The 71,824-nt window shown below is 31.4% G+C and overlaps 6 protein-coding genes across 11 annotated transcripts; 1 reads left to right on the top strand and 5 right to left on the bottom strand.

Moving 5' to 3' along the window:
• Positions 1-21,034: 21,034 nt before the first annotated feature.
• On the bottom strand, positions 21,035-21,824 carry LOC111292830 (snakin-1-like). The gene is made up of 2 exons (XM_022885429.2): positions 21,582-21,824; positions 21,035-21,441 (listed from the first exon to the last, which is right to left on the bottom strand). Exons 1-2 carry the CDS (start codon positions 21,697-21,699, stop codon positions 21,257-21,259), a joined length of 303 nt encoding a protein of 100 aa, XP_022741164.2. The 5' UTR covers positions 21,700-21,824; the 3' UTR covers positions 21,035-21,256.
• A 2,015-nt stretch (positions 21,825-23,839) lies between these two features.
• Positions 23,840-29,973, bottom strand: LOC111292537 (protein DWD HYPERSENSITIVE TO UV-B 1-like). Of its 4 annotated transcripts, XM_022884966.2 has the most exons (11): positions 29,755-29,964; positions 29,046-29,112; positions 28,635-28,891; positions 27,274-27,628; positions 27,025-27,174; positions 26,267-26,917; positions 25,310-25,750; positions 24,848-25,042; positions 24,604-24,660; positions 24,161-24,223; positions 23,840-24,085 (listed from the first exon to the last, which is right to left on the bottom strand). In XM_022884966.2, exons 1-11 carry the CDS (start codon positions 29,778-29,780, stop codon positions 24,002-24,004), a joined length of 2,346 nt encoding a protein of 781 aa, XP_022740701.2. In that variant the 5' UTR covers positions 29,781-29,964; the 3' UTR covers positions 23,840-24,001. The 4 variants fall into 4 exon arrangements, with proteins under 4 accessions (XP_022740701.2, XP_022740698.2, XP_089622651.1 ...); XM_022884963.2 differs by having other exon boundaries at positions 27,025-27,628; positions 29,755-29,973; XM_089766525.1 differs by lacking the exon at positions 24,604-24,660 and having other exon boundaries at positions 29,755-29,908.
• Positions 29,974-33,133: 3,160 nt separating this feature from the next.
• LOC111292530 (uncharacterized) lies at positions 33,134-34,538 on the bottom strand. Its single transcript, XM_022884957.2, has 2 exons — positions 33,807-34,538; positions 33,134-33,501 (listed from the first exon to the last, which is right to left on the bottom strand). Exons 1-2 carry the CDS (start codon positions 34,380-34,382, stop codon positions 33,418-33,420), a joined length of 660 nt encoding a protein of 219 aa, XP_022740692.2. The 5' UTR covers positions 34,383-34,538; the 3' UTR covers positions 33,134-33,417.
• A 4,172-nt stretch (positions 34,539-38,710) lies between these two features.
• LOC111292512 (uncharacterized) lies at positions 38,711-41,277 on the top strand. The gene is made up of 2 exons (XM_089766526.1): positions 38,711-40,626; positions 40,775-41,277. The coding sequence occupies exons 1-2, from the start codon at positions 38,844-38,846 to the stop codon at positions 40,879-40,881; spliced, it is 1,890 nt and encodes a 629-aa protein (XP_089622652.1). The 5' UTR covers positions 38,711-38,843; the 3' UTR covers positions 40,882-41,277.
• Positions 41,278-42,862: 1,585 nt separating this feature from the next.
• SRFR1 (Tetratricopeptide repeat (TPR)-like superfamily protein) lies at positions 42,863-56,027 on the bottom strand. Of its 3 annotated transcripts, none has more exons than XM_022885826.2 (24): positions 55,837-56,027; positions 55,610-55,719; positions 53,870-54,720; positions 53,719-53,763; positions 53,501-53,602; positions 53,338-53,418; positions 52,875-52,941; positions 52,427-52,527; positions 52,228-52,335; positions 51,666-51,736; positions 51,481-51,537; positions 50,924-51,032; positions 50,739-50,819; positions 49,842-49,928; positions 48,033-48,239; positions 46,719-47,050; positions 46,123-46,209; positions 45,955-46,054; positions 44,733-44,824; positions 44,599-44,637; positions 44,399-44,489; positions 43,879-43,976; positions 43,461-43,789; positions 42,863-43,155 (listed from the first exon to the last, which is right to left on the bottom strand). In XM_022885826.2, the coding sequence occupies exons 1-23, from the start codon at positions 55,956-55,958 to the stop codon at positions 43,501-43,503; spliced, it is 3,327 nt and encodes a 1,108-aa protein (XP_022741561.2). In that variant the 5' UTR covers positions 55,959-56,027; the 3' UTR covers positions 42,863-43,155; positions 43,461-43,500. The 3 variants fall into 3 exon arrangements, with proteins under 3 accessions (XP_022741561.2, XP_022741560.2, XP_022741562.2); XM_022885825.2 differs by having other exon boundaries at positions 43,484-43,789; XM_022885827.2 differs by lacking the exon at positions 49,842-49,928 and having other exon boundaries at positions 43,484-43,789.
• A 9,801-nt stretch (positions 56,028-65,828) lies between these two features.
• KAI2 (alpha/beta-Hydrolases superfamily protein) lies at positions 65,829-67,001 on the bottom strand. The gene is made up of 2 exons (XM_022884930.2): positions 66,565-67,001; positions 65,829-66,408 (listed from the first exon to the last, which is right to left on the bottom strand). The coding sequence occupies exons 1-2, from the start codon at positions 66,930-66,932 to the stop codon at positions 65,958-65,960; spliced, it is 819 nt and encodes a 272-aa protein (XP_022740665.2). The 5' UTR covers positions 66,933-67,001; the 3' UTR covers positions 65,829-65,957.
• Between the last annotated feature and the right edge of the window lie 4,823 nt (positions 67,002-71,824).

The raw sequence follows: 71,824 nt of genomic DNA, 5'->3' as shown, positions 1-71,824 counted from the left end.
CCTTCTTAATGATGCAAATGCAACAACTTAGATTCTCATAGTGCCATGCATATCCAAACAAAGTTTAATTCATCAAATTATGTGTATGTACTATTCAAGTAATGATGCCAACATGATACATATAATACAGATATTAATAATGTCATGAAATCCTAAATAATTATGGTAATATGGCTCTCAAAACTCTACCATTTCGTATTTTTTTCGTGTTCAGTTTCTCAATACTTTAGGATAAGTTTCATCAATCGATCATCACTTGACCATCATTCATGGGCTTTTTAACACTGATAAATTTCAGAACAAGTTTCATCAATCATCACCGGGTCATTACTCACAGGTGTCCCAACATTAACCATTCCGAACAAACTTCATTGTCCGTCACTAGGTTACACTCATAAGTTTTTCCACCCTAACCACTTTATCTACTGATCCATATTATTTTCATCATTCAATCATAACTCACAAGTCATGTCGACCAATTCATCACTTGGTCATATCACCTCTTCAAGTTTTTACATTCTTTTCATTTGTTGGCCAACCCATCACCATTTTCATCATTTGACCACACAACGTGTTATCTCAAATCATCATTCTCAGGCTTCTACGATCTTTTCATTTTTCTTTGTCATCTTGGATTTTTTTTCAAATGAATGCAAGACTCTTTTAAGTACATATTCATTCATCATTATCATTTCAATTCTTGACAAATACAATGCAATCAAGCATTTTCTCAATTCATTTTAGAGATGTGAGAACAAAAGAGTGAAAAGTGCATTGAGAGAATGAGAAGTGAGTCTTGGTACCAAAGCAAATGGGGAAAAAAACAAGTTGGATGTATGACATTGGGACAAATGAACATTCAAACAATTTTGAACATTAATTCGAGATTTTTTTCAAAAACTCATTCCATTGATTATCAAAATCATTTTGAGCTCATCAAACTTTACCCCAGCTTTGGAGGATCTTTAGATGCATTGATCTTCTATATATTTGAACTGTTCATCTAACTTTCAGCTCAGAGATTTGGTCTACCCAAATTGCCATTTCGGGTTTTTAATTTGAGTCTTTCTTTTTCCTTCTTTCATCTTTTTTTTTCTCTTTTTTTTATTTTCTCCCTTTTATTTTTTTTTTCTTTTTTTCACCTTTCACCATTTTTTTCTTATTTTTCATCCATTGTTGATATCTCTCACACATTAATCTTTAGGGTAATAACATGATTCCATCATGAACACACCTTTGCCTAACATATGATTATTCAATTCGAGCATTCATACTTGATCCAAATGGACTTTTCAAGGTTGTAATGTAGGCCATGGCATGGGACAATGAAAGAAATGGATAAAATAGGCTCAATATATATGTTTAAAGAGTTCAAAACCAAAGGATCATCACTTGATGCAGCTTGGCATTTTGCCCTACTCTATATCATTTCACTATTTTTCCCTTTTTTTATCTCATTCTTCATAAAAAGATTCTCATTTTTTTGCCCCAAATCATTTGTGACATTTTTTTTTTGTTTTTTTAGATCTTTTAGACTATTTTTTTTCTAAAAAAAAATTACCCCATAGTATGGAGAGTGATCCTTAGTCAAGGGTTTTTAGAAAAAAAAATCACAATAGGCTCAAAGGGGTAGCAATGAATGGTTTTTCAAATGGTAAAAGAAAGATGACTATTTTTCATCTCAATGTGGATACTTTTCTTGAACCTCATCTGTTGAGCAAAAACAAGCTCATGGATTTGTAAAAAATTACCCATCTTCAAGATATATTAATCTCATACCTGTTAGTAGCTGATTTTTTTTTTTTTTTGCTCCAATAATCTCCTTAAATCAATGTGAATGAGTTCTCAAAATTAAATTTCAAAATTATTGTTACCATTGTCTAAACATTCCTCGCTCGAAATTCAAGAATGGGAATAAAAGTTATGAAATGTGACAAAGCATGAAACAGTAGTTGAATGAAGAAGAAAATGTAATGAAATACATTAAATTACCTTTTATTGAAATGATAACAAATGAAATCCTACTGCCTAAAAGAAACCTAACATTACTCTAAAAAAAATCCTAAAATGATAAGAAACTTTTAATCAACCTTATCTCTATTCTCTAAAATTGTCTCCCTATGCGATTAGGTGAAGAATCTTTATTGATATCTTACCCTTCAATTCATTGTGACTCTCCAGACCCTTTCTGACCAATGCGTTCTTGATTTTCACTTAGAGCATTATGATTTGGTAATGGGTTACCACTAACATTAGGTGTTGTTACTCTTCCTTGATCAAAACTTATCATTTCATCATTGATTAACCGTTGCACCTTTTGCTTTAAAGTAGTATAATTTTTGTAGAATGGTCAATAATTCCATAGTGATAGTTGTAGTGGGCTGTAGGATCATACCACTTAGGATTGGATGGCTTGAGCCGCTCCACACAGTTAAGGGTAATCAAATGACTATTATAGAATTCTCGATATAACTCTGTATAAGTCATGAGGATTGGATCAAATATAAGTTTTTCTTGAGTAATCTGTTGCATGAACCACTTACTGGGTTAACAGGGTGAATTTGGGCTCTTACAGGAGTTTGAATGTTAAGGCTATATGTAAGATCTTGAGGGCTAAAAATTGATCGGTATGTGGATGAATAAGGTGGTTGTGGAGTTAGCTGGTATGGGTAGGATGATGCATTATTCACAGCAGGATAGTATGGAGAGTAATCTTGGGGTGGGTAGGGTTGATAACCCCTGAATTATTGTTTATCAAAGCTCATAGCTTGAGCTTCAGTTTCTTACTTTTTTGATGCCTTTTTGGTTTCTCCTCCTTTCAACTTACCATTCTTGATGGCACTTTCAATAATTTCTTCAGAGATCACCATGTCGATGAAATTCTTTGTTACATTTCCTATCATCTTTTCATAATAGAGAGATTTTAAAGTGTTGACAAACAACATTGTAGTTTTTTTCTCAGTCAAAGGAGGCTGTAATTGAAAAGTAATATCTCTCCACCTTTGGGCATACTCTTTAAAATTCTCATTAGCCTTTTTTTCAGGTTTTGTAAAGACAAACGATTATGGGCCAAATCCATGATATGTTGATATTGACTGATAAAATCATGGGCCATGTCACTCTAAGAACGGATGTGAGTTTTGTCTAACTGGATATACCACCTAACAGCAGAACCAGTAAGACTGTCTTAAAAAACATGCATTAGTAGCATTTCATCATGAGCATGGGTTGCATCTTTCGACAATACATGGTAATATGAGTTTTTGGGTACTTTGTGTCATCATATTTTTTAAATTTTGGTACTTTAAACTTAGAAGAAATGACCACATTAGGGACTAAGCAAAGCTCAGCAGCATCAACTAAACCATAGAAACCAATTCCTTTCACAGCCCGTAGCCTTTGTTCTAGCATACTAATTTTAAAATTTTTTTGAGCTTTTACTTTTATCTTTTCCTTGTCTTTTTCTTTCAGTTCATCCAGATCAGGGATTTGAATTGATTTAACTATCTTTTTAGTAAAGACATGATTCACATAGCTATGATAATGCTCTGGATTAGAGGCTGATGGAATTTTAGGATATGTAGGATATGTGAAGTGTTGTGGTGGAACCTCTTGTGTAGACTGAGCTTAAAGTGGATCAAAACCAGGTGGATATAGGGGGTCAGTCATTTTTTATGATGCAGGACCTTGTTGGGTTGTGTTCTCTTCTACTCATTTTCTTTTATTTAATTTGTTGATAGCATCCAAAATTTTACTTAACTTTTCTTAATCTTTTTTTTAGCTTTTTCTAATTTTTCAAATCGGTGAAAATTTTTTTGCTCCATTTGTCTGGCTCTGGCTCTTGTATTATATCGGTGGACAGGGTTTCTGCTGGATGAAGCTATCCTTGAACCTTTAGCATCACAATTACAATTAGAAACTATGTATGATATGTAAATGTATGCATGAAATGTACTAATATTTACCACATCATCGATATTGATAAAAGAAATCTCCATTTGAAATAAAATTTTAAAATTACATCCTAATAAAGTCAAAGCAATATTCTAAAGTCCTAAACATCATTCTTTATTTTTAATGCCTCCTTATAAACTTCCTAGCTTGTTGGTAATGATTTTGTGCCTCATCTAAGAAATCAAGTAAATGTCATCCATGCACTCCCACTGGTTGCACCATCGCCTTCAAACTTTTCATTTTTTCTTTCATTTCTGATGCTTTGTCTGTAACAATGCATATCTGATCAAACAAATGCCTTAGATGCCTTTGTTTTTCTGTACACATATCTTTTCATAACTCACTTTGTTGAGCTTGTTTCCTGCATTCATCAGACAAAGCTTTTACTTGTGCTGTGCGTCAATCCACTATCTCTTGCAGCATTTGGCTATGTCTATGTGCCCTAGCAGTAGCTTTTTGTTTTTCTTCCACCCTCGATTTTAACAATTCATTTTTTTAAAAGTCGGGTGAGCTCGGGTGTGACTGACGAATGTGTCATATCCAAATCATTAAATAAGGCTCTCCATTGATCTTTTTACTTTGTAAGGCTCTGAAATTTCAGTTCTTGAAGTCATGAACACTCTCTCATTTCTATCTTCAATCGCTTGTTTTTTTATTCTAACTCATCTTTCTCAGACTTGAGTTTTCTCTTAGTTGTTTCCATTTTAAGCAAAGGAACTTGAAGAATGGGTTTTGAAAAATGCCCTAACTTTTCACTGGGAATCACAATGTCTTTTTCCCTTCTCGTATGCTATACACTATATTTCAAAGTGACGTCATAAGTAAACCTCCCTTGGTTAACCCTGGTGGTTTACTTTCATACATTCTTGATCTTTTCAACCATTCCATATGCCCCTTTATTAGTGAATGAAAACTCTCTTTGGTTAAGTTCATAGGTTTTTGGAATGAATAGCTCACACCCGGATTGTCTTCTCACTAAAGCTAGAGCATAAGTAATAGCACTCCATAGGCCTAATAAAAACACCCATGGTTGATTTCTATAACTGTATAACACCATATCATGATGCATCCAAGGTGCTCTCCAAACTATCCCTTGACTATCAAGGGCTCAAAAATAGAAAACTCATTCCTCTTTTGACTTTGCTTGAGGCCATGTGCTGTAACAAAATTTTTTGATGAGGATACTGAAATGAAGGTATGGCTTACGAAATTGACTTTTTTTACATTCCATGTGACTTTTGATCCATACATAAAGTAATTGTAAACATCCATTAAATTGACCTTTATCGTTTCTGCGATAAAAGTTTAGAGATCGAATGGTTTCTGCCAAAATGGTTGGTGCTACATTGACCTGATATGCTAACTGATCAACAAAATCTACCACTGTAACATCAATATATCCGATGACTTTTGAAAAGATCACCAATCTATATAAAGCTATAGCCATAGCTACTAATCCCTTATCATCATCTATGTGCCCCTGGATGAAATCTCGTAAAAAACTTCATAGAATAACCTTACTTTCACCCTTTATCTTGACACATGAATGACTTGAGGTAAACTAAGTCTAAGCATTTGCACTAGTTTTTTACGATAGCCCACCTTGTTGGCCCAGTAAATCTTGTATAGGTTTGCTAGATCGAAGTGAAGTGGACCATATACTCTTCAATTGTGGGCACCATGTCTACTTCATTGAAAATAAAACATCTATATGAAGGATCTCAAACTGAATGATAGCCATAATCAAATTATTATCCACTTGCACCTGTAGCAGTGAAGCTATATCTCCATATCTATTCTCAAATTCCTCTTATCTTATTCTATTCATGCATCTCTATATAATGCTTAAGTCGGATAGATTATTTTACTGTAGTTCTAGATGAAATCTTTCGAATAATGACGAAATAAAATCCTTAGGTAAGTAATCTCCTTATTTTATTTGACCCTCTTCTAACTTAATTTTCAATTGATGAGCAGACTCATAGTGGACTAATATAGACTTTGGTTGCATTTGGCTTTTCATGGATGTAAGTGTGATATCTGATTTATCAATAACTGATATGCGATAAATATTTTTTATATAAAAATGATGCAAACAATAGTGTTAAATATGATCATGATATGATAATGCTAGAACATGAAAATAGAGATGATGCATAGAATGAAATGCTAGAACATGAGAATGAAATGACATATAGATGCATAAAATCAAGCAGACAAAATGGTTAGATAACAAATTGTTCCTTCTCGTGTCTTAATTTTGGGTTGTATCTATTGATGGATGGAAGGGCTTAAGTTGGTTTCTTAGGGGTGAACTATATGCAGAGTTAGAAAATTTTGACCACTAAAAGGTTCCTAAATTATTCTTTACATCATTGTTCATCATAGACTAGTAAGGCAGTCCAATCCTCACCCATCATAGGCTATCAACGAAAAGGATTCAATTTGAGTGGGAGTATTTCGCTAGCCATTGCGGAGATTATCATCTCAAGAGAGCGTAGGTACTTTACTTCCTCCTAAGAGGGACTAAGCCTGGGTATAAAGCTCATGTAATGCAAATACATGTGATAGTGTGTGTGAAAGAACACAAAATTATCAATCCCATAAATCAAATAAGAAACCAAAAAAGGAAAAATGTTAGTAAACAAATAACTTAAAGCCATTAGTTCAAAGAATATGATAAATTCAGAAATTATGGCTTGACTCTCTAATTTCTCCAGTGGAGTCGCCAAACTGTCATAACATATAGATTCGAAAATCTATAACTAGATTTAACAAGTGAATAAAGTCGTTATCAATCTTTTATTAGGTGTGATTGGTCACTTAGGGAATCTATCCTTTTAAGGAACTCCGAAGCTTAACTAAAGGTTCCTAAAAGAATAGGTTCGGGTGTATTAACCAGAACAGTGTTCGAGAGTTCGATTACATATGGAAAAGATTATAGCACCCCCATATGCCCATCCAAGGGGTGGTACCATATTATTTCAAATTTATCCTAAGGTTCGAAGTCTAATGGTTTCAAATATTGGAAACAATTTTTAAGATTCTCCATCAATCTAGTAGAACTCTTAAAAAATACTTCCTCACCTTAAAAGTATTCAAGAATCCTATTTGATTTCTTGAAGAGGCTCTGTCATCGAAAAAAGATTTATTTATTTATTTTTTATTTTGAAAATAAATCTAATTATTCCACCATTTAGGACAAATTAAAAATATTTTTTCTTTTGAATTTCTAAAATTTTCACCATTTTGGTCTATTTAGAAACTTTTTTTCTCTTTTTTTCTTGGAAAGAAAATAATTTGACAATTATTTTTATTAAAATTTCATCTAAATTATTCCACAATTTGGGTCAAATTTAGAAAAAATTTCTCACCTAGAGATTTCTTAAAAATTTACCATTTGAAATTTCTAAGAATCTCATCCTTAGATAATTATCTTAAAAATTTACCATTTGAAATTTCTAAGAATCTCATCCTTAGATAATTATCAAATATTTTCAATCCAAATTTTTATGAGGAAAAGAATATAATTACTTGTATTGAAATTTCATCTAAATCATTCCACCATTTGGGCCAAATTTAAAAAAAAAAATTTCACCTAGATATTTCTTAAAAATTTACCTTTTGAGATTTTTAAGAATCTCATCATAGGGTAATTTGTATTTAATTCCAAAAATTTTATATTTTTATGCTTTTTATGTTTTTAATTTTTTTGTTTGAAAATATTAATTATTGTTATTGAGATTTTATCTATATTATTCCACCGTTTGGGATAAATCTAGATAAAATTTTTCACCTAGAAATTTTATAAAAATTTTCATTTGAAAATTTTATAAATTCCATCATTAGATAATTAATATTTATTCTCAAAATTTTTATTTTGATAAAATAAATTAAAAAAAACAAGTAAAACAAATAAATAAAATAAAATAAATAAGAAAATACCAAAAAGCTGAAAACAGCTCAGCTCAGGTTTGGGATATGGCTCGGCTTAAGACCAAAAATCACAGCTCAGATGCGTGGCTCGGGATTTTGGCTTGGCTCGACTGAAACCCAATAGGAGAAACGGGTCGGTGGTTCGGGTGCTCTACGAGTCGGGTCGGATCTTGACAAAACGCGCGAATTCTGTAGGTTTACTAATGCAAAAATGATGTCGTTTTGGGGAGGGTACATAAGGCTGAAGATCATTTTTTTTTTCAGAATTTCCTTTCCCTCTTCTCTCTCTTCCTTTCTTTTCTCTTCTTTCTCTCTAAACAATTTTAGATTCCAGTTGAATTTCTACCAAAATCTAGAAAAAGCCACCAAAAACTTCAAATCTGATTGAAAAACTCGTCGAAAAATTTCATTAGATTCTGGAAAATTTTTAAAAATTTTTCAGAAAAAAAACTCTAAAAATTCGAACAAAAGGTTCTAAAAATCCTATACTGCCTCTAAACATTTTTTGTTTCTGTTTCATCTCTTTGTTTTCTTTTTTTTCTCCCTGATTCCTCTATGTGATTTATGGACCTATTTATAAGGATCGATCAAAAGAGTTTTTGATCAATCCCAACTCCTTCTGGGATTTGGATTCAATCTTTGAATCCAATCCCAACTCTATCAATTTCTAAATCACAGTCAAATTCATTCCAATTTTTTTTATCCTAATCCTAATCTTAACAGAAAATTAATCAAAATAAAAAAAGATAAATATATTAATAGATAACAAAAAATAATTAGATAAATAAAAAAATAGATAAATAATAATAATAAAATAAAAGCAGATAAATAATAAAGATATTAATAGATAAACAAAATAAAAATAAAAATATATATATTAATAAATAGACAACTAATAAAAATAAAAATAAAAGCCAATTGGGCCTACTAATTGGATCTTGAATCGGACCCAATAGGCTTAAGCCCAAACCCTATTGGACCAGGCCCAATAGCTTTAGGCTCGGGCCAAATAGGGTATCTACAGAGGAAATTATTAATAGCGTATTATGTAGAAAATGTCTTTAATAATTATGGACTTCAAAAGTTTATAACAAATGATTGAATGCGTTTTATAATAAAAGACGACTTTAATAACTCCAAAAAATTTTTTTAGAGGAAAATTATTGTAGGTGTGTCTTATCAACAAATGCCTTCAGTAATTATGTAATAAGTTTAAACGAATTATAAAAGGTATTTTTTTGGAATAAACGACTTCTCTAACCATAGTGGTATATTGAAAGCCTTTTTCAGTAGAAAACGCATTTAATAATCTCAAAATTTTTTTTAAAAAAATTATTGAAGGTGATTGTTATCTAAAAACGCCTTCACTAATTATCTAAAAATTTAAAAGGAATTATTAAAAGCGTTTTTCTTGAATATACGCCTTCAATTACCGTGTTAAAATTTGTGTTGCTATATATTGAAGGTATTTTACAGTAGAAGATGCCTTTAATAATCCTAACGAAATTTAGAAGTCGTTTATTATCAAGAAATGCCTTCAATATTTATGTAGATAATTTATAATAAAAGATGTATTATTGAATATACGCCTTTATTAACCATGTTAATATTTGTGTGATGTTATATTAAAGGTATTTTATAGTAAAAGATGCATTTAATAATCCCAACAAATTCTAGAAGAAAATTATTGAAGGTATTTATTATAAAGAAACACCTTCAATTTTTATGAAGATAGTTTAAAATTTATTTATTGAAGGCATTTTTCAGTAGAAGATACCTTTAATAATTTCAAGTTCTTTTTTTAGAAAAATTATTGAAGGCATGTGTTATTAACAAACGCCTTCAGTAATTATGTACTAAGTTTAAAAGAATTATTAAAGGTGTTTTTTTGGAATGAATGCCTTTTATAATCATAGTGGTATATTGAAAACGTTTTTCAGTAGAATACGCCTTTAATAATCCCAAAAATTTTTTAGAGAAAATTATTAACGGTGGTTCAAAAAACGCCTTCACTAATTATCTACAAAATTTAAAAGGAATTATTAAAAGCATTTTTCTTAAATATATGCCTTTAATTACCATGTTAAAATTTGCGTAGTTGTATATTGAAGGCATTTTGCAGTAGAAGACGCTTTTAATAATCCCAACAAATTTTAGAAAGCGTTTATTATCATGAAACACCTTCAATATTTATGTAGATAATTTAAATAGAATTATTGAAGGCCTTTGTCAGTAGAAGATACTTTTAATCATCTCAAAATTTTTTAGAGGGAAATTATTGAAGGCGTTTTTATGGAATAAATGCCTTCTATAACCGTAATGGTATATTGAAGACATTTTCCTGTAGAATACGCCTCTAATAATCCCAAAATTTTTAAATGAAAATTATTGAAGGCGGTTGTTATAAATAACACATTTAATAATTATGTACATAATGAAATGTACTCAATGAAGGCATCACTAACTGTTAAAAATTTTAAGTTCTCGATTATTGAAGGCGTTTTTCACTAGAAGACGCCATTAATAATATCAATAATTTTTATTGAAAATTATTCAATGCGTTTGTACTTAAAATAAAATAAAATAAAAGCATTTAGTAATGGCATTTTTCTACAATAAATGCCTTCACTATCCCTCTTAAAAGTTAAGCAGTGAAATATTGAAGGCATTTTGTACTAGAAGACGTTTTCAATAAATTGCTTTAAAAAAATAAAATGAATTAGTCAAGGCATTTTTTTGAAATAAAAGCCTTTAATAACCCCTTAAAATTTAAATTGTGTAATATTAAAGGCGTTTTCAACAGAATATGCCTTTAATAATCCTAAACAATTTTTTAAAAAAAATATTTTAAGGTATTTTTTTTATAGAAAATCATCTTCACTAATATTGTAAGATAAAAATAAAGGAGTTATTGAAGGCGTATTATATAAAAAATACCTTCAATAAAAACATAAAAAATTTAGATGAAATTAATGACGGTGTTTTTTGTGACGTAAATGCCTTTAATATTACATAATTTTTTTACTACGACTTTGTTGAAGGTGTCTATGATATATTCAAAAAATGTTTAGGATATAATTATTGTAGGCATTTTTCTTAGTAAATGCTTTCCATAATCCAGTCCAATAAAAATCTTCCCAAACTTAGCGCATCCAATCACCAACTTCAATCTTCATCTTCATTATTATACTATTTCTCTTTTCAGACCAAGTACAATTTACTTTCCCTTTCCTTCAGCTTTTAGTATTCAAGCATTGTCTTTTAGAACCCTATTTTGACTATTCATTATTTATTAACTTTAGCTTTTACTTTATTCGACTATTCCTTCAGCTTTTGCAATTTGTGATTTTTTTTTTATGTAAACAATTTTCTCCAAAACCCACCTTATTTCAACCCAAACTACAAATACTTTTGGGTACTGTCTATTTTAGCAACAAAGTTTTAACATTCATAATATCTGGCAACTGATAAATTACTTCACAATAAGAAGTTCTCATTTTGTGTAAGTACCGATCTTGTTATTATCTTTTGTTTAAAACATAGTAAACTTAAGTATTGTACATGTTCGTTTTCATATAAATTATTTATATATATTTGGTCTAATAATGTAGCAAGTACTAAATGGATAAGAGTTGGATGTAAAAGTTAAGACTAAGTCAAGAGCACAGAGATGGAGTAAAAAAAATTTTTAATTTTGCATTTGAGAATACAAGTGAAGATAATATGATATTATGCCCATGTGTGAAGTGTGCTAATATTGAGTGGCAAATGCGTCAAGTTATTTTTGAACATTTAATTTGTATTAGATTTCTTTCGGGATATGTTAATTGGTGTTTTCATGAAAAGTCTGTACCGTCAAGGTCTTTCACTAGAGTTTTTTCAACTTTAAGGGCTCTCCAACACCAACATGATCCTTTTATAGCAAATGACATTGAAGGCATGTTGCAAGATGCTTTTAACATTCATAACCAATATTTTCGTAATCTTTTTCCATAAAATGAAGGATTTAATCAGTCCAACGTTGAAATGCATGAATTTGGTGAACCTAGGATAGGTGTACGTGACCAACAACCTAGAAGAGAAGCATCAAAGTTTTATAGGTTGCTTGAAGATATGAATGAAGAACTTTTTGAAAGATCAAAGCATTCAAGGTTATCTTTCTGTGTTCGTCTTTTTCACTTGAAATACTTATGTGGCTGGATGAGAAACTCTCTTACTTTATTATTAGAGTTTATGAAAGCAATGTTTCCTTTTACAAAAATTCTTAAATCTTGTAAGAAATAAAAAAAAATGATCAAAGATTTAGGTATCAGATATGAGAAATTTCATAGTTGTCCAAATGATTGCATGTTGTATTGGGGGGATAGAAAAAATAAAAAATCTTGTCATTTGTGTGGTATTTCTCATTGGGTGGACAAAAACCTTGTTGAAAGATTGAATGAGGATGGTGATGAGCTATGTGTAAAAAAGAAACATGTTAAGGTTTTACGTTATTTTCTATTAATACTAAGACTTCAACGACTCTTTATGTCTTCCAAAACTGCAGATTCAATGAGGTGGCATCATGAGAAACGGACGGATGATGGATCATTGAGGCATCCTACAGATTTTTTGGCATGAAAATCATTTCATTCTAGGTTTTCAGACTTTGCATCTGATCCTCGAAATATTATGCTTGGACTAGCATTTGATGGATTCAACCCATTTAAAATGATTAGTACTTTTTATAGCACTTGGCCAGTTGTATTGATTCCTTACAATTGCCACCATGAATAGCTATGAAGTAACAACCATTTATATTGTCTATGATAATTCTCGAAGAAAAAGGTTCAGGTAATGATATAGACATCTACTTACAACTTCTTATAAAAAAGTTAAAGCAATTATGTGAAAGAGTTGAGATCTATGATGCATCAAAAGAAAAGAACTTCAATATGCATGCTGCTTTATTATGGACTATCAACGATTTTTTTACTTATGCAAATTTATCTGGTCAGAGTACAAAAGGTCGTTATGCTTGTCCATATTGTGCTGCACAGACATGTTCAACGTGGTTACCTAATGGTAGGAAGTTTTATTATATAGGACACCATCGATGGTTAGATGATAATCATCAATTTAGATTTCAAAAACATCTCTTTGATAGAACTGAAGAGTTGAGGAGATCACCTTTGCCCATTAATAGATCAAATATCTTGTCAAAATTAAAAATATATTAATTTCACTTATGAAAAAATGACTCTATCAAGAAAAAGAGTGAGGGACATCTATAAATGTATATGGCCTCGTATTACGTAAGTTGATGATACTCAAACTCAAGTTGATGATCTTGATGTTTAAAGTGATGAAGAAAATAATAAAGCAGATAATCCTAATGAGTCTGAGTTTTGAAAAAAAAGTATCTTTTTTGAGTTGCCTTGTTAAGAATATAATTTATTATGTCATAACCTTGATTTGATGCACATAGAGAATAATGTTTATGAAAATTTTATCAGGATAATTCTCAATGTGAATAGAAGATCCAATGATGACTTAAAGAGTTAGCTTGACCTAGTTGATATGAAGATTCACGCAGACCTTCATCCGAAGTTACTTTCTAATGGCAAATAACGATTGATTGATGTTTGTTTGGGATTTCTAAAGCTGAAAAATATGTGTTTTGGAAGGTTTTAAAAAATGTCAAAGTTTTAGATGGCTATACATCAAATATATCGAGATGTGTGAATCTAAATGAGTGAAAACTTTCTTCATTGAAGTCACATGATTATCACATTTTGATGCAAGACTTATTTTCAATTGTTTTACGTTCATCAATGTCAAACAAGTCACTTCTGTGGTAATTGAATTGAGTAACATATTTAAATCCCTATGTAAAAAATGTATGAATTTGGAAGAGCTTAACAAACTTCAAGATCGAGTCGTGATTACTTTATGTCATTTAGAGAAGATCTTCCTTTTAAACTTTTTTACTATTATGATGCATTTAGTTATCCACCTTCCATATGAAGCAAAAGTTGATGGGCCAGTTTATTATCGATGAATGTATCCTATTGAAAGGTATTATTTCTTAATAAATTGATTACGTTTTTATTGATGATTTAAAATAACATATGTAAAGTCTTATTGTCGCAACAAACACTATCTGAAAGGTTCTACTGTTGAAGGATATTTAGTAGAAAAATGTATGACATTTTGTTCTCGTTATTTGGAAGATGTTGAAACGAGATTTAATAGACCATCGAGAAATGTTGGTATGCAGCATATAGACTCTGCCTATAATGATCTTTTTCAAAGTTTTGGACAACTAATAGCAAAGCTGAATTGGTGGAGTTAGATGATAAATCTTAGGTACAAGCACATCGATATATTTTTTTTCATCATGACGTAATTGAATTGTTTCGCACATAAGTCTTTTAGCACAAAAATTATTCATTACATTAAGTGTAATTTATTGTCTTTTATTTTTTTTTGTTAATACTTTATCATGATGCTTTATAGTAAGTATAGAAATAATTTGAGAGATCCTGCATATTATCGACGATCAAACCTTCGAGAGCTTGATAAGTTTTTTACTAAAAACTTTTATGAATGGTTAGGAGCAACTATAAGTAATGTCATACTTCTCATTATGAGAAATCTACATAGAATGCTTACAGTATAAATAACATTAATAACATATATATATATTTATTTTACTTTTATAGGTTTGGAGTGGAAAGCTTGTTAGTGAAAAGGTGAAGTGTCTTTCACATGGTTCGAACCAGATTATGAAATGATACAAAAGGTTTCATTATCAATGGATTTAGATTTCACACTAAATCCCGTGAGAGATTTAGAAGTATACAAAATTCAAAAGTTGTTGTGACTTCATCAACTACTAACTATGATAGTGCTAGTGACACAAACCCTTTAAAGGGAAATATTGACTATTATGACATGATTAATGACATCATTGAGTTGGATTACTATGGCAAGTGAAAAGTTATCTTATTTCAGTATGATTAGGATGATGTGAATAATGCGAGGGGTATTAAGAAATATCAGTATGGATTTACACTTGTGAATTTTTCTCGATTATTTCACACTGGATAACAACTCATCGATGAACCTTATGTTTTTTCATCTCAAGTCAAACAAGTATTTTACTCTGAAGATCCCAAAGAATTGGGTTAGTTTGTTATTTTTTGAAACACACCTAGAGACTTATTTGATATGGGGTTAGATACCAGAGATGATATTGAACATGAAACTGAATGTTATCTTTTTGCTGAACAAAACTTGGATGAAAATATCTCTAGTACCTACGCTCAATGGGTCCATGAAGATGTTACTGAAGACATTTATGAACCATAAAATGGTGCATCTATAATTTGTAATTCGAGTGTTTAAGACATAATGTAATAAATGATTGTATGTAATTAATGTCACATTCGCTATTGTATAATTATTATATTCTAAATCACGTATTATCTTTTAATTTAATTAAATCGATATGTTCTTTATATATCGTAAGTTTTGATTTCTTAACTTCTCAATGGCTTTATATATGGTTTGCTAGTGACACAAACCCTTTAGAGGGAAATATTGACTATTATGGCATGATTAATGACATCATTAAGTTGGATTACTATAGCAAGTGGAAAGTTATCTTATTTCGGTATGATTAGGATGATGTGAATAATGCGAGGGGTATTAAGAAATATCAGTATAAATTTATACTTGTGAATTTTTTTCGATTATTTCACACTGGACAACAACTCATCGATGAACCTTATTTTTTTTTCATCTCAAGTCAAACAAGTATTTTACTTTGAAGATCCCAAAGAATTGGGTTAGTTTGTTATTTTTTGAAACACACCTAGAGACTTATTTGATGTGGGGTTAGATACCAAAGATGATGTTGAACATGAAACTAAATATTATCTTTTTGCTGAACAAAACTTGGATGAAAATATCTCTAGTACCTACGCTCAGTGGGTCCATGAAGATGTTACTGAAGACATTTATGAACCATAAAATGGTGCATCTATAATTTGTAATTCGAGTGTTTAAGACATAATGTAATAAATGATTATATGTAATTAATGTCACATTCGCTATTGTATAATTATTGTATTCTAAATCACACATTATCTTTTGATTTAATTAAATCGATATGTTCTTTATATATCGTAAGTTTTGATTTCTTAACTTTTCAATGGCTTTATATATGGTTTGCTAGTGACACAAACCCTTTAGAGGGAAATATTGACTATTATGGCATGATTAATGACATCATTGAGTTGGATTACTATGGCAAGTGGAAAGTTATCTTATTTCGGTATGATTAGGATGATGTGAATAATGCGAGGGGTATTAAGAAATATCAGTATGGATTTACACTTGTGAATTTTTCTCGATTATTTCACATTGGACAACAACTCATCGATGAACCTTATGTTTTTTCATCTCAAGTCAAACAAGTATTTTACTCTGAAGATCTCAAAGAATTGGGTTAGTTTGTTATTTTTTGAAACACACCTAGAGACTTATTTGATATGGGGTTAGATACCAGAGATGATGTTGAACATGAAACTGAATGTTATCTTTTTGCTGAACAAAACTTGGATGAAAATATCTCTAGTACCTACGATTAGTGGGTCCATGAAGATGTTACTGAAGACATTTATGAACCATGAAATGGTGCATCTATAATTTGTAATTCGAATGTTTAAGACATAATGTAATAAATGATTATATGTAATTAATGTTACATTTGCTATTGTATAATTATTGTATTCTAAATCACACATTATCTTTTGATTTAATTAAATCGATATGTTCTTTATATATCGTAAGTTTTGATTTCTTAACTTCTCAATGGCTTTATATATGTTCTAAACTAATATCTTTTCTATATTCGCTTTTATTATGTAGGTAAGCTATAACGTAGAAGAGTATGTTGAAAGGAAAACATATCAGAGATATTAGTTCAGAATCGTCTGCGATACCTGTAAATATTGGTTATGGACTGAATCATTTAAAAGAAAATGAATGTACTGTCGGATCTAACTCCATCACTCCTAACCTTTCAACTGATATTAGATCTGACAATATGGGAGGTCCAGGTTTAGATAGTACCCCATCAATTGATCATGCTTTAAATTTGATTGCAGATATGATATACTCCAATTTTAGAATTCAAGTATAATGATAAAAGTATTATGATTTTACAAATTTATTTTTTATTTGTTGTAGTTGATAACAATGGTCAACGAAGGACCAGAGGCCGAAAAACTTTGAAGGAATTGTTTGCACTACCTTCTAACAAGCGTATTGTAGTATCTGCAAACTCTGATAGGCAACCAATTGGTGAAGAGGCTCAATTGTTGGCTGGATTTCTAGGCATGCTGGCCCATAATGAAATGAAATTGCCTATTCATTATGAAACATGGCATAAAGTTTCAAAAGAAGTTAAGGCCTATGCTTTAAACTTTATTGAGGTATTAATATAATTAATTAGAAATAAAAAAATTTTTATTTTACATTTTGTTTACTTATTCAAACTTTTCTTATTGTATTATTACAGTCAAGATTTGTACTTGAAATACCAACTTCATTTGTGCTTAAGTCATTGGGAAATAAATGGAAAGATTATAAGCATAGTTTGAAGAATAGGTATTTCGATCGAAATACTTCTGTAGATGCGATGATGAAAAATTTATCGCGTAATGTGATTAGGTGGTAATATGAACAATTAGTTAGATTTTGATTCTCAAGAAAATGAGAGGTACTATTTTATAACTTTGTATAGTATAATGAAATGATGAAAGTGTTTTATGGTTTAAGTTGGTAATATTTGTATTTCTATCATATACGTAATTATTTTTTATGATAGAAAAGAGAACAGATTGGGATTGGTAGCAAAAAGCAAACGAAATATTCCTACACAAGTGGATCAAAAAGTTTTGCTAGAAAGCAAAAAGAAATAGTAAGTTTATGATAATAAACTTATTCCAATGAATGAACTTATTCTGTCGTTAAAAGGTAAATATGCAAATTAATAGTTATTGTTCTATTTTAATAGTTTTGATAATTTCAATACATGATATATAACTTATCAAAAGTTTTGAACTTAGTTGACATGAATGATATGTATGAAAAAGTTATTGTTTACGTATATTTAGGTAAAAATACAAATTTATTATTATTGTTGTATTTTAACAGTTTGGATAACTTCAATACTTGATATTAAACTTGTCTGATTGACTGAACTTGGTTTCTGCAGTTGATATGGGAGAAAAGGTTGTCGTTGATGTCTATTTGTGACTATTTTTGCATATAAAAGGCAAATATACAAATTAAACTTTTGAATGGCTTTCAACGTATTGAATGGCTTCAATCCTTGATATTAAACTGGGAGAAAATAATTGAATTTGGTTTCCATGATTGATATGTGTGAAAGCCTAAAATGCTTTTATTGTTTACGTATGTTTGAGACTATTGTGTTGTTACGGGATCAAAATATAAATACATTAGATTAAAATTATTTGAAATGTTAATACTTGATTAACCGACTTGATATGCATGAATAAACTATAGTTGATATGTATCCTATCAAATAATATATTTTTTGTATAAGAGAATAAAATGGGCGGTATAATTGGATGTGTGAAACTTTTTTGCATAACACATAAAAAAAGATAGATCTTACATGAATGTCGAAACATAAGAAATTGTGATAATTTGTATTATCTATTTTAACAGAAAGTAAATATTTACTCTTTTTAACATATTATTAATTAATCATTAAACTTGATAATTGTATATGATAAATTCACGAAAAAAAGCGAAAAAGAAAATGACTGTTGAGATTGAAGTAGCATATGATGGTTCTCTCAATATGCAAAAAATAAAAAATCAGATATTTATAGAAGTTGCTGAAAAAGAAAAGCATGGACGGGTCCAAGGCCTTGGATTGAGTCCAACACTGTCTGCCTATTATGGACATAGCTCACAATAATTTACATTCTCAGCAAGTCAGTCTTCGCGAGACATTTCAATATTGAGAGGGGAGTTGCAAACTATGCAATAATATTTTCAGCAAATGGAAACAAGAAAAGAACAGGAGCGTGCCAAAATTGAGAAAAAACGTGTTAGAATGGAGTAAGAGCGTGCAAAATTTCAGCAGTTGCATGATCAATTTGATCATCTTATAAATTTTGTACAACAATAATTTTTTGAAAATAATCTTGGTGCTCCACTAACTCGAGTATTATATTTAGTAAATATTTAAATTTTTAAATATAAAAAAAGCTTACAATGAAGTGTTAAAAGTTATCTGATATTATTCAGTAGGTTTTTGAGCACGCTAGTGACCAAGGTGGAAATTTTTTTTATCAATTAGCAGCCAGCAAAATGTATGCAGTCATCAATTTCATACATTTTAATTTTTATTTTCTTAATGTATTAAAAATATTTGAATGTTATTATACTAATTATTAAACTTTGTATTAATTAAATGCATACATAAATGCGAATTAAGTTTATATTAATTTCAGTTTCTGAATTTAAGCTCTTTAATGAAATTAAAATTTATTAACAAAAATTAAAAAAAAATTTACATAATGACGACATTTGCGTTCAATAATGTCACTAAATGAATAATTTAATGGGGTTTGTATCGTCAAAAGTCACTAAAAGTAACGATGCTCTTACCAACAAACGCCGCTAGTAAGTGACATTTTTTATACAAACGCCACCAAAGCAACGACACTTTTCTCATAAAAACGTTACTAAATTAGCAGCGTCTCAAAGATACAAATGTCGCTAATATGAAGGCGTTTTCAAATACTAGCATCTCTAAAGTAACGGCGTTTTCAATTACAAACGCCACCAAAGCAACGACGTTTTTCTCATAAAAATACCATTAAATTAACGGCGTCTCAAAGATACAAACGTCACTAATATATAGGCATTTTCAGATATAAACGCCTGTAAAGTAGCAATATTTTCAATTACAAATACCATCAAAGCAATAATATTTTTTTCATAAAAATGTCACTAAATTAACGGTGTCTCAAAAATACAAACGCTATTAATATGGAGACGTTTTCAGATACAAAAGCATCCAAAGTAGCAATATTTTCAGTTATAAACATCACCAAAGCAATGTTGTTTTTCTTGTAAAAACGTAACTAATTTAGCGGCATTTCAAAGATGAAAACACCGTTAAAATGGTAGTGTTTTTTTTAAATGCCACTATTTTTTGAGACACGTGTATAATCGACACTTTAAGTAACAATTTTCGTAAACGTCGTAAATCTTTTAATGATATTTATAAATATCGGTAAATATTAAAAAAATATCACTAAAAATTTAAACCCTTATAGTGTTACTAGCTAAGCAAACAACATTCAATCTAGGATTCATTATCTTACGTACTGCTTTTTGATTCAATTCCTGCAAGCAAAGCAAAAGAGGCAAAAGCCATCCTATAGGCTTTTTCATTTAGTAGACTATTTTCTAAAAAAAAAAACCAAAAGTTTAATTATTGAAAGAACATTGCGTCCTTGTGACAGCAAAGATTTCTCTTTAGCTGTTAATTACAAACTAACAAAAGGTAGAATTATACATAATTTCAGACACCTTACATCTTAACAAAAGCTAGAGCTTGCTCAGACATGATTGTACCCCTCTAATCAAAAAGCACGTGTCGGAACATTTCGTCCTACTTAATTTCTTTCATTCTTTTGCTTTTTTTTTTATTCGAAAAGTAATATCCTTAAATTTTATCTAGAGCTAATTTTTTTAAATCTATTTATTATTGCATTTTCTTAATTTCTCACATTGAGCTGATATCTACATTTAAGATTTTATTCTTACTTATATGTTATTTATATATGTTTTACATCATCAAAATCTAGCGTTAATAAAAAAAAAATTATTGTATTGAATTTAAAATAAGATTAACAACTTTTTATTCTTCAAAATATTTTTTTTTGTTTTTTATTTACATTTTTTAATTTTTAGATTAGAAAAAAAAATAACAAAAATAATAATCAAACAGATCTTAAAAAAAATAGACATTTTGTTTCATGCATATATACTATAATATTGTTTAATTCACATAATTAGCCAAGTCACATTGATTTGAAGGAATTAATTATATAAAATCTATATATAATTAATGGATGATAACTACTAATATATTGCTTTAATTCCCAAAGAAATGGGTGGATCAGATTCAGAGAACTGATCTGAAGACAGACGAAAGTGGCAAAATCAACACATAATTAAACTGAAGTGATACTGGCAAAAGAATTATATAAGATATAGTAATAAGACACAGCTGATGAAGGTGCATGATTTGATCAACTCTGAAGTCTTAAGGGCACTTGGGCTGGTGCTTGGAGTTCAACTTGTCTCGATAGCAAGGGCACTCCGACTTGTTGCCATAGGTCCCTGAAGGAACACATTTACATTCTCGGCAGCATATCCCACAATACTTCATGCACCGGTCTTTCAGTCCTGCTTTGAAACACCTCTCCCCGCACTTGCTATCACAGAAACCTAATTGATTTTCTCACACAAAACCAATTCATTTCATTAGAACCACCAAAAAAGATGAATTATCATTTTGTACTAGTATTTAGTTTATGTAGCAATAATCTCAAATGCATGCATGGTAAAAGACTAGTAAAGAACATTACTTGGAGCTGAAGCAGGAGAAGGAGAAGGAGGGGCGGCAGGTGTGGCAAAGGAGAGTTGGACAAATGATGAGCTGAAAACCAGGGAAACAAACAACAATGTTGCAAATAATAACTTCATTTTTCTTTTTGTGTGAGGGATGGTAGCAAGTGCAAGGTATAGAGAAAACTAAAAGACTGATATGAATGTGGCTTGCTCTCGGTCGAGGAGGGGTAGCTAAAGGTCGAGCGAGTGCAGGTGGCCTTGGTCCTGGCAAAGGTATTTATAAGGAGATTAGATCAAACAATTTGAAATACGATATAATAACATAACATGATACGAAAATAATACAAATAAAAAATAAAAAAATAATATAATTTAAATTTTTTAAAAAATTATAAATAAATTTAATAAAAATATAAAATTATATTTAATATTTTTATATTAATATAAATTATAATATTTAATTTTTATATAAAATATGATACAAATATAATATATTATATGACATAATGACATAAATTGTTAAGTTTAAGCTCATCATTTGAGTGATGGAAAAGAACAAATTAAAGAAAAAAAAAAAAAAGGGAATGCGCATACAGCTTTGGTACAGGCTGTAAGGGTGGTCTTTTTTGTGAGGGACCAGCGGCCATCAGCTGAGGAAAAAGTTCAAGATTTGTGTTGTCGTCCAGCCAGGTTTAATATCGTCCTAGAAACAAAGCCTTACCAGCTGGTTAACTACTACTTTCTTTACAGATTCCCAATTGCATTTGCTAAAAATGAAATTCAATCCAAAAAATGATAAAACTTAAATCATTTCAACTCGATTCTTGAATCGTTAAAAAAAAAAAATTAAAACTCAATTAATATAACAACGCATTTTTCGAATTTTTAGAAAATTATTTAACCCAAAAGCCAGGTTGATTAACTTGGATACTTACCCACCTGTAGAGGCTTGGAAGGATCGTTTCTTATATTATTAATGATTTTTCTTTTAAAAAAAACCTAAAATTCCTAATTTGATGGATAATTTATATTCTGGTCACTGTAGCTTCTAGGATTCAACCCAAACGGATATATATACCAAATCCCTGTTTTTTTTATTTAAGATATTCACTTGCCCCAACCTGTTTTTGTAATTTTCAAATAAAAAAATGTTTTTTTTGATATATTTCAAATTCGAAACTCTTAATTTTTAAGATAAATTTGAATATCATTGAAGTAACAACTTAATAGTAATCAATAAGATTGTTGACATTTGTATTTGATTAAAAAATTTTGACATAAGAATTAATATGCGTTGAATTATTATTTGTTGGGTTTCATTAACAGACAATTGTAACCATGAGTAATTTAGCGTACATCGATTGTTTCCCAACCATGCATTAAACCCACTCAAAGAGTTTCTCGGCCAAGTCAATTAATATCCCATCAAGAGTAATATGTTCTTCGAGGAGTCCAGGCTGTTCGATTCGATCAATTGGCCCACTTTGCAGGAAATTTCTGAAAAAATCCTTTCAAATGAATAAAATGAACAAAATGAAACCTACAGAGACATATGAAAGACCTAAAAAAAAAAAAAGTAATTATCATAGTGGAAAACAACAGGCTGTCTCTAATCCTGTCTAACTTAGTACGTTTTCCTCGTTTCCTCTGATTAATGTTGGAGTTTGACACGTGATAAAGAAGAAACAGAAAGTTAGGTTGGCCAATGGTTTATCACCTCAGTGCCCAATGATGAAAGCCTGCGTCAACAAGTGTATGACTTTAACTCGGGAGAGGATATAAAACCATGGAGAGTTATTCCAGGTTATGACCTCAGATGAATATCTACCATCTAACCAGCTGGATGTCAGAATCTCAGTAATAATTAATGAAAACCACCTTGATTAATATATCTCCAAGCATCATTGTTTGCTCGTTAAGGAGATGCTATATTACCCTTCACATTATTATCATACCTTCGATCAGTCTGCTCTGAGTGTCCAATTCCAATTTCCAACCAGTCCCACGTTTATCTTCGGGCACAGCTAGCATATACAATACGAAAATTTTGAAATGAAGCTAGATTAATGTTAAAAACTCAGAGTTTTAACCAGTACTAGAGTTTAGTTCTCAAGTGATGAGGATATATACAGGGTGGGGTTTGAACTTCAGTTTTCTCCACGAAGCCAAATTTTAACTTCAATGTGGCAAATCAGATGTGCTTTGAATAACGGTTTGTGTTGATTGCTTTTCAATTGGACTTGGAACTCGGAAGTCGGATAAAACTATACAGTGATGAATATTCAGACAGTACTTGCTATAAATCATAGATTTAAAATACAAAGGGTCAAAACTTTCTGCATAGACAAGTTTAGATTATATTACATGATAATGTTCATTTTCTTTAGGTTGTGGACTGATAATCATATACATGGACAACTTAATGCAGATCAGAAGATCAGCCTCCAAGACCACAGGAAGGATGAATATCTTGATCGTGAGAAGATTCATCATCACAGTGACTAGAGGCAAGCAAATTGACCTACAGAAGAGCACAATGATTAGCAAACCTGGCCCTAATGAATTTTAGTGTGGTAAAGTCATACAAAAACTATACCTTAATGATCTCCTGCTTTGGCACTGGCCGCATAGAGGATGTCAAGACACTGAAGTTAAAATGCTGCTTCCGAAAACAGAGAAAAAACAAACAGGTTAAATTATGTCATCAGGAACAATTTATAACATCAGGAAGTGCTTCAAATGCATACATGATATCCAAAATACATGCAAAGTTTCGACTCACTAATTCAACTTTGGATTACTGTCCATTGTATTTCTCACTTTCTTGTATTATATGTATTCTAAACTTTCAGAAACGCAGTTGACTCATGCAAAATCTTCAAAAGATTGAACTCTCAATTTCTCATACATCAAACATGATTAAAATTAGCTTTTAAAGTAGAGAGCTGGTTGAGAAAGAAGCAGCAATCTGTCGTATCTGTTGAAAAACGAGATAAAAAAAAAAAAAAAAAAAGGGTAAGGAAAGACAGAAAAACTTACCCTGAAAGGATCACCCCTTAGGGACTGCACAAAAACAGAGTTTCCTGACTCCATACCCTACAAATGAACAAGAAATACCACAAAACTATAATTCCTTATAGGTCCAAAACCTAAAGATGTGAAATATCATAAAAATTATCTATGTTTTTTAAGTTTGGGGTATTTTGAGTCCTTAACTAGAGAGCCCTCTCCGCCTATTGCCAATTAGCTTTAAATTATATGCCTATGAAATTTGACAATGTACCTCAATATAGACGTCCCTAAGTCGTCTTCCATCTTGAGCACAGCATATGCGAACAACATGTTCATCACAACTGCCACTGATAATATAGTCCCTTCCATTCATATAATAGGAGCGAGTATAGTTATGAGCACTTCCCGTTGAAGCTATGTTGAAATTCATATGGAGCCTCCCATCTACTGCCAAAAGTTGCTTAACCTGAATGATACCATAAGAGTTTCATTTGAACCCATTAAAACGAGAAGCAAGTTCACATAATTACTTTCATCAAAAGGAGAATCCAAATAAAGCTGGTGAAGACATTAACAATAAAATACTGAACACCACGAAAGAACATGCTGGACAAGCATACTTTGTCCATTAATCCTTTGCAAACACCATAAAGCCCATCTTCACAGAAAATATTATAAATTCTCGCAAATAGGTGTGATCTATAGTATAAAGCGACAAGATGGATCTATGTACCTCATTATCAATGGCTGACACGAGGACATAGAGATCATCAGGAGAAAAGCAAACCATAACATTTCCTCTAGAGCTTGAAGCAGTATAGCAAGGCCTCTCTGGTCTCTCCCTCAAATCCCACATCTTGACATCTTTGTCAAATGAGGATGTAGCAAACATAAATGGACTGTGATGAGCAAACTTAGCAACATTAATAGGTTCTTGATGCATATTAGTGAACACTTGCAAACGTCTTCCAGTGCTAATGTCATATAAAGCAACGCCTTTTGAGTAACCACTGGCAAGGAATTGGTCATCTGTTGAGTTCACATGAATAGAAGTTAATTGTTCAAAATCTTCATAATTAATTGCATCTGAACCACAACAGGTGTCTTCTAATTTGGCCGGCATATGATTAACATCAAACAACTTCAAGCAACCATTGTCAGATCCAGCAACAAGCTGATTGTTTAACACAGAAAGAACCATCAATGATAGCCAAAGTTACAATAAGCAAAATAGAGTAGCTTAATATATAACTAGGCATCCTGTCTATTGCTCATGGCTATTACTTGAATCAAATATATGATCAAGAGATTAACTGCTACTTAATTTATCCCATTTCACAATATGAAATGTGAAAGCTTCCCACTGTTGCTTGGAAAATTCGTAAGTTAGCATGTAGTACACCAATTCCAAGGGAAAATGAACCTAAACAACGAGAAGAAAGAGCTTCAAAATCTCTCTGTTTTCATAGACAACTCCATGAAACATTCTAACACAAACCTGAAGCCAGTTATTGTGTTTATCATACTATCATTTATGTGTAGTGATTTGACATTATTTTACTGTACAACATCAAATGCTTCTTTGAAACAAATTTAATCCAGATTGAAAAAACAGGCCACTTGTGTAATTAAAAACTGCAGATAAAAAAAATGTAATCAGAAAATAAAATGCATTTCACTGAATCCATACCTTGGATGGATATTTCTTGAGCCAACAGAGTCCCATAACACTATTCATCATTCCTATAGATGAATTATAGCCGACAATATTCCCTGTCTCATGATTGATAACAACTATCTCACCATCTAAAGTTCCAAAAGCCATAAGGCTGGCGCTGGAAGGATGGTACTCAAATTGCCTTGGACGAACCCTCTTATTTTCTTCTTTAGATTTATGGCTAAAGCTGGACACTGGATGTAAGAAGGGCCACATTGAAGACCCAAATTTAGCAGCAGTAAGAGACCTCGAGAAGAAGCATTGACTCTTTCCATAACAATATGTCTGCTTTATCTTTGAAGAGTTTCTGCAGTAAATACCACTTGTTCCCATTTCGCGCTTCTGCAAAATGTTAACAACACTTTTTTTGTGATTTTGTTTATATGGCAAGTACTCATAGTATTCTGAAAAGATAGTCTTCGAAGTTTCCCTCTCCATCTTTGTGATAGGCAGATTATCTAATACTTCTAAATGAGGCAAGGAAGCAACCATGTACTCCCTATAATGTCTCTCAAAGCATATAGGTGAAGGATGATGCCAAATATCTTTATTCAATGTACCAGAAGCATTCATCGAAGCCTTCTTCTGTGCGTCTAAAGAAGGATGCTTGTCATTGTCTTGAATCTGCAATTAGCCAAAAGAAACCTATTAGGCAAAGTGGCAAACTACAATTACAAAAAAATCTTAACTTTTCTACTCACACCAATCCTACAAGCATATTGTCTTCTTACCTTATTTTGCAGTTTCGACCCTGTACACAAATTAGGAAGCAGGCTGGATGATGTTTCCAATGGGTTTTGAAGGTCACCTGGAAGTTTGACTTCATCAACTTCTGATGAATCATCAGTTGCCTTCTGAACTTCAGGTACCATTAACGATTCCTGGAGGGAAACGAAGCCTATTGTCTCATCAGTAGAAGTTTGCAACGTATCACACCCACCAATAACAGAGAGTTCCTCACTGTATGAAAAGATATTTACCATATTTGAAAGAGGCTTCTTGTTCTCAAGCTTTTCTTTCTCACTAGATGACAAATGGCATGGCCCAGTATCCTTGCAACACAAACAGTTTTGGAACCGTAATTCTAACAAAGAAGGAAGTTTTGCTAGAACTGCTGTTGTCGTCCAGAGATTAGCAACTCTTGTCTCACACATTGATAGACACATCAAATTTGGCATGCAAGAAAAGCAGTCCTTTTGCAAAGTAGTGAGTGAAGTGCAAAAATCCAAATTTAGGGTGTGCAATTGCATAAACCTTCCAACCATGTTGAGTTTTTGGATATGGGTTGTCCTCAATTTTAAAACATGGCAAGGCAAGCCAACATGGAAGAGATCCCTGGGTATAACGCAAAAAATAATAGTTTAAAAATTGTCCAAATGGTAAATATCTCAAAGCACTCAAGAACATCCTTTATTAACCAGCATTGGTTGGTGACAGTAAAAATTTAGCGCAACAAGAATATGACAACATTTAATCAACAAACACCAATTTGCTACAATGTGCATAATAAACAGACAAGGGAAGTACAAAATTCCACAGGATAATCATCAGACACATTATGCAATCTTAAGGGTTATAAGATAATGGCTAACACATCGTTGTAATGGAATTCTAGTGATTTTTTATAATCAAGTTTCACAAATATAACAGAAGGAGATTTGCTAAAACATGTCGAATTCTATCAAATGGGGGACTTTTTAGTGAATCTCTAATATAATATGTGCAAGATTGGATTTTAGTAATACAACAATTGCCCTTTATTTTCCCTTTTTTCTTGCTATGTTGACTGCTGCTATCCATTTTTACAACTTCATAAATGTAAGCATTAAAAAGTCTCTCGTAACTGCTATATTATTCTTCAAATTAGCAATAGAATCTAATCAAACACTTTCAAGATTCTAAAGCCTTTTTAATCGTATAGATACATCTAAGTCTCGATTAACTCTCCCGCTAAAATTATGCCTAGAATCCGAATATCAAAAACAGAACTATAAGCCCCGTCATGATTCATGTGTGATCTTTTAATCGGTGAATGACGAATTGATTTTCTTTAAGATAAGTTAACATCTTGTTCAGCAGCAAACCTGAGTCTCTAAGTACTACATTTATTTTAAGAAATTGGCTTCTATCTATCATTCAATTAGAAAACGATTTTCCAGAGATCCACAAGCATTATTGCTTTGACTGTTTAGAAATCTTTGGCAGGGACATGAGGCAACTTGGTTTGGAGGTGAAGCTAAAAACATATGTGATAGAAAGCGAACCAGAAGATAATAAGTCATAATCTTGAAATCATTCGAACATGTTCTAATCAATTGAAGGGGATAGAAGTATTACACACCAGAGAAAGTCCTTCTTTAGAGATGAGTTACTAAGATCAATTACTTGCAGCTTTAGTTTGATGGCATTCATCAAAGATAGTATGGATTCTTCATTCAAGACAGAAGTTGATTCATGATGGAGGATATCAACCGCATCAATATCAGAAGAGTCGATTGCTAGAAAAATATCAATCAATGGTGGAATATCATCATCTGTCAACTGGTTTAGTGAAACCACAATATTACACTTCTCTTGACAAGACTTTTGAACCTTGACCTGAAAGATAACAAAAACTATTCATCAATGGCAGACAAAAAGCAATCTCAGAATTTAATAGTAAACAATTCATACGAAACCTTGTACCAGCACAAAAAAAGGAGCAAAAAAGAAAGAACAAAACACATATTCTGCAGGATGTTGGAAAATTGACCTTGGAAAACCATGATAGCACTGTGGAGTTCGGAAGAACCTCGTGCCTCCTACAAGAATCAAGATACCTAACACCAAAAACAAAGAATTTCAGCATTAGTAAAGCGCTAAAAAACAGAACAATAGATCTGAATAAAAAACATCTTTTGAAACTCTCATGAACAATACACAGTTTGGTTTCCAAATATATATATTAAGAAAATAGTTATATGAAATGAAAGTAAAACCGTGTCTCATCAAAGAGAGAATGGATCAAAAAATGGGTTTATACTTCATATGTAGGAGTAAAAGCCAATCCCTCTTACTCATCCCATAGTAACCAAATCGAGTAGGGTTGATCTTATTCTTCGGCAACTAAAAGGAAACTCTTTCAAGTTCTAAGTCAAAGTTTTTTTTAAGAAAAAAAAGAGCTTTCCTAATCTAGCCAAGTTCAATTACTTCACATTGTCAAAAATTTTCAGCTGGATTACACCTTATGAATGGCATTCCTAAAACAATGATTAAATGCCAAAGTTGCTCCAAATTGCAATATTAGGAATTTGCATTCATACAAATAACACTAGCATTACTTCAAAAATCTACAAATTCTGAACTGCAGGTTTTCTTCACAAGTCAACTCTATTTCATCAGCTTATCATAACTAAATGTTCTCAAAAACAATAACTGAACAATTAACCTGGAAAAGAAAAAAGAAACTAAGAAAAGTATACCAATCCTGTAAACTGGAAATATCCATGGAAATGAAGCTTTGCCAAGTTGCTATGTTTTTCGAAGTTTACAGTTGCAACAGTGATGGCAATAGATATGAATTTGGTAAAGTAAGAGAAAAAGAATTATGACCGTGTATAAGAGAAGTGGCGACTCAGAAGCACATGTCTAAGGATAAGCACAAGCACCATTAACTTACCACTATTTGCCATGTTCATATCAATTCGGAGGTTTGTCGCAATATGACATTTCAACTTTTCGTGGGTCCAATTTCCAATTCATTTCGATTTGCTTTTAAGTCTTTTAATTTAATTAACTCCTCACGTTTTAAACGAGTCATGTGCTCAAAATGGGTCCATCCTCAAAACCACTCTTGGGTTTAGCTTTGGACCCAGCGTTTCACCTAAATTTGAGACGCGGACCGAAGATATATAGGATAGCCTGACCCACACTAGTTCTTGAATACTTTCACCCTATAACTAAATAAGCCTATCCACCCACTTGAAATAATATAAGCTCTAATTAAATTACGGTTGAATAATAATGAGTAAACCATTTTATACTAGCACTTTAGCATTTGATTTAAGGTAGGTATGCCTTTCGATTTGGCTTAAATGGTCATATTCGCACTTTTAAAATTAGATTTAATGATTTATATATTTATATCATGTAAAATATTAAAATTTATATATTTGTATTATATTTTATACGAAAATTATATATTATAATTTATATTAATATGAAAATATAAAATAATTTTTTGTTAAACTCATATATTATTATTGTTAAAATTTTAAATTGTATCAATTTTATATTTTGACGTCTATACTATTTTGAAGATCATCAATAATGATTTAATCACAACGTAATCTCATTTTAATCTAATCACCATGTTGAAAAAACTCTGTTAGAATCTTTTTTTTTTCCCAATAATATAGAGACATACATATGAAGTAAATGGTACTATATGTTTTGCGGCTACAGGAAGCATAAGATCACTTTTTTTAGGCACTTGGGAAATTGGTAAGAAGAAAGCATTTGAAGATGGCTTCAAAGAGACTTACCTCAAAATGAAAACATTCTTGATTGGAACCTTTTCTGTTGCCACTACTATAATTTCATTCTCTTTGTTTTTTCTTTTTTCTTCCTTTTTCTCTCTTGTAAATGGCCCACTATGAAACTATGCTCTTCTTTTGGTCCTTCAGCCATGTTTCTTTTTCTTTTTTTTTTTTCTCAATTTTTATTTAGTAGGACTACTATATTTATACAAAAATATTTGAAAAAGGTAACAAAATAATCAAGTAAGGGAACCATTGGCATCTACTTTACATGATTATAAGCCCAAACATCCATGTTAGAAGTGGGTTCACCACCATAAATAAACATTATAATTCTATTTAATTGTTTGATAACATACATGTGTGCATTATAATAAACTAATGTTAATATGAATAAAGTAAAAAAAAAAAAAAAACCAAACAACATAAAATTATATTAAACTCAATTATGATAAGGCTTGAACTTGAAAAACTTTCAAAATCTTTTTTTTATTGTTGAAATAAAGTTTTATTAGCGTCAACTAAAATAAATAAAAGCGAATTTGTTATTATATATAATTTGTTTAGTAGGAGAAAAAATAAGAAAAGTGAAGAAAATGAATTAATATGTATTTTTGTCAAATTCAAAATTTTCAAATATGACAAAAAAATCAATTTCAATTAATGAATTTATTTATAATTTTATTCTTATTCTCGTTTTTTTTTTTTATTCTTCATACCAAATACATGAAAAGAAAAAAAAAAATTTCTTTCCTTTCTTTCCTCACTTTTTTTTCTTATTCAATGGCAAAAAGGATAAAAATTTAAAAGAAAAAATACTTAAAAAAAAAAAAGGGACAAAAGAGCAGTTGGGGGTGAAATCATAATGGAATCGACAAGTGCTGAAAGTAAATTGATTGTGAAATAAAGAGGGTAGGTCCTAAACTTTTGAAGGGAAAATATTGGAAAGGAGGGCACAACTAGGTGTGGAGGATTATTAAAAGGGACTGCTCTCGACTCAGGCCTCTGGATTTACTACTAAAGGGACAACTCAAGGCTCTTATTTTGCTGATAATGCTATGCATTAGTTTTACAGAACAAATTTGAAAGAAAAAGAATCCAACTTTTTTTTTTTCACCGTTGGTTGATAAGGGTCTGTCTATGGTAGCTTTCGGCTCCTGAAAGTTACAAAAGTTCCTTTTTTTTTATAGCAAACATAAAAATAATGGATGACTTTGCAGCTGAAAAAATAAAAATGCCTTCTGCTTCATCTCTATATGGTCCCAACTCTCAGAAGGTGACTCAGAACTCAGGTGTCACAACGTGTTTTTCTTTTTGTCAATTTGCATAATTGGCAGCATGAAAAGATTATTTTCGCTTATCAATAATGGAACTTCGAAGGGGAATCCCAAAGCCTATCATTTTAGGGCTGGTCAGTATCATGGATAGTTTCCATGAAATTTGATATATTTTTTTAACATGATCAAAGGTGTTTTCGGTATTCTGTCAGGACTTAATTTCATTACTTAATGATTTTAAAATTACATTTTTCATATCGATTTAATGCATTCATAATTTTTATTTTCAGAATGATAACTCATGTAGATGAAATTTACATTTTCATTTTTTCTTAGAAATGGAACTGAATTTGACATCTTTTTTCTTTTAAATTTATATCATTCATCTAAATTAAACCATTACAATCGGGTTTTTTTTTCTGGAATTGGGATTGTTAATCACTCGCAATTAACGAAAATTAATATGATCGACCACCCTTTTTTTGGGAAAAACATGGCTGAATTCTAGACAAAGAAGATGTTCCCGAAGCAGATAATGCATGTTGAGTCGGTCAGTTGGAGGCTTTATTTTCCCTTTAACGAGTGGGTGTAGATATTATTTGGTGTCGAGCTGTCGTTGTAATTTAGGCTGCACCTGAATATTCATTGGGTGACACTAGAAGTTCACAGGAGGATGAAAAATGGAGCAGATCAGACACTTCCATGGTTCAATCATCAACTGTTTTGCATATCACACTCGCCACGTCCACTCGCACCTTATCTGCCTTGAAACTATAGGATTTTAGATTTGGTTGGGTTCGAAAAACCGTCATTGAAAAATTATGCCAGTGCTTTTCAATTCGAAATGAAGCTTCTAATAAACATCGTGACAAGAACCCAAGAGCAGGATTTTTGGAGATGAAATATGAGAAGAAGGGCAATGTACATGGAATCGTAGCCAACTCACTTGTGTGCGTTAATAATAAGCACGTAAAATAAGGAAACAAAGCTAAAAAAATTGTGACTTACTAAAAAAAAGAAGAATAAATCAATAGCAAAGCCAAAGGGGAAAAGAAAGAAAAGCATACCCTATAAACAAATAGTACAAAATGGAATAAAGTAGTGGAATTACAAAAAGAAAAAGGTACAGTCTCTCCCCCTCTCTCTCTCTTTCTCTGTCTCTCAAACTTTCCCCAAAGAATTACAAAGCAAATGTGGTAAAAACCACACCACTAAGCAACGGAGTAGTTTTTAAAAAGGAAACAAATAGAGTAAAATAAAAATATATCAAATGCGAGACATAGAGGAATTTAAAAAAAAAAATTTGAACACCGAATCCAAATCTCTCTCTCTAGAAGATCAGAGCAATGGCAGCCCATCCCAATCCCAGTCCTCCAATTATCTTCTGCATGTTCTTCATTGTCTCAGCTCCACTCTGCAAATTTATTTTTATTTCCAAAAATTTCAATAATTTAGACAAATATAAATCCCAAAACCAATATTCATTAATTAATTAATGCTAATAATTAAATTTAATTGTATTTAGTGCCGTGTATGACTTCAATTGACTAGTTTAAACGGACTAGCTCCACCTTCCTCAGCGGCGCGTCCATTAAACGCCTTTAAACGAAAACAAGTACTCTTAACTAGTCAAAATGTTCAGATCTGGAAGCGCATTGTTATACGATGTAAGTTGGAATAAAAACAGATTGGAATGTGAGAAAAGAGAGCAGAATGTACCTGATCGGCGGCAATAGCAGGGCCGGGAGACGAAGAGTCGAGGCTAGGTCCAGGAGCTCCGGTTGGTGAAGCAGGAGGTTCAAGCAAATCAGGTGAAGGAGCGGGAGCATTGTGTTTCTTAGACTTCTTGCTCTTGCTTGGAGCTGGTGCAGGAACTTCGGCAGTAACTGGTGCCGCAACAGGAGCCGGAGGAGAGGCCGAGCTCTCTGGAGAAGTTGTCGGTGCGGCAACGGGAGGCGATTTGGCTGGAGGAGAGCTCACAGGAACTGGAGCCGGTGGAGAACTTACAGGCGTAGCAGCCGGAGGAGAAAAAGTCGGAGCAGATTTAGATGGAGCTGGAACCGCCGTGGACTTCTCCGGAGCTGCAGCCGGAGGTGAAGAAGTTGGTGGAGAAGTGGTAGGAGCAGCGGTTGGGGCTGGTGATTTAGGTTTATCCACGGGAACTGTAGAGGGAGCAGTAGCAGGTGTAGTCGCTGCCGGCGGGGCTTTAGTGGGTGAGGCTGCCGGAGCTTGACCACCAACACCGGCCACCACAATGCAAATCAAAGCAACCGAAATCGCGCTTCTACAATCCATTTTTTGTTATATTTTTATTTATTTATTTTTTTTTTGAGACGGAGCGAGGGGGGCCGAAGTAGTAAGAGAAAATAGTGGGAGAGAGAGAGAGAGAGTATAAATATAACTAAGTAGAGAAAAAAAAAATGATGATGATGATGATCAAAGTAACGGACCGGTTTAGACAGCTGTGGACCGAAAAAAATAGAAAATGTGCCACGATCACTTGGTTCGGGAATAGCCGTTGGATGAACCTATCGTTGGCCAACGAGCATCAAACTAGCAAACAAAGAGACAGCGTCATGTGGCGCTCGCCACAGTCTGGTTTAGGGGCCTACTTGGAAAGGGATGTCCATGTGATTTGCTGACAGGTTACTAATTAATTAATTCAATGAAACTTTTGGGTTAATTAATTAATTTAGGCTTCGAGACGGCTGGAAGGGTATTGTTGTAGGGTCATGTTGCGCAACGTGACAAACCAATAGGACGCGGCCACGTGAGTGGTTAGGCTGTTGCGGTTTGTTGGGTGATTAAGATGGGATTATCAGATCACTGCAGAAATTGTGGGTCCCGTGCAAATGTTGCAATTACATATTGCTTTCAATAAAAAATTAAAAATGATTTTACCCGTTGGACCACAAGAACATAAAATATTTATTTTTTTTAAATGATTTTAGTTGTAAAGCGGCTAAGTTTTTTTAATTATTTATTTTAATATAATTAAAACATAAAATTTTGATTAAAATTTTAATTAAATAAAACTTTTTTCTTGATTACAAAATGAAATAGATACTTGAAATTCCATATTGCTTTCAATAAAAATTAAATATGATTTTACTTGTTTGACCAAAGGAACACAAAATATTTAGTTTTCTTTTTTTTAGTGATGTCACTTGTTTTATTTGATTTGAGGGTGAAATTGGAATAAGATATAAAAAAGAATTTGGTCGCATAATTTATTGTATATAACCAACGGGGTGGCTTATTTAATAACTTTGGCAATTAATAAGTGTAGCTTATGTTGGTAAGTGCAATAAAGAAAGGGACAGAACAGATTTCAATATCTTGAATTATTTATTTATTTATTTCTAATATTTATCAAATGTAATGTTAAGACAATGGAAGAGCATTAAATAGCCGTATTTAAAGGATCAGATTCTTTATTATCTTTTTTTTTTTTTTTTTAAGTGGAAGACAAAATGTGTTCACATTTTGGTAATAAATCACTTAAATAACATAGGCTCTTGACAGCAAACTTTCCTCATGCGCTGGTTCGATGAGAAAATATTTTACAAAAATTTACTTCCCTTCAAACAGGAATGTCAATTTTATGTGTATTTAATGAAAAATATAATTTAATTTTAATGTGAGTAACTTAAAAATAAATATAAAAATAAAAGTGATTTTAAATTTTTTATCGGATATGATAATATATAATATTATATCTATTTATATTAATACTTTATATATTTGTATGAATTTAAAAAATTAATTTTTTATTAAATTTTATAAATTTTTATTTTAAATTAATTAAAAATTTATTTTAAAATATTTATTATTATATATTTATAAAAATCACGTAAATATAAAAAAAGAAAATAAAAAAGCAAAAAAAAAATTTTTTGTTTTTATTTTTTTAAAAGGGATCATTTGCACTCATTAAATATCTACAAAAAATGTAGATGAAAATAAATTTAAAAATATTTGTTAATTATAAATATAAACATGAAAAAGAAAGCAAACCTAATTCCTGATGCAAAAATTGTTTACATTCATGTATCATTTAAAAGAGAGGATCATTATCTTGAAGACGTTACAGAATCTTTTGAACAGCTAACAACGAATCTAATTCAATCAAAAAAAATTTATAACCGTAATCCCATGCAAATTAAAAACCAGTAAAAAAAAAAGCATAAAATTTCTGTTTTCAGCATGGATATTGTCATATCATGGGAGACAAATATACTAAAACAAAAATGGTGAAACGAATAATTTTTCTTTCAATAAATATTCTTAGTATTTTTTTTTTCCTCGTATGCTCAAATTCTTAAAAACCATGTTAAGTTTTTTTTTTTTTTTAATTTGAGATTATTAAATATTGATTCTCATAAATAATCATAAAATTGGTTCAATTGGTTAAAGTTGATCTTTCTCGATGAATAAGTCTCGGGTTTGAGTCCTATCAATGGTTACTTATTAACATCATCTCAAATGTATGACTTGCAACTACTTGTTTTAAGTTATCAGGTAGGTACATCTTACTCTGATTTGAAGATTGAACAATCTATTTACTTTCGAAATTTTTTTATTAAAAAAAATAGAAAATCTAAACACTATATTAACAAAATAAATTTTTTTGTACTTAAATCTAAAGAATAAACTTTCATCAACACTCGACCAAAAGACCAGACCATTGTTCTCCCATTTGTTTCCTTCTTCAAGTTACTCTCTACATGGAACTAGCTTTGCTGTTTACTGGTGAGTAGTGACCAATTGAGTGAATGGATTTTTACCCTTCCCTTCTTAAGCTAATTTTTAAAATTGGATCTTGCATTGGGTTAGTAGGCCAAGGATTAAATTTGAGCCCAAACAGGCCCATGATTTTATGTTGGGCCAAGCTGTTTACAAATTATATGCACATGTATTGCTTTGGGGTGGAGCAGAACTACTAACAACAATCCATCCAACAAAAATCATGGGCCAGGATGTCAGATCACAAGTTTGGTTTGATTGGTTTCATGTTTCTTGCATCTACCGGCTGCAGCCTTCAATCAAACAAATCCAATACTGTCCTTCTTGAATTTTGGATCAGGCACCAAGGCAATGAAATCCCCCAAGTCCTTTGTCACACGTTTGTTTGTTTGTTTGTAAACCTGAAACATGCATGATGCATCATTTTCTTTTGGCCAAAATGCATCAGATTTTCCAGTTTTGGGTTAAAACTGTTTGGAAGGCTAACATTACCAGAAAAACTTCAAAAGAGGCCTTGATTCTTACGCTTGTGTCTCATTGCAAATTATCAAATACTCTATATTACACACCTTTTGATGTGCAAGAAAAATTTTTTTCCTTTTAGCCAGAAATTGGGTTTTCTCATCCACATTAAGCAGGTAAGCTCCAAGCTCATGTGCCTGGAAATCAATGCCAAGCACGCGAAACTACTAGCTGAAGAACATGTAACTTATTATTCAATATGGACATATGTCAAGATATGAACTAAACTCCCAAAGATCCTAATTGCAATCATTAATCTGCTAGTATAACTAAACTGTATAGAGCTAATCATGCTTTCCAATGTATAGTTACAAGTTGCATATAATAGCCGCATCTGCATCAACATGAATATAAAACTTGTGAGAAAAAAAAAGGTAAAGAACTAAGCATGCCTTTTCAAATAGATAAACATGTTGCACATGGAAGCCGCATTTTCTGGAGACCAACCCCAGTTGTACTTGACTGCATTTTTTTGTGAGTTCTTGTTCACTTTTTGAGTTGGAAACAAACTAAAAAGCACTTTTGATGTTGATTATTTTGATGATAAATTGCATTTGATTCGCTTCATATGAGGGGACCATGCTTTCAGTTTACTTTGATCGAAAGGAAGTGAGATGTAGAAAATGATTACTCAGTTTGTATAATTCTGCAGCTTCACCTTTTTATTGAGAAAATAAAGAAACTAAAAATGTTTAAGAGTTTGCTTTTCAAGAGGTTTGCATTTCGAAATTTGAATGATTCATTTCAAAGTTAGTGTGTCTGTTATCCATAGGCTAGAACAGTGTGGTCCATTGTCTAAATTGGTGATAGCTGCCTTCTTAACTCTTTGATTGAATCACAGTCCATTTTAGGTGAAATACATATCTTTTTTTCAGATCAGAACTGATTCATGTAGATGAAGTGTAGTCAGATTGCTTAGGCAACAAGAACTACATATATATAATAATATAACATTTTGAATCGTCTATTGTATATGTAGCCAGCATCCAGTTCTGAGTCTTGGCCCTTTCAACATATATAGATTGGAAGAAAAGAATTGTGCTATGGTATTCTTTTTGAAGGCTAATGCATTTATAAATGTCTGATACTCTGATCATTTATTTTTATTTTGATTTAAAATTTGATACTACCTCAAGCTATGCATCATTCAATGAATATGGGCTTATGAAAGGGATATATATCTTAACACATGAAACTTCCTATTTTAGCTAGATTCGGATCCTACTTCTAAATGCATAACCATTAGTCTAGCTCTAGCCTGACATCTGTTCCATAGATAAAATATTGGTTAACCTCTCTTTCTGTTTATGGTTCTCTGTCTCTCATACTTTTTCCTCTCCTTCATAATAGTTTCATGTTCAGCTTAGTTGCCTGGCTGTAACCTTACCCACCAGAGAGCTCCAAGAAACTAATATGAGTCAGCTTTTTTATTGCCTATCATCCATCCGACCTTGAACTCATCTGGATTTCAACTCTCTTTTTCCTTCCATGGAGTCACCTTACCAAAACCCTGCCAAGATGCACTCACAACCACCATGCAGCAAGCCAAATTGTTTCTTCTGTACCATGAATGAGCCAGAACCATCTCTAAGAAGAGCAAAACTAAATCAATGCTTCAAAGAGATGCCTCTCAGAGATGACCAAGAACATGTGTTGGTCTTAAGTGGGGTGTGGAACATTTCCATGACTCATCCTGATGATCCAGAATTTCCCTCCCTTGGTATATTTGAATGCATGGCCAAACTGATCCATAGAGGCATCACTGATCAGGATTGGCTTCTTAGAGGTCAGAATATCTATATTCCCTACTATGCTGCTCATATTATTGGTTCATATACAATGGACAAAGCCCAATTTGCAGAAATAGCTGTTAAATCAGGTGTAGTTTTGCCATTAATGGAGCTTTTGAGAGGTAAGATGAGTTGGGTTGAGCAAAGAGTTGCAGTTCGGGCACTGGGTCATTTGGCCAGCCATGACGAAACCTTTGAAGCTGTTGCAGTGCATGAAACAGAGATCATAAATTTAGCAATGGAGATAGCTACCAATTGCCTTGAAGTGGTTTATAAAGAGTTCGTTGGAATAAAAGATAGGAAGAGACCGAAATACCATCGTGACCTGCTTACAAGAGGAAATGGAGGATTGGAGTTGCAGTTAAGGAAGGCTGAAGAATGGGCTAGTCAGCTTCAATGTTGGTCACTCTATTTGTTGAATTGCTTTGCATGCAAAGAGAGGTCTATCAGCCTGATCTGCAAGAAAAAGTTCTTGAAGAATTTGTGTGGGATGTGGGGTGGACTAGTGAATCTCACATCTCCTGCTGGAATTGGATTGCTAAGAACTCTGTGTTCCTCCAAAACAGGAAGAGAAAATGTAGCAATTTTGAAAGAAGTAATGGAGAGTCTCTGCAATGTTTCAAGATCTTCAGATGATTGGCAAGACATGGCTATTGACTGTCTTTTGTTGCTTCTTAAGGACCCAGATACAAGATATCAAGTCATTGACATTGCAGCTTTGTCTCTTGTTGATTTAGTTGAACTTAGAAGCCTTGGTGAAAGAAAAAAGGTTGGAGAAACAATCACGCAGATATTGCTGAAAGACTACTACAAAATCAAATATGGTTTTTTGAAGCTGAAGAGCAAGAAAGCTGAGAAAGCATTAGAAGAATTATGGGAATTGAAGGTGGAGAATATAAAGAGAGACAAACTAATGTCGGAGGAAGACATGAAAGATAGAGAAGTTTATATAGGGAAGTTGAAAAATCAAGGCAACCAAAAGTTTTGGTCTGGTAAAATTGAGAAAGCTTGCAGGATATACTCGAAGGCCTTGGATTTGTGTCCACTAAACATTAGAAAAGAAAGAGTTGTTCTTTACAGCAACAGAGCTCAGTGTTATCTTCTACTAAAAAACCCTGAAGCCGCCATTAGCGACACAACTAGAGCTCTATGCTTATCAAGTCCAGTGAGTCCTCACAGTAAAAGCTTGTGGAGAAGATCACGGGCTTATGACATGAAAGGATTGGCCAAAGAGAGCTTGATGGACTGCTTAATGTTCATCAATAGTCGCATAAAATCTGAGCACACAAAACGTGTCAGGATTCCATACTACGCTGCAAGGATGATCAACAAGCAGATGAATGCCACGTGGCTATTTGCAAATGCCAAGTCAAAACTTTGCAGCAAAAAAGAGGAAAGAGTATATGAATATTCCAAAGGAAAACACCAGCTGCAGGAAATGCTGCTGAAGTCGATGGAAGCTAAGGACAAGGGTTTCCCTGGTAAGCCTATAACGTGAACCCTGTAAATATTGCCATTATTGATGTTAGTTAACGCATGCAATGGGAATTTCTTTCATCTTACTTTAAATCTTTTGCTTTTCTTGGAATAGTTTGTTGATATTCTTTTTTCCCTTCGTTGATTTTTTAGATATGCCAACTATTGTAGAAGAACCTACAGTTGAAGAGAGATGGAAGAAAAAGCTAGCAAAAGCAGGCAGGAGAAGAAACGCATCATCAATGTCCCTGCTGGACTAGCACACGCCAAAAATGGATGAGATACAATCAAGTGCTGTCCATCACACAGTAAGAGAAGGAAAGAGACATGATCAACAAAAAATGACCGTTCAAAACCCGTAAACAGTTGCGGGGATGATAGGATTCTTAGACAGTCTACCACTAATATGCAGCCTAGCTACCAAAAAAATCCTCTAAAATCAAATTCTACATAGGGCACTCTCTGTTTTTCACTTAGAGGGTCAACGTCAAGTTGTCCACCCTATAAGAAAATACATGTAAAAACCCATAATGCTACTTTGTCAAAGTTGTAGCGTTCAATTTTCATGTCGTTTTGATTGAAGGTAGCCGTCAGCATCATCAACAGTGTGATAGGTATTGGATTTTTAATTTAAATATTCAAAATTTGATCCTTAACATCATTGATTATAAAAAATTTTTTAAAAAAATTCTAACCCTTTTACCCAATGCAGTTAATTGAGTTAACATATGCAAATAGAGACATAAAATCCCTCTTTTTACCCATACTTTTCTTATTATTTCTTAAACCAATAATAGTAAAACCTAGGGATAGATTTGAATAATGAGAAAATAATACATTTGAATTATTTTTTCTCTTTACAATCCTATATATCTCCCCTTTCCTTGACCTCCGTCTTCCTGAGAAGATAAATAGTAGGAATCTACTAAGACTACACCGACTATGAACCAACCAAAGATAAATTATCAAGCATTAATTCGTTTACTTAGATAAGGAAAAAGGTTAGGAGGGTAGCCCTAACCTTTTAATGCCTGCCATTAATTAATCCAGCTATTACCACCTAAACAATTACATTTAAAAGAGTGATTTGACAGATTAAGACCTTCCCTAATTCTTAACCAAATATAAATTATAAAAAATTTAAATGAAAATCTAATAAAAATCTTTGATATTAACAAATCTAGATTCGCCAGTAACATATCGTACCTAACCCACTAATCTCATTTCTTACATAAGCTAGGTTACAAGTAAAACATTGTCCAAATTCAACCGTACCTTCAAAAAGCAAAACATACTTAACCAAACACATTAGCCAAAATCCAAAATCATGTTTGGAAATTAGGAAAACGGCATACGCGTATCCAAAGAACCACCTAGAAAGTAGAAACCGTGGCCCAGGCAATATTTGTCTTTTGGAGGCATTCAGGCGTTTGCATTTGAGTAAAAAAAATTTTCAAAAATAATTATCTAAGCAGAGGATAAAAATGATCAACTCAGCCTCATTTATTTGGAATTTCACATGTATAAGTTGTGCAAATTTTGATTTTAACTAAATGTATAAGTAAACAGAATTTTTTATGAATCATCTATAAATATATTTTATTTTTATTTTTATTTATTTATTAAATTTAATAAACGATTTTAACACAATTTATATGTTCGTTTATTAAACAAATTGAACACGAACAATTATTTATTTATTTATTTATGTTCATCAACAAATTCATTTATAATTCGTTTAAAATTCATTTGTTTGTTATTCATTTATTATTCATTTTCTGATCATTTATAATAATACTAATAAAATTATATTTTTATTTTTATCCTAATGTTGTTTTAAAATTTATTTATATTTGTTTGAATTCATTTATGTTCATTTAAAATTTATTTATTTAAAGTTAATTGATTATAATTTATTTATTATTCATGAAGTGTTTATTTATATATATTCTTGAACATATTTATTTAATATTCACGAACAAACTCATTTAATTTAATTAAACGAATATGAATCAAATATAAATAATCTATTATTTAAATAAATGAATACAAATGAACAAAATAACTTTTTTAATAAATGCAAACTAAACACAAATATACGTTTATTCTATCATATTTGGTTCATTTACGGCCAAATTTTAACTGATTTTGTAGTTTGATAATCTCCTAGAATGCATCCATATGTGGATGTTTCTTTTTCCCTTGTTCAAAGAAGAGAAGAAGAATTACGATAGAGAACAATTAATTCAAACAATGATAATTAATTATTCAAATTTCACGATCATTTTGTTTTTGCAAACAAGCTATTGAAACTCAATGTCCAAATGTAATGGCATGTATTCTATAATAATGCTGTACGACACACCTAAATATACAACACATGTTACAACAGCACAAGACAGTGTAGGAAAAAAGAAATCTGGACTTGGAACTGACCACACGGTCCACGGTTGCTGCTGATCAATAAGCATGCAGAAAAACGCACTCCAATAGAAGAAGCAACTACACAAATTAAATTTGTGCAGGCACTAGCTCTGCAAAAAGTTTGGATTAGAAGAGATGTCAGTGTATGATCAGTGAGTGATGAGTCTACTCCTATGGCCTTGAACCGAGATCTCACCATGGGACCATCTACCGATCAAATAAAGTTTATTTCGAGTATAAAATTGTAGAATGACTGATAAATATTCACTTCAAATCATTTAACTGGAGTTGTCTAACTCATAATGTTTAATAGTGTCATTCTAAAGAAAAAAAAACCAAGGTTTTAATATGCCATTTAAGAAGAAAAAGATTGAGTGATGCGAATTCAATGAAAGAAAAGGGCAAACAATCATACATTTTCAACCACTTCTATCCCACCTGTTTGAGTTAAGAGTTCAATTATCATATGAGCTCAGAGCAGCAACAACTGATCCTGTTGTGGCAAAAGTTGAGGCTACATCCGGAAAATCTTTCCACGATGTCGTAATCTTTATGGATGGATATAGCCAACTCTTAACAGAGTCCACAAAGGAGTTTGGATCAAAGTTCAGAATGGCTTCCCAATCAACCTGTACACCTTTTGGAATGTTGCCTGTGTACTCCATATTAGCAGCAAGAAACAATCCAAGCAAAACAACGAAGCCAACTACTGCAGTGCCCCTTGAGAGTGGCATGAAATTGTACCTGAAAAACAATCAAGTATTATATGTGCATAAAATCTTCAAGCTGTCCAAACATAAACCGATCATTTGCATTCCGATATCACGTCATACCAGTAATATGTCATTCTTAAAATAGCTTCTCTCACATTTTCAAGGACATTGAAATCAGTAGACCCATAAGTTTCACCACAATAAGCATTGCAAATGGCCTGCAAATCAATAAGTTGGTAAATTCAAATATCACAATCAATCAGAATACAAATAGAAGAGAAAAAGACACTTAAAAGCAATAAAACAAGGACAGGCATGGGCTGTCAATCAAGAGGTATCAGAAGCTAATTAGACTTGAGGCATTTTATCTGGTTTCATAACATTTAACAAACGGATTAATCCACACAGCAAATAAGAACCCACAAGATGCTAGAACTCATTTTCATGCAATTTTCAATATTGAGTTGTATGTCTAGGGCATTTACATATCAGCTAAAATTGAAAAGCATGAAATTATCTCAAAAGATAGTCAGAGTAAACATGGAGGAACAACATTTTTGGCAAAGAAGAGTGTTAATAGCCTACGCCTGGCTAATAACTATTGACAATTGAATCATGTTTAAGATCAAAAGCAACTTACATCCCATGCCATTGCCATTTCAGCGTCAAATTCCTCCCATCTGGAAGGTGTGCAAGGTGTTCTGATTGCGAAGTCATGTCCACGCTGTCCCCTGTGAGAATTATTCAATGTTTTTCAACCAAAAAATTTACTTAAAAAAGAAAAGAAGCTATAACAAATAAATTTAAGAAACAAAAAGATAGAAGTTGACATATACTTACATCTTCACTAGGGTAATTCTAGTCCCTTCAAGCTGCTTCCTGAAAAATAAGAAAAACCAGGATTGCGTCATGACTAAGTTATGACAAGAAACTTTAGATTCCAAGAAGATCATCCAAGTTCTTGGAAACTTTACCCCTCAATGGCTGTACTGTTGCACCAAGTAGCCAACCAGAAGTCCTCCCCCACAAGTTCATAAAGATCATCACAAGATTTGGCATGCACAATCTGAAAATGGTATGTAATTATAGATATATACATGAAATTTTCATATATAAAGGCAGATTTTTCCAAAAACTATTTGCACTTCAAAATCAGCCAGAATCTGACCTTTGCTTGGTAGGAAGGATAGAAAGTGATAAGACTGGAAAAAAATTTAATCTAATGGTTAATTTTCATAACTACTTTCCTATTTTTTAGCTTATTCATGGGATTAAACACTTTGTTTGGTTTACTGAAAATTTGAGGAACAGGACACTTAAAAAAAAATTGAAATACAGAATACTGAGACTTAGATTTCTAATGTCTAAAAAAGATTTACCACTGAAAATATTATTAATCACAAGTGTATATTTTTATTTCTTCAAATTGTTTTTACTTATTTAACCACGGTCAAGGACTTGCTTCACACACGCTACAAAGTAGTCTGCTCTTTTTGTATTAAATTTTAGATTATTCAAAGAAAAACTGATATATAGCAAACTAAGCCACTGCTAACTCTTAAAGAAGGAGATGGAACTAAAATTCAAATTAAAGACATATTACAGAACAAACATTCTTCACAATGTGACTTTGACCAAACAGTTCATGGATTTTAAGTACATGATACATTCTAAATATAAAGTTTTAGTAAGGAAATATGCTAGTGCATCTTCAAAATCCATTAATTTAACATCTCTTTTCTGCTATCATAGTCATCTTGCAATAGATTGTAGAAATTTAATCACTTCAAAACTTTCTAAATATTCATGTGAGTTTCTAATTCTTCAAATTTCATTCCAGCCATGGCTTAAGTTACGAGCAGAACAGTTGCAAAAAGCTGTCACAATGTATAGCTTAAATTTCAGTAGCAACAAACATACTCCTACCTATGCAACTAATACACAATATGGTACCTTCTGTCAGACACTACCTTTTTTCTTATTCCTTTTTCCTGGTATGGTATGATTTAAACCTACAACTAACTCAAACAAAAACCAATCCCCTTATCACTGGAAAACTAATAAGTTACTCTTTCAGCACTGTCATTTAGAGGATAAAAGATCATTTAAATACTCAAGTCGCATGAAGATGTTACATTCCATAAAAGACAATGGCTAAATGATACAACAGGTCTAAACCACCCATAAAGAACTTACATTTTCTGATTTCCCCTCTTTGGATAGATCAATAATTTCATCTGCCTTGTTGTGCACAAAAAGTTTATCCTTCATGATCGTCTTTGCCATATTTAATGTTCTGCAATATCACCAAATAATGAGAATTTATAACAATACTGTTGTTAATGAATCAAATCGGATATTTACCTTTCATGATTTGGGAAATAACGAACAACTTTTGCTTGTCCAAGGACCATTGGTGTGTGAGAACCAAATCCAGAATTGAACTCTTCACTGAATAGCAAAACAGAGCACAAGCTCAGTAAACAATCACATATTTTAATGTGAAATCCTCGGAAAAATTGAAACTATTCAAAATGCTGATCTCACTCATCCTAGGTACTATAATGGTTTCAAGATCATATCATATGTTTAGATGATTTATATTGTGATCTATGATCCTATGAGTAGATCTATAACATTTTCTCCAAATTGAATCCAACCTATAGTGCAATAAATGCAGTATTCAGTTACAGTAATTGTATGTATAACCTGGTGGGACTCGTTGTACACACTGTTGGAGGGGGGAACTAAATACAAAATAATGAAACAATCATTAAAAAACACACTCTTAAGTACCAATAAAAAACAGACTAAGATTTTACAAAAAATCCTGAACAAGAGAGCAGAGAAATTTGTAGATGACAATAATACAAGAGATGCCAACAAAGAATAAGGTAAACATTAAATGTTTAACACATCCTGGTGTAATTATGTAGTTAACAAGGTTAGAGATAGCAGACCTTAACTTGTTAACCCACACAACAGGGTCACAAGGCTCAGAAATTTGTCTCCATTTGACAGCCAATGAATAAACATCTTGCCATGACATTGTAGGGCGACTAGATGATCTATCTTCAGCACTGCCATATGAAGCTGATGTTTCTGAGGAACTACTTGTACTACAACCAGCACCACCTCTATTCTGGCTAGCCATACTGATTCTATCCTTTCTTCGGAGTCTCTTACCATTTTTCGAGCTTCTATTAGAATGCTTCCAATCTGCTTGCAAAGAACGCCATGCTTTTGACACCTTCTGCGCAATTTCAATGGCAGCTAATCCTGCCATACGATGCTGGCACACAACAAATGATGAAAAATATTTAATAAACGAAGGTGCAGCAAAAAAAAAAAAAAAGAACAGCTTAACAAAGGGCAATCATTAAAAACAAGGAACTCAATCCCAAGCTTTTAAGCTGTATTTTCCTTTTTCAGGGGAGAAAAAGGTGAGGAAGGAGAAATATAACATGAGCATCACAAAGCTACAATGTTTGTTTGGTATCTCAATGTAATTATGCTAATGTGCAAACAAACCTAACTTAAGATATGAGACTAACTCAGTAGTTGTTTTATGAAAACAATATATGAGATTTATCTGATTAGTATCCAGGCAGAACAATAAAAACTGAAGCAAGCACACACATAAACATGCTTGAAACTTGAGAGCAATTATAATAAAACCTCCAGTATCCTTGTTGCCATTATATTATACGTACAAACATATAATGTGGGAAAACAATTATTTACAGCTGGTTGTAATCTTGCAATCTGTATATTTATATTTATATCTCTAGAATTAAGTATTTGTATCCTTGGAACTAAGAACAAAAAATTAGGATAGACAATCACTTAATTATAGGATCAGTTTTAGAAAGATTTCGCTTCCTAGTTTACCCACTAGTTAATTTATACAAACCTAAGATGTTTGTATAATTCTTAAGAGTAGTTTTTCAATATATATTCAGTTTTACTCTTAGTTTTCCACACGATTTTATTTTTTAGTTTTTCCACATAAAAGAATTCATCCTTGTTCTTTTTAGTACGCAGACTTTTAAGAATTTTCGAACTGAAATAAACATGTAAGATCTGTAGTCTTTTTTCAAGAGTTTTATAGTTTTTCATCAAGCCTGTTAAATTTAAGAAAGAAGGAAAACCTTTACAATGCGTGAGGAGGATGGCTTTACCGACTTTCAAGTGACACTGAGGGAAGGCAGGGGATGGGATAAAATAAAGAAAAAACCCCAAAATAGTTTAGAATTATTCTCAAAATCAATCACCTGACGCCTATTGGGTAAGAAACCAGGACAGTCATATTGGATTTTCTGGCCAATTGAGTCAGCAGCCAGTAGAAGAGCAGTCTTGTGCTTTGTAACAGCAAAATCTTGCTTTCTAAGCTTTCCCTTCTTCAGAGAATCCCGCAACGGAGGCTGTCTGAAAACCTTTTCACACACATTCTTGGGGTGCAATCTTTTGCACCAGTACTCCTGTATAAGCACAACTGTAAGAAACTAAAAAAGGCCAAAAAACAAGAAAAATCTCCACAGGAAAACAATTTACTTTATTATATCTTTAGCATGACAAACTAATTTGTTTCACAAAAATTTGATATGATGGAAAACTGAAGTCATGGAAGAGAATTTTTTTAATTTTTCTTACATGTACCATTAAAGCTGAAAAACAAGGCATAACCTTTGTGCAAAAGAGATACACCAGTAAACTAAAAGAGAACACAACAAACAAATGCATGCACACAAAAGGAGCTTTAAGTTTAATGTAGTAGTGTAAATGATACATTAGTGTTCGCAAGCTACTCGGGGTCAACTCAAATAAAACTTGAATTCAACTCGATCATTGTTGAGCTGCACTCGTGCTCGAGCAACTTGATTTATCTAACGAGCAGAATTTGAGCATCTTAATGTCTGACTCAAATAACTCACAAACCTAATCAAGCTTTTATATTTTAATATATTTGTATTATTTTAATTAATAATTTATTACCTTACCCTTAATATACTTAACCTAAAACACCCTAATCTTTTTCATTTTATTCTTTCCCTCTCACTTGCCATCTCCCCCATCCCACCCAAAAACCTGTCTGCGACGCCCCTTCCTCTCACTCTCCCAATCCTTTCCGATGCCGATGTAGTAGCCAACTAATCAACCTTCCCATGCCGCCTTAGTCTTTCTTGTTCCCCTGATCCCAGGCCAACAGCGCCTCCTTTACTCTCACTCTCTACCAATAATTTCTGGTAACTTTTTTAGTATTTTGGCTGCTTCTCATGCTTCTGAATGGGTCACTTTGACAGTGAAATTTGGGAATTTTACGATTTGGGGGTATAAGTAATTTAGGATCCATTGGGTCTGTGTTTTTCCTTGTTTGTCTTCAGTTCTATCTGTTTCTCAGATGCAATGTGATTGAATTTTTATCTATTCTAACTTTAGTTTGTATCATGCTCTCATTCCATATGTTGGTTAAATGTTAAGTGGATGCCATTAGCTACAGTTTTCTTCTGTTGTAAATGCCTATTTCATATTAATAAAAGTCTGACTTTACAAAAAAAAAATCTCGAATTTGGGTTGCCTTATTTGGTGGGTACAGTGGGGTTCTGAGCAAGAGTTCTACACTGAAATAAAATAACAAAGGCATGACAAAAATTAGTATTAAACAAAGCTCCAAGAATTCCACCTCCTAAAAATCGAAAAGCTATAAGAAAAATGCTAGGGAAAGTGCTATTTATTCTCCATTTATTATATTTTCTTTATGATCACCGTTCATTTCATTTCTCAATAGAAATTCTAAAAACACACTTTCTTTATAATCAAGTTCGAGCACAAATAATCGAGCTTGAAGTTGAGTTGAAGATTGAGCTCGTATTTTACATAATGAACAAGCTTAATCAAGCGAGCTTGTGTAGCTCGATTTTTACCTAATTTGAGCTCGAGCTAAAAAAAAATGAAGCTCAATCAAGTTCGAGCTGAGTTTCGAGCCATAAATTTGGAGTCAAGCTTGAGCTTTTCATTGTATCGGCTCAAACTCGATTAATTAGAATCCTAGTTTAATGGTGATTATCACAATGAATTGTTACCTTGAACAGTGGATCTATATCTCCATCAATATCAAACCAACAAAACTCACTGTTGACTTTGGAAGCTGTGTACAAAGCAATCTCTTTCTGCAAATGAAGAATTTCAAATTCAGACCCTATCTCAAGGCCAGTAACAACTATTGTCAAATAAGATGATCATTAAGACAGACAATTAAACTATAAACTAATTATTGTTTCTTGGGCATAGTCTTCAAAACAATATGATTCACAACAAACCCAGAACTCAAGAAGAACAGATTTCCAAAGGCACATTTTAAGAGATGTGTAATTCCATTTTTTAGTAAGTGGTAATATCACATAATAAATGCACATGAAAAAATCCGGAAAAATGGCACTTACATATGGTATGGTAGTTCATAAAACAAAATGGAAACATGTGTTTTATGCTTTAAATTGAAGTACATCTAGGAATGCATTTGGGAGCAAAAGAAATGCACCCAAATATAGCCACCTCATCTTGACAGTTGAGAGAGGCTCTGTTGCTGCATTACACCTCAACCTTTGTGTGTAGACACACACCACGAGAATAAAATTATAACAACCCAAAAGTCAAGAGTAGAAAAAAATTCGGGACAATAAGTAGCCATACACTATAATATAAATGAAAAGCAAGGAAACAGAAAATCCATGCATATGCCAGATTTTTTCATCTTCAAGTGACAAGAACAACCTTTGGGTCGAACAGAGATATCTAGATTCCAGTAGAGGTGAAATCGAATTAAGTGAAGATTAGTACTAATGACAAGCGAAAGCATCAAAGAAACAGACAGGTGAGCAATACGATAATAATTCCTTCAATGAGAACAAACATATGAAAGAAAAACATAATGAAGCGAATTTCATGCAAAAGCTATACTATTCTACATCAATGCAAACCTGATAGAAGGCCAGGCATTGAAGCACAAACTTCTCCATCGAGTCCAGTTCAACATCTAGTGCAGCATCATAGTCCTTGACCTGTGGATTTTAAATTTTAGTACAGTACAGTAATGCCAAAGAGCAATCAATACAATGGTATAATTTAACAAAACAAAGTATCATAATTCAAAATTATTAGTTACCGCCTCTGCATATTCTCCAATAGCATGATAGCATGAAGCTCGTAAGTACAAACACTCAATATTCGAGTTTTCAATGCTCAACCCAATTGATAAATCCTCAATAGCCTTCCTGCAACAGCCAAGTTGGGTCACTTAAGCACAGATGAGAAAATGATAGTGCTAATGAAGAAACCCAAGTGAAAAGATCAAGTACTAAAAGATTAGCAGTAAAAGTGGCTCACTTAAGCACAGATGAGACAATAATAGTGATAATGAAGAACAACATCAAGCGAACAGATGAAGTAATAAAAGATTAGGAGCAAACACTCATATTGATGGTGACCTATACAACTACAACTGACTATAAATACTAAATAGCAGAAACTTCAATTAAAGTTGTGCCATCCTATGGATAAATGGAATATTTTAAACACTGGAGTATTTATGTCATGAGACAATTGCACTTCAAAGAAAAATTATATATCAGATAGTTCATATCAGCATTAGACTTATCAAGTACATGATATCAAATCAGAGGAAACTAAGCCATTCACAAAAACACAGTTGATTGAACACACCTGTGCACTCCCATCCCATGGAATAGTAGCCCACGCAAGTGATATGCTTTAGAATACCTATTAGAAAGAACATTAATCAGATCAAGTTTAGAAAAAAGGAGAATCAAACAATTTAATAAAGTCTGGAAAATAAGCACACTGGTCTAGAAGGGATATGAAGGTTAAGAAGGCAAAGACAAACTTACCTTGCATCAATTTTTATAACTTGTTGAAGACATTCCAAAGCCTTTTCAGAGTTTGCTAGATCTTGATAGAACTGCCAGGAAATCACATAGTCATGGTGCAAGACATTTAAAGCAGCTTAATAGAGAAAACTAGTTTTATTAACCAAAATAACAGTTTTCTCAAGATGCACACTGTACACTGTCATCCACTACAAAACTTCTAAGGATATCACTTACCCATGTAGCAATACATTTAAAGTAGGTTCAATTAGAAAACTAGTTTTACTGGACAAAACAGTTGTTTCTAGCAAATGCACCCCATGGTTGCCGGTATCATACACTGCCGGCCCTGACCAACAGAATCCTATGAAAATTGGTATTCTTCAGTCTTCAATCACCACCCCCCAAAAAATAAAAACCAAACTTCATGCATTATTAGACTGGTAAAAATTTTAGTAGGAAAAAAGGTATTTTGGTTATTTTGACAATTTTTTATGAATAATTATGGAAATTTAGCTTTGAGAGCAAAATAATGCCCTAATAGAAATTATGAGGATAAAGCACAATAATCAGTTATAGTTACCTGGGTAAGATGAGCCCAGGCTTCAAGAAAACTGCGGTCAAGTTGGATAGACTTCAAATGTGCCTCCTCTGCCCTTTTATATTCACCAATTGAAGATAATGCCATCCCCTACCAGAGCAAACACCAGTGATTGAGACAGAAGTCCAAAAAGTATCAGATTCCTCCAGAACCAGTAAGGTTGCAGACGTTTAATACTAACCAAATATGTGTATGCAGACTTGTTATTCTTATCAAGCGTCACACAAGCAGATAGGTCTTCAACAGCAGCATTGAAATCCTTAAACTTGAAATTCACTATTCCTGAATTAAGTACAAATTCCACAGATCACTTCTTAGCCACAAAGTTGTTATTATTTTTTAGTACCAACAGTCTTTTATGACATAACTGCTAATGTACGAATTGGATCTTACAAACAATTCCTATGTTGAACTTTGCTTCAATAAGTATATGAGAATTTATAACTGAATGTATAGAAAGAACATACTTGAATAATCAAACACAAATATGACATAACCACTTTCGACATTTTTATTGAGCAAAAAGGACATAAAAAGGCTAACACAATTTCTTCAGTATAAAAGCAAGTGGACTGCATGCAGGAATGTAAGGAAATGTAACTATGAAAGAGCTGTATTAAACAAGTTACCTCTTTCATGTAATATATCAGCTGAATTTGGATCAAACTCCAATGCTTTGGTCAGGTCTTCAATTGCCTGGCACAAAGATGCAATTAAAGATGTCAAATTTGAGTTATGACAATCACTAAGCTCTTTATTTCCTTCACAAATGAAAAACTCAGAAATATAGTGTCGTGACGGGCGCTACTACTTTCCATCATTTAGGTCATAAATAACAACCATAAACTGACATATTCCATCTCTCTCACTTCTTTTTGAAAAATCGAATGATTTTATGCAAACGACAATGTAACATGAAAAGGAACAGAAACTAGCATATAACTTAAAGGTTTTAAGTTAACCTTAATGTCCAGGTTGACCATGTCAAAGTACCAAAGCCAAGGATCACATGTAATTATGGAAAGACACTAGGAAGAAGGTTTCCTTTGGCTAGAACTACAATATGAGAATGAACTTGTTAAAGACCCTCACCTCATTAGATTCTCCTAAGGCAGCTCGAGCCTGGCCTCTCCTTTTCCAAGCCTCACCAGCTGATGGTTTTGATTGAATAGCCTAAAACAAAAATTAATCATATGGAGCATAGAAAGAAGTTGTCACTCTTCTATAGACTGCTGAATCACAAAGATTTATGTACCTTTGTAAAATCAGCAATAGCAGATTCAAGCTCTCGTTGGAATGCATATGCAGTCCCTCTTCCTATTAGTGCTTCAGGATATGTAGGATCATCTTTCAGTATCTACATGATATACAAAAAGACACGTTTTTAAAATTTTTATATGATAAAAAAGACAAAAAAAATACCACAAAAGCCATCATGATGCAGTAGAAACCTACTATGTACCAAAGATTTACCTGGTCAAATATAGATATGGCATAAGCATAATTCCCTTCATTAACCTGCAGAAGGAAAAAAGATGCCTGTCAAATAGAATGCATGACTCGAGTTTTTGGTACAAATAGAAAATGCACCAAGTTCAGAACCACAAAATGTGTTAAAACATACCTGTGCAATGCCCCTTGATAAGCGAAAATCTACACTGATAGACTTGGTCTTTGAAATCTTAGCAACACAGAACTTCTTATTCCTCTTGGTTTCATCACTTATTTCATTATGTATGTCAGATGAGTCATTTGGCGGGCAGTGAGTTTCAGTTATATCATTTGAATCAGTGCAAATGACAGAGGATTTACTGCATTGCTCTGATTTCTCACTTAGATCATTACATGAATCAGAAGCATAACTTGGTTTGTCAAAATTATTATGTATTCCATGTATTCCATTAGTTAGGCCAGAAGACATCTCATTCACACTAGTTTGATCACTTGATCCTAAATTATCACCAGAAATGCTACTGTTCTCAGAAGCATCCGCAGACTCCACACTTAACTTAGATCCATCACCTAACACATTGAGACTTTTGTAGTTTCCACATGTTTTGCCATTGGTGTCAGATGCTAACTCAGACAAAGACATTGATGACTTACTCCTCTCTTCATCACTTATTCTATTGGGTGTGTCAAAATTGTCAGTAGATTTGTTGCAGAACTCTGATACATCCCTATGCTCTTGGAATAATCTAGAGGTATTGTATTTATTTTGATGCTCAAGAGTTTCATTTAACTTTCCATTGACATAAGGTCTTGATTCAGATGCAGGGTTAGATAACTTAGAGTCAGCCACTTGGGTGTCACTAGTGAAACTTATGTCTTGTTTGCCTGTTTTCTCTACTGTCAAAAGCTCTTCCAGTTCCAGCAACAGCTTCAGATCAGCAGATTGCCGCAAAGCGTGTTCATACCCTTGCTCCCAAACAGCAATAGCATCCTCTTTCCTTCCCAATGCAGAAAATGCACGGCCTGTATAAAGAAAATAAAAGCATTGAGCTCGAGCACCCTGCCCCAAATAAAAGACAATAGACTTTGCCATTTACAATCAAATAAACAGCAATTATTCCAGGAAAAAAAAAAGTATCAAGGATGCCCAAAAGAGGTACATAACAAGACATCACCAATTGCAGAAAAGCATACACAAAATTCTACAGAAAATCTAAAGACAAGGGAAACATCATGTTGATTACAAAAATTCTAGGTTAGATCAGTAAATTTTATAGTTATTATCTTAACAGTTTTAAGCCTAAACTGATAACAGAAAACCACAATTGACTTTTCAAATTTCAGAAGAGAGCTTAATCTATGTTCTTGACCATATTATTACTTGTAAATCACACCCTGCGATTATTAGAACTTACTCTAACAAGCATTGATTTGCTACAACTTAGACCCTAGAGATACATTGCATGGTGTAGGGCTTAATTGTTGGCAAAGAGGATCTATATTACCATATTCATGGAGCTCTATCCCAACCAATGAGCATGTCTATACTCTATAATAGCAAACTAATAAGTCAAACTCAAACAACAATAGGTTTTGATGTTGAAACAATTAAACAAAATGTGAATTGCAGGACGCATAAGCAAATATTGAACCTAATAGAACCCCAAATTCTCTAAATTATAGCAAAATCACCAGATTTGAAGAATTTGATTAGTACTGCGAAGTCACAACCCTAGTACTCAATTTTTGGACCCAAAAGGGATGCAAGAATCCGGCAAAAATCTTCAATTAATCTAAAATTCAAATAAGAACAAACTAAATTGATTGGCAAAGCAGAAAATCAAGAGCCAAACAATGCAATTAACAAGTAAAATAAAAATAGAAATTTGAGGATCGAATAAAATAACAAAACCTTTAAGAATATAAGCTTGAAGAAGCGTTGGGTCGAGCTCTAGCGCCTTATCACAGTCTTTAATCACGTGTTTATGAAGCTCCAATTGACTATAACAAAACGCTCTATTGCTGTTATCAAAAGAAACATCGATCAGCGAAATGAAAATGTAAAGAAAATTTTTTTAAAAATTTTGGTAAAATTTCGAAGATCGACGTGGATAAAATCAGGAAAATGTTTTAACAGACCAGATGTCTTGGATTGCACAAGACTGAGCGAGGAGCGAGTCAAGGACTCGGATTGCCTTTGACCAGTTACGGGAGGTGCAGAGTTTGGCGAGTTCGACTCGCTCGAAGATAGCTGAGCTCATGGTGAGTGACTCAGCAGAGCGAATTGGGGAAAAGACTTGAACATGGGAAGCGGTGAGGAAAAAGTGAGTGGAGGGGGGAAGCAACCGTGGTGGAGAAATCAAATGCGGTGAGGGTGGGGAAGGTTTTATGGCACGTGCGTATGACACTGTGGAACTGGTTTTGACGCATTTGGTTTTGGTCTTTGGTTAAGTAGATATGGCAATGGCACCTGGGGCACGTCTTGAGACGCGTCTGCTGCCTGCAACTTGAAGGCTACGGACTTGACCCGATTGGGAGTTAATTAATGTTTTGTCCAATGCCTTTTGACCTTGCTTTTCGGTACTTTCTGATGTTTTAATCAGACCGTTAATCAAACCAATTGGACGCTCGGTTCAATTGAATTTAATATTTATCAAAAAATACGGTGAATACTTACCAAAATATACGTGTGATTAAATGGCTACGACATTAATTAAAAGCTAAGAGACAATAAATTCTAATTTTATGGAAAATATTTTTAATTAATTAAATAATAAATAAATTATTAAAATCCCATTTAATGCGCCATTCAATTTCAAATTTATTAATTTTGAATTGATTTAATATTTTTTGGTTGATACTTACTTGATCATAAAAAAATTATTTTAAATTGATTTGAACAATTCAATCCGATTTTATTTTTATAATATTTATTTTTGTTTCCTTTTATTTTTAACAAATCAGACATTAAATTAAATCAATTATATTATAATTTTCAAATCATTGAAGCAAAAGTACTTTTTTCATCCAAATGTTTTAATCTAAAATTTGTCCAATTGCATAAAAAATAATTGATGATAAAAAATAATAATGTCATTATTATATTTAATCAAACACATAGATCATGGATTACTCTTCAAATTCAGTAACAACAGATATGTCAGTGAGAATTAAATATTTCACCTCAAATTTTGACACCAATTATCCTTTTGACACGTGGTGTAGCATGCATTTTGGTGCATAGAGCGATGAATAAAGTTTGAGGCAAGTGTTTTTTTTTTATTTTTTTTGGTCCTGAGCTGAATTTAAGGATGGCAATCCAATTTGTTTGTGGCGAGTTTTGATATGATTTAATTTTTAAAGGTTGAGTTTTTTTTTTTTTAAATTAGATTTTGGATTGAATAATAATTAAAATAAATTAAAGTTAAATTTTAGATAAATTTCTCTTTATTCAATATGATATATATAATTATTTTTTAATTTTTTATTAAATTTTATATTTATATTAAAAAATAATATTTTATTAATCTCGAATCAAATAATATTAAATTTAATTTTATATAATATTAAATTATATTGGATTCGAATATAAAAATATATAAATTATTAAATTAAATTAAAATTTAATATTATAAATATAAAATTAAATCAAATTCAAACGAATAAAAATCTATCCTAATCTAATATTTTTTGTAGCTGAATTTAATTCATTTTTGTTTTTTTTTTTCTAGTATCATTCCAAAATTCTCCGGACACGGCTTTTGAGCCTCTAGCCCTCCCTCTCTTTCTTTTCTTTTTTTTTTTTTTTTTTTGTCTCTTTTGTTCTTCTTTAAGCACAAAGCAAGCAGGAAGAAAGAAACAAAAGGATCCAACAAAATTCCCAACTTGGGCCGGACTTTAGATTGTGATATTGAACTTAACATAAAATAATAAAATAAGGCCAAGCATTGACAAAAACAAACTCATAAACATGTTTAAAAATGTTAAAAATGATAATTTTTAGAGGAAAAAGCATTACCTTCAAGAAATTATTATTTTATACATCATTGATAAAATTTTTAAAATGAAGGTTAAAATAATTATCACATAAACATGCAGTTATTTTTAAGATATAATATTAAAATTTTTTTATTTAAATTTAAATTTTATAATTTCATCCTCTATTTTTAGATTACATTTTTGTTTATATATTTTTATTTATTGATGTTTTAAATATACTTTTATGAAATAAATGAGAACCCCGTTGATAAGTGTATTCAATAATTTTCTGGCCTTCTAAACACGTTCATATTCTTTGAGAAATATTACAATTGCAAGGGTATGCGTTCCTCGCAATTAGAGTTAGCATCGGCGCGGGGCGGGGTGGGGCGGTTTTTTGCTTTCCCCGCCTCCGACCCGATGCTTCAATGTTTTACCCGATACCCGATCCGTCTCCGCTCGGAGGTTGTTATTGAAAAACCCGACCCGCCAGAATATTATTTACCCAAAGTTAACCCGTCCCGACCCGAATTCAATCTACTACCTATTTAAATTTACCAAAAATGTAATAAATTATAATCTAAATATATTACAAGCATTAACAAATTTAACATAATCACTCATAAATTCAAACTTAGTACATACTATTTTTTTATCTAGTAAAAATCTCATAAATTCTCATCATAAATAATAGAATTATAAAATATATAAAATATAGTAAATTCAAACTCACAAATTCTTACCATAGATGATGGAATTATGAAATATATAAAACTTAGTAAACTAAAATTCAAATATTAAACAAGCATAAGTTAATAACTAAATTTAAACATAATACATGATACAAGATGAACATCAAAAGCTTAAATCACCACAATAAAAAGTAAAATTGTTTGAACATCCTTTCATCCAACATGATAAAAATCTTTCAAAACCACAATAAATCATTCCATCATCACTAAGCTCCATATCATCATTCTCTTCTAACCACACTAGTCCTATAAAATAAAACAATAAGATGAATTAATAAATCTCATAAAATAATATATTTAAAAATAATAATATAAAAATAAATTAATTAAAAAAGATAATATTATTTACCAAACTAGTTATCTTTTCCTCAATCTCACTCTCATCAACATCTTCGTAAAAATACTTTTCTTCTAATGAAATTGACCTTACAAATAAAAAAATAAACTATTAACAAATAATAAATAATAACAAAATATAATAACTAACAATATGCTAAAATAAAAAATAAAATTGCATAATATACATTATTGTACCTTCTTCTTCAACCCATAACCAATTTTGACCACATGTTAAAGCTTCTATAATTGATGGATGAAGTCTATTACGTTGCGCACTCACCAATCTCCCTCCGGTACTAAAAGTAGACTCTGAAGCAACAGTAAAAATTGGTATGGCATAAATATCTCTAACAATAAGTTGTAAAGTCGAAAATTGAGGTCCAGTTAGTTTCCACCAATTCAATATATCAAAATCTCCTTTTCTTGGTATAACTTCTTCATCTAAATAGCGATCTAACTCTGATTTTACTTTTGATTTTTTTTTTCCTTGAAACAAAATCATCATAGTCTCCCAAATTTTCCAATTCAGTAGCATCAACACCATCTAAGAATGAAAAGCTTGAACTAGAAGGTCCTTCTTCCTTTTTCAAAGCCAATTTCTCCTCATACTCCTTAAACAAATCCCGACATATTTGTACAATCCTTTCAATTTCAAATTCAGCATTTTCTCCATAAATCTTTTCCAAGTAATACTCCAACAACTCTGTTTTGTATCTTGGATCTAAAATTGTGGCAACACCCATTATACCATGCACATCATTCCAATATTTTTCAAATTTTTTTAACATGCTCACAGCCATACATGAAATAATTCTATTGGTATGCATAATCCATTCATTCAATGCCAATCTGATTTTGCAAATATTAGGAAAATAAAGATTTACAGTAGCATATTTTGTGCCAGAAAAACCTTCAGTGATATCATAAAACAATTTCAACTTCTCACAAATCTTAGTTGCAATGATCCAATCATTTTCAGTTGGTAAATATTTGTACAAAGGATCACTATGTAATTGCACACAATGAGGAAAGACATCTTTATAAAACAAAGCTGTTCGAAGCATTAAGTAAGTAAAGTTCCATCGTGTTTTGACATCAACACATAACTTTTTTAAAGTTGAAATGCGCAATTGACGCACTGCCTCTTCAAATTTTTCCCATCTCTTTGGTGTAGCACTCCAAAAGAGGACACTGTCACGAATTCTATCAATTTCATCTCCAATCACACTCAATTCTTCTTTCACAATCAAATGCAAAATGTGTGCACAACAACGCATATGAAAAAAAGTCCCACTAAGCAAAAGTGCATCACAACCAATTCTATCAATTAACAACTCAATAACACCATCATTCACACTACAATTATCCACTGTAATAGATGAAAGTTTTCTATCAATATTCCAATCTAAGAAACATTTCATCAAACTTGAAGTAATGACCTCTTTCGTATGTGGAGTTGGCACATATTCAAACCTAATTAAACAATCAATTATTTACACTAATTTAATAATTAATTCAATAATAATAATTACTTAATAAAAAATAAACAATATCAAAATAAGATAATTTAATAAAATATACCTGATGATGCATTTTTGTAAGTTCCATTGATTATCGATGTAATGAGCAGTGACAGTCATGTATCCTTTTTTTTGGTGATCAGCAGTCCACATATCAGTTGTGATAGCAATTCTCCCTTCATTAGCTTCCAACTTAGATATTGTCTTTGCCTTTTCCTTTTGAAAATCTTTAAAATATCACTCTTTATAATATTTCGAGAAGGCATAGCAAACAAAGGTTGGAGACTGTAAGAATACATTTCTGAATTGCACATGATCAACCATTGATAAGAGATATTCATGCATGATTATCATCTTGGCAAGCTCCTTCCTTGTGACATTTTGATCAAAGAAAAAATTTTTTAATGTTACTTTTCCATCTGTCTTCCTTTGATTTGCTAGCAACATTTGTTGACGAATATCCATTTGAAATCGTTTGCTGCACCTCTTTGAATGATCACGCAAATGACTTGTCCCATTCTTAGAAGCACCATCAAGTTTTTTCTTACAATAATTGCATATTACCTTCCATTCATTATTGATCTTCTCTTTTCTAAAATGTTTCCATACTTCTGATTTTAACTTACTTGAGTTATACCCACTATTATCAACTTCAGCACCCTCATTAGTCATATTTAATGATGGAGTTGTATTTTCATCAGATGTTGGAATAGGAGTTTGCTGAATTGGTGACTGATGTTAGGTAGAAGTAGGAGGTGTTGGGGAACACGAATTATCTCCCAAATTAGACATTTCACCTTCATTCATAAAAAAAAAAAATTAGAGTTATTATTTTTTATATTAACAAATAAAGCAACTAAATAAATTAACTGTTACTAAAAGCATAAGGATAACTATTCACAAAGACATCATTCAAAAAATTTGAAAGAAAATTTAGGCACGTAGAGAAAATGAAAGAGAGAGATTATAATTTATGTCATGGAATCTACACATAAGAAGAAGATCAGTGAGTAACAGAGTTTGACAGGCAAAATTTTTTCAATCCAAGTTAAAAGTGTAGTAACAAGAAAATGACAAGGATTAACTTAAAAATTTGAACAATACTATAGAAAGAAGTAAATACCATAAGTCAAGCCTGTAAAAGATTCAGCCAAAGCTAAAAAGAAAATTGTTAAAAATCTTAAAGGCTCACAACAAAGTAATGCACGAATGGTCAACCAAATCTAAAAACATGCCAATAATTTTACTTAATAACAGATAATTCACAGGTCCAATTTTAATTACAGAGCATGTCTAAGTATCAATACCTTTATAAAGGTAACGTTATATGTAGAGACACCTGTTATGGGTGTTGAACTTCCATTTAGCTTTTAGTAAGTAGGCATATTTTATTAGCATTTTCTATTAATAGAAATTTAATTTATTTCTATTATTAGCCTAGTATAATAATTTACTGAATGATATAATGCATACTTTTGCCATCCACGTGTTGTTCTTAAGAGTTGAATAACAGAGATGAAGATAGTTAATGGTAGCAGACCATCTAAAAACAACTAAATTTAATCTAAACATTGACTGATAAAAGGAATTGCTACTTGTGCCTTGTCAGTGAAATCCTGGTTTCTTCTTTTGACAGGCTGTCAACGCCTAAAAGTGGGAATCTTTGTAACTCTAAGATAGTTTTCATCCTACATGTGTTTTGATGTAATTAAGGTTTACAGCGTGTTTGAATTGTTAATGCTTTTGCAAGTTTTATTTACGTACTGTAATATTACAAGTTTTCTTTTTTCTCTATGATAGCTGTACTTATTTATGTTACTGATTTTGTTCTTTTATAGCAAGACAATATACACATTTTGTGTATAATCTATCCTGAACTATAGTAGCATGGTTTTGCATTTTGTGTTTTACATTCACATTTTACCCATTTTGTTTTTGGTTTTACTTCATGATTGTTTCAAAATTCAAAGTAAGCCATATAACACTAACATCGTATCTGCAGGTAATCCAGTATTCGCATTCTGCTTTGAATATCTTTGGCAGTTGTCCATTTTGGCTCACCTACCTCAAATCTGATATTTTCCTTTCCAACTGAAATTTTATATCGACTCAAACAATATTGTATCTGACTTAACCCTCAATTTCTTTAAAAAAACTACTAGTATTTTCATATTGGTAGCTGGTTGACTTGTGGTACTTAAATTTTGCTATCTATATATTATTCCACTCAAAACAGAAACACTTCTGAGTATTCAATTCAATAACCAAGCCATTAAGGCCTCAGTAAGTTCAATACTTTTATCTTGTCACTAAGTTATTAGCAAGCATTTAAGAAAAATACATAATAAAAAATATTGATACTTGTAAATAAGATATGTAAAGCAGATGGCTTTGGCTTACCTCAAAATTGCCGGTACTAATGGAGATTACTTAAATGAAGGCTTAGCTGTTGCTGACTTGCAGTTTCTGCCTTTATGGACTATAACCCTGACGAAATAAATGTTGGGCAGTCGTTTCAGCATTCATTGAAAATGTGGACCTTGATTAGCAGCTTCCTGCACAACAAGCCTAGCGGGAGGCATAGCTTGTTTTCCTGGTTACGGTTGATTGATCGACGGGGTACTTACTACGCCCAGAATTGGATGCGTCCGAATCTGGTTCCAACAAGACCTGTTCTTCGAAACTCGCCCAGTCGCCCACCTGTCTGAGGTTGATCCGTCGGAAGGGACTATGCCTAGAACTGGATGCGCCCGAATCTAGTTCCAACAAGACCCGTTCTTCAAAACTCGCCCAGTCGCCCAGAAGGGACTACGTCCAGAACTGGATGCGCCCGAATCTGGTTCCAACAAGACCCGTTCTTCGAAACTCGCCCAGTCGCCCACCTGTCCGAGGTCGATCCGTCGAAAGGGACTACGCCCAGAACTGGATGCGCCCGAATCTGGTCCAACAAGACTTGTTCTTCGAAACTCACCCAGTCGGCCACCTGCCCGAGGTCGATCCGTCGGAAGGGACTACGCCCAGAACTGGATGCGCCCGAATCTAGTTCCAACAAGACCCGTTCTTCGAAACTCGCCCAGTCGGCCACCTGCCCGAGATTGATCTGTCGGAAGGGACTACGCCCAGAACTAGATGCGCCCGAATCTGGTTCCAACAAGACCAGTTCTTCGAAACTCGCCTAGTCGCCCACAGTCGCCCACCTGTCCAAGGTCGATCCGTCGGAAAAGACTACACCCAGAACTGGATGCGCCTGAATCTGGTTCCAACAAGACCCGTTCTTCGAAACTCGCCCAGTCGCCCACAGTTAGATTTTCACTGTGGAGAAAAGATATGAAAGAACAAAACAAGGTCTGCCGATTGCTGAAAGAAACAAAATTTAGAAACCCTAAAAAAATTACTTATATATATAATAAGGGTATTTTGATAAATATTTCGAGTCGAGTCAGGTCGAGTTTCACATAAACCCGACCCCGACCCGAATTCGACATTTCAAAAAATAAAATCGATCTGACCCGAAACTTATTTTTTCAAAGAAAAATCTGTCTCTAAATAATCGGATCAAATTAAAACTCGATGATTTCGGATTGATTTACCGACCCTACTCGCAATTGTACATCCAATGGGATTTACCGCCCATGCCAGGACAAGGAAGCACAGTGCAAAACCATTGGGCAACTGTAAGTCAAAGAGACAATGACTGATCACACTATGGTTATCATTACCAGACAGTGCTTTTATGTTTTGTCTAAACCTAGACAATGGGAATTTCAATTTTGCACAGGTCAAACTTGTCATTAATCTCCCATTAGACCAAAAAAAAAAAAAAAACCACAGAAACATATAAATACAAATATTGTTGAAAAATAAAATCTCTTATTACATTTTAGATAAAATAATAAAAAAGCCTTAAATTAAATTTAATAATTATTCAAGTTTCTATTTTTTTAATCAATTAAATTTTTAAATTTTATTTTCTTTGTTTAAACTCTTGTTAAAGAAAAATTAATTAATTATTTTTATCTAATAAAAAACTTAATTGAATGAAAATAAATTTTTAAAAATTTAATTAAATAAAAATATATACTTAAAAATTTAATCCATCGAAATAAAAAATTTATAATGTGATTGATTGTAATAAAATATTAAAATTTTAAATAATTATTAAATTTTTATTTGAAGATATTTTTTACCCTTATGCTTACACTTTACTTCTATCTGATAATGGGACAAAAGCTAGCAGTAGTCATGTTGAAATTTCAAACTTGCGTTTGACTATTGTGGGATTGAAGGTCCATCTACACATTCACACATTGGGGGACCAAATTAAAAAATATTTAAAAAATTAAGATGTAATTTAATTAATTTATATACTTTAACATATAATATATATAAAATTTAAATTTTAATACATATAATTTATTTTTTATTATTAAACTGTAGTTTTTTATAAAAAAAAAAAAAAGTGATAGACGCAGAAATTATTATCTTATTTGAATAAGATGCCCCGAAGCAAATTCCAAAGGAAAAAAAAAAAGCCAAAAAAAAACAAAACTGTTGATCCTTTCTTCGATATCAGTTTGCACATAAAAACAAATAAAGGTTCTTTATTTGATAGAATTTGAGTCTTCAACCAAAACCATCCCAACCAACATCAAACTGGCCTTACTCTAGAACTACCAAAATATTTTTTAAATAATTAAAAAAACCAAGTTTTTTATTTAAATGAAAATTAATTAAGAAAAACAAATAGCTGTCATATTAAGGTGGTTCTATATCTCCTACTTACATTTAACAGCCTTAATCTGGTAGGAGCGACCAAAAAATTGAGAAAATTAAAATTTGATTTAAAATTATATTGTTTGGCTTGATTTGGATCAATTTTTTTATTTAATTTAATTTAAATTTTAATTTTAAATATATATACATATATTAAATTTAGATCAAATTTTGAATCGAAATATAAAAAATAAATCAAATCAAATTATATGTTTTTCAAATTTTATAAAATAAAAATACTTATTTTATATATAAATATATTTAAAATATTATTAAAATAAAAAATAAATTTTAAATTTAAAAAATTGGATAATCGAATTAAACCATTAAAATTCAATTCAAATCAGATTAGTTTTTAAAAAATATATAAATATAAATTTGAATTAAATTTTAAAAATTATATGTTATTTAAAAATTTTAAATCAAATTTAATTCGATTGAAATTATTATCACCGTTACCCAGCGTAAAGGAAGGGAAATGCTACCCTTTGGCCCAATTCATTTACGTCGAATGAAAGCGCCGTTTCATGCCGACTTTACAAATTTCTAATAATTAATTAAACTGTTTGAGGATTGGAACAAATAATTAAACACACTTTTAAGTTTTTTGACGGCCCGAACCCGGTTGCTCATTTTACACGTCGAATCAAAGCAATTTTTTTTCTCTAGGTGCCTAATCGAACGCATCAACACAATTACAAAATATACACGTCATTTGCCATGAAATCAGCTTAAATGCTTGGAAAAAGAAAAAAGCCGACCGGTTGCGTTAGAGTCGCCATGAAATCAGCTTGCTAATTCATTATTAACTTCTTAATAAATTAAGATTAACAGTTCGGATTATTAGAATTGAAAACAAATAACCATGATTTTGCTTTAATAGTAGTAGTAGAAGTACTTAATTTCGTGACGTGATATCGTAACGAATGTGCCGAAGGAGCACTGGGATGACGATATCCGGGGAGCTTAGCTGAGGGAGATGACCATCGGATGTCATGACTTCAACGATGGATTCGCCGCCAAGGTTTTGGTGTAAATACTCGGACACGACGACGGGGACAGCCAAGTCTTTCACACTTTGGAGGATATGACAAGGGACGGTGACAAGGCTGAGGATTTGTCTCATGTCACTTTGGAATATGGTTTGAGCCACGCTGAGGGCTATGTCAGGTCTCATGTTGAAGAGGGTACGGCTGAATTCTTGAACCGCCACAGATTCCATGTCGCCTCCCACGGCTAGCGGTGCGAACCCTGAACACCAGGCTTTGTAGTTAGCTCTCATTGCTTCGAAGAGTTGGTCCAACTCTTCCTGCTCAAATCCTCCATAGTAATCCACATCATTCAGATACCTAAAACAATAATAAAATAGGTCAAGCTGCATATAAAAATTGATAAGAACTATTAGAAAGGATCTTTTAACTAAAAAAATAGCTTCAAACACATGACTGGAAGTAATTTAATAGATCTTACATCTCACTGAAAGCTACTCTTTTCTTTGTTTTTACCTGGGGGAAGCAGAGACCATAATGATTTTGGAGAAGAGATCAGGACGAGAAATGGAAGCGATGGTACCAACCATGCCAGAAAGAGAATGACCAACAAAAATACAAGAATCAACCTGGAGCTCTTCAAGTATAGCAAGCAAATCATAAGCAAACCCTTCAAGAGTAGAGTAACGATTGAAATCAAAGTATTCCGGGTTGGTTGTTCCAGCTCCCATGTTATCATACAAAACCACACGGAAATCCTCCACCAGGTGAGGAACTAAGTGCTTCCAAACCGACTGGTCCGTCCCAAATCCATGAGCCAAAACTATGACTCGATCGCCTGACCCCAAAACCTTCACGTTGTGAGCTTCTTCGACGATCCCCATCAAATTTTTTTCCTTCCCCTAAGCCGCTTCGCAAATTGTGGACAAAAAAACCGGAAAAAAGTGACTTAGCTTTCACGTGTGCGTTAATTACTGTATTTATAGCTGTCAAGTAGTAGTACAACTCATTTCTCTGACGCTTTTGAAGAGAGTTGACGAGGTCACGAGGCAGATGGTTCATTGGATAAGCTCATTGGGTTTTTCTACAGTATAGAAATAAAAAGCCGTGGTGTTACTGTTCTAAAATCAGACGGTTGAGAGGGGTTTTGGGATGACGATGTTATGTGATGATACCGAGTTTTCACTCGTGGTTGAATGATTATACCGAGTGTTCATTCATGGTTGTAAGCAATCATTTATAGTTGTCGTATTATAATTAATTATAATTTAAAATTTATAAGATTTAAGAGGATATTTGGTTCGAGTGAAAGTAAGAATTTTTTTTTTAATTTTTTTTTTTGTAACGTGATTTTCATATTTGATTTATAAAATATGATTCTCTAAAATTTATAAGATTAGCAAGTGTGTTAATGAGAAAAATAGCTTAAAATAAAAAATATTTTGTTCTTTAGGTTTTCTCGTATTCTTTAGGAAGTATAAATTTTGTCTCATTTATTTTCAATAATTAGTATTTAGTATCTATTATGCTTTTTAATATCATAAAAAATACATCATAACCTAAAATGCAATTTGACATGCCCAAAGACATTAAAGCTTCAACATTTGACACTTGATATCACGTCATTTTATACAAAATAGAAATTAATTTTGTTGTTTTAGTTCATTTTCTAATTGAGTTTTTATATAATTAATTTAATTTACTTTAATAAATATATAATAATAAAATTATTAATGTATACAATATTATATCAATCATATTCTAATTATTTAAAATAAAAATTGAAAAAAATATTTTTACATTATAATCCTATAAATTTCAAGTAGTTGGATCACAAGAGTCCACATCCTTGCATTATATGATTTCTTAATTGAAAATGACTTACCAACACAATTTTTTGGGTTTACTACTCTTTGCAGTATTCTCATTTTTCATAAATTTTTTATCTTAAATAAGACATTATATATATCGATTTACCATTTAATTTGATTAAGAGTGATAAAAAAATAATAGCAAAAGATTCTTCATGAGAATAAAAATAATTTTGTTAAACTCTGTGTTAAACATTATAAAAATGAAAAGCAGAATTGATGAATCGATTTTGTCGACTAATGATGTGATATTTTTAATATTATAAAATGATATTTTAAATAATTTGTATATATTATTAAATTTTCATTAAAATTTTATTTTTAATAAAAAACTTCACTAACTCTATGTAAAAAATTTTATCAAACTATTATCCTTTTATAAAACTATTACAATATATATATATATATATATATTTTGTCAAGCATCTTAAATCATTTGTTATAACACATTTTATTTTATTTTTTTGCTTTTGAGTGAAAATTTGAATTTTTTTATGATTAATATGTTTTTTAACATTATATAAATATAAAAATTAATTTAACTAAACTGCTTGTAAGTTAAATTAATTGATTATTTATGTATTAATTAATATATTTAAAAAATAAATAAATTATAAAATATTAAATAAATAATTTTATAAATATCACGTGTTACGTATATATTATAAAAGATAATATAATAAAAAGTTTCTTTAAATGATTTTAGAATATATTGACCGTACATAAAAATTTTATATTTTCTAATAGTAACAGAATAAGTGAATCGTCTATTCCTTTGACTATAATTTTTTTAAAAATCACTAACTTTTTTAAAATTCAAAATTTTTCGAATCAAATATTATATTTAATAATTTTTTACAATTTATAATATTATAAAAATCTGTAAATAAAATATATTGTAAAGGTGATTTTATTGTACAATTGGGCCCACAGAACATGGGTCTCTGCTGGTGCAACTGACCATGAGATCCAATCTTTGATTGCAAGTGGTGGAAAGAAAGTCCCGTTCTCACTTTGTCCTTTTGTTTTTGTTCATTTTTGTCTCTTGACGAGTTATCATCAAACTTAATAACTACGAGAGAGCATTTGTTCGAATGAATTTATATATTTTTTTCAAAATTTTATTATTAGATATTTGATTTTAATATTTGATTTAAGATAATTTAATTTAAAAAAATTTGATAAATTTTTAACGGTACTTAAAATCTTAAAATCAAAACCTCGCATCTCCTGTGATATTTTAAGATTTTAAAAGAAAAAATAGTATTATTTTTAAATTTGATCTAAATAAAAAATTATAAAATAATCATTATCTTTTCGATTCATGTATCAGTGAATTTTTTAAGGTATTTTTTGTCTAAAAAATTTTCTTAAATAATATCTTTTAATTTTTTTTATTTAGTTTATTTAAGATATTTTTGAACAAAAATATCTTAAATAATCTATTTTAAAATGTATCAGTGAATTTTTTAAAGCGTTTTTAATCTAAAAATATCTTAAATAATTTCTTTCATTACTTATAAAATTTAAGAGATAAAATATAAAAATATTAGAGTAACTCAATTAGTTAGAGCATATGGTTCTTAATCATATAGTCATAGATTTTATCTTTTTTTCTAGAGTTTTTAGCCTTTTTCAATGGATTATTTAAATCATTTTTTGTCCAAAAATGCTTTAAATAATCTTTTGAAAAATCTTTAAAATACTATAAAAAGGGATCGAACTTACAATTTTATAATTAATAGCCATGTGCTCTAACCGACTAAGCACCTAAATTTTTTTATATTATATCTTTTAAATTTTATAAGTAATGAAATAGATTATTTAAGGTATTTTTTGTATAAAATTACCTTAAAAATTCGTTGATACATTTTTAAAAAAATTATTTAAGATATTTTTGAACAAAAAATGTCTTAAATAATTTATTTTTAAAAAATATTAAGGATTATTTAAGACGTTTTTGGAGCAAAAAGTCTTAAGTAATCCCCTTATATTTTTTAAATGATTAACAGCCATCATATATATCAAAGAGATTATATTAATTATTCAAAATTTAATATATGTGAATTCTTTTCAATCAAATAAGTAAATCGAATATGAGATACCCTAAAAATTAAAAAAAATTACAGATATTACACTTCCCTAAAAATTACATTTTTTATCAAAATCTACGATTTTATAAACCAAACGCCTTGTAAAAAATTTAAAAATGTGCTTGTTTTAAAAAATCATAAGCACAATTTTATTCGATGTTTGAAATCACGAGTCAAGTGATAATAATTTAATTAAAAAATATATAAAAATTAAATTACAAAATAAATCATATATTAATATGATAATATTAATAATTTTTTAAAATATAAAGTTATAGTCGTTACCTTTAACCAACTTCTTACTTTTTTTTTTTCACTATAATCCTTTAATATTAAAATATAATTAATGATTTAATTTTTAATAATGTTATAAATATTTAATTATTTATTCATTTCACCCACGTAGTGGGAGTGTATGTAAGCTTAGAGAATAATGATGGCTTTCCATATATTATACTTTTTTCTTTTATTTGAAAAAAAATATAATTAAACTCAACTTTTTAAGTAAAAAATCATGCACATGAGCGTGCTCCCATATATTATATGTCATTTTTTTTATCTACACCTTGTTTTGTTTCATAACTACTCTTGTAAAAGATTATTGCATTTGATATTGTAAAAAATTCTCAAGAGATACCTCAATTCAATTTTGAACATTTTATAATTTTGGAATTTTGAATTTATTTATATTTCCTATCAAGAAATGTACTACTACATTACTATTGCCATAATTCTACAAATTTTACTTTAGAAAAAAAGTTAAAAGAGATAGAAATTTGGTTAGAATCAAAAGTTAATAAAAATGAATTTAGGCTTAATTTAATTAATTCATATAATTATTTTAAGAAATGATATTTAATAAATATAAATTTTAAATATTAACATATGACATCCAAATCTTATATCGAAAGATTTTAAAAATTTGTTATGATATATAAATAGATGTTTAAAATTCAAAATTATGAGATAAAACCCGAGAGATTTTTGAAGTAAAAAAAGATAATATTTTACTGGTTGGATATGGGTCTTTACAAATGATATCAGAACAGTTAGTAATCAGATGAAAGTTAAGTGTTATACCGTAAAAATTACTTCTAAAATCTCAACATTTTATATAATCTTGATTCTGTAATTTTATATGTATGATTCTGTATTTTGTGTTATGTTTAACAAAGACAATAAATTTTAATAAGAGGTATTTGTGATACTCAATTTCATATCAAAAGCTTTTAAAAATTTGCTATAACATACAAGTAGAGACTTAAAATCTAAACATTTATTATGAGATAAAATTATAAAATTTTTAAATTAAAATAAATAATATCTTGCATATTAATTATGGATCTCCATACAATATTTATAATATCTTAATTTCTTTATCTCTACGACAACCACATTCATTATAAAAAAATCTACAAAATTTTGTTACCAATATAATATGCTGATTGCCAAGCTCATAATATGCCATTGCTATCCGGCACAGATCGGTAAGTAAGCTTTTAGTGTGTTGATATAGTTAAAATTGACATACATATTCCCACCACTATATATTATATATGCATAAATAATTAATTATTAGGTTACATGTTAGTTAATTACTTGTTCTGATTAATAAAACAAAATTTTTAAATAAATGAATCATTTCGATGACTGTTTATATCATATTTAATGAGCATCTTGCATTAACGGCCAAAAGAAGAAATTTCAGCAATCTTACATTTAAGAGTTGAGGATTGCTTTCTGTCTCTTTCTCTCTCTCTCTCTTGTGTGTCAGATTTTTTTTTTCTGATTTAATGAACATTAAAATTAATA

This window comes from Durio zibethinus, chromosome 10 (genome assembly GCF_047325235.1).
Source record: "Durio zibethinus cultivar Kanyao isolate XHJ-2024 chromosome 10, ASM4732523v1, whole genome shotgun sequence".
Classification (NCBI taxonomy): domain Eukaryota; kingdom Viridiplantae; phylum Streptophyta; class Magnoliopsida; order Malvales; family Malvaceae; genus Durio; species Durio zibethinus.
Note: the sequence above shows the minus strand (reverse complement) of the source record. Positions and strands in the feature narration are given on the sequence as shown.

Excerpts from the sequence above, each read along its gene's own strand:
- LOC111292830 (XM_022885429.2), bottom strand. The coding sequence starts at position 21,699 with ATGAAGTTATTATTTGCAACATTGTTGTTTGTTTCCCTGGTTTTCAGC. Across the intron at positions 21,442-21,581 it reads TTCTCCTGCTTCAGCTCCAA|GTTTCTGTGATAGCAAGTGC; the intron begins GTAATGTTCTTT and ends AAAATCAATTAG.
- LOC111292537 (XM_022884963.2), bottom strand. The coding sequence starts at position 29,780 with ATGGATATTTCCAGTTTACAGGATTG. Across the intron at positions 28,892-29,045 it reads TGCTATCATGGTTTTCCAAG|GTCAAGGTTCAAAAGTCTTG; the intron begins GTCAATTTTCCA and ends GTTATCTTTCAG. Across the intron at positions 27,629-28,634 it reads CTAAAGAAGGACTTTCTCTG|GGATCTCTTCCATGTTGGCT; the intron begins GTGTGTAATACT and ends CGTTATACCCAG.
- LOC111292530 (XM_022884957.2), bottom strand. The coding sequence starts at position 34,382 with ATGGATTGTAGAAGCGCGATTTCGGTTGCTTTGATTTGCATTGTGGTG. Across the intron at positions 33,502-33,806 it reads CTGCTATTGCCGCCGATCAG|AGTGGAGCTGAGACAATGAA; the intron begins GTACATTCTGCT and ends ATAAATTTGCAG.
- LOC111292512 (XM_089766526.1), top strand. The coding sequence starts at position 38,844 with ATGGAGTCACCTTACCAAAACCCTGCCAAGATGCACTCACAACCACCA. Across the intron at positions 40,627-40,774 it reads TAAGGACAAGGGTTTCCCTG|ATATGCCAACTATTGTAGAA; the intron begins GTAAGCCTATAA and ends TTGATTTTTTAG.
- SRFR1 (XM_022885826.2), bottom strand. The coding sequence starts at position 55,958 with ATGAGCTCAGCTATCTTCGAGCGAGTCGAACTCGCCAAACTCTGCACC. Across the intron at positions 52,942-53,337 it reads CCTTAGGAGAATCTAATGAG|GCAATTGAAGACCTGACCAA; the intron begins GTGAGGGTCTTT and ends TCTTTGTGCCAG. Across the intron at positions 52,528-52,874 it reads TGATATATTACATGAAAGAG|GAATAGTGAATTTCAAGTTT; the intron begins GTAACTTGTTTA and ends TACTTAATTCAG.
- KAI2 (XM_022884930.2), bottom strand. The coding sequence starts at position 66,932 with ATGGGGATCGTCGAAGAAGCTCACAACGTGAAGGTTTTGGGGTCAGGC. Across the intron at positions 66,409-66,564 it reads ATGGTCTCTGCTTCCCCCAG|GTATCTGAATGATGTGGATT; the intron begins GTAAAAACAAAG and ends TTATTGTTTTAG.